This window comes from Cucumis melo, chromosome 1 (genome assembly GCF_025177605.1).
Source record: "Cucumis melo cultivar AY chromosome 1, USDA_Cmelo_AY_1.0, whole genome shotgun sequence".
Taxonomy (NCBI): Eukaryota; Viridiplantae; Streptophyta; class Magnoliopsida; order Cucurbitales; family Cucurbitaceae; genus Cucumis; species Cucumis melo.
The window spans coordinates 6184622-6256710 of NC_066857.1; the positions used below are offsets into that span (position 1 = coordinate 6184622).

At 33.1% G+C, this 72089-nt stretch overlaps 2 protein-coding genes across 5 annotated transcripts; one reads left to right on the forward strand and one right to left on the reverse strand.

The window, feature by feature from the left end:
* The first annotated feature begins 26144 nt into the window (after positions 1–26144).
* LOC103500094 (phospholipase A1 PLIP1, chloroplastic) lies at positions 26145–31296 on the forward strand. Of its 2 annotated transcripts, none has more exons than XM_008463301.3 (6): positions 26145–26333; positions 27903–28630; positions 29102–29584; positions 30031–30090; positions 30172–30588; positions 30695–31296. In XM_008463301.3, the coding sequence occupies exons 2-6, from the start codon at positions 27986–27988 to the stop codon at positions 31115–31117; spliced, it is 2028 nt and encodes a 675-aa protein (XP_008461523.1). In that variant the 5' UTR covers positions 26145–26333; positions 27903–27985; the 3' UTR covers positions 31118–31296. The 2 variants fall into 2 exon arrangements, with proteins under 2 accessions (XP_008461523.1, XP_016902692.1); XM_017047203.2 differs by lacking the exon at positions 26145–26333 and adding an exon at positions 27673–27808.
* Positions 31297–38786: 7490 nt separating this feature from the next.
* Positions 38787–48131, reverse strand: LOC103500093 (uncharacterized). Of its 3 annotated transcripts, XM_017047212.2 has the most exons (9): positions 47061–48130; positions 46027–46215; positions 45128–45220; positions 44821–45003; positions 44633–44735; positions 44349–44534; positions 40728–43183; positions 39848–40174; positions 38787–39765 (listed from the first exon to the last, which is right to left on the reverse strand). In XM_017047212.2, the coding sequence occupies exons 1-9, from the start codon at positions 47292–47294 to the stop codon at positions 39733–39735; spliced, it is 3804 nt and encodes a 1267-aa protein (XP_016902701.1). In that variant the 5' UTR covers positions 47295–48130; the 3' UTR covers positions 38787–39732. The 3 variants fall into 3 exon arrangements, with proteins under 3 accessions (XP_016902701.1, XP_008461522.1, XP_008461521.1); XM_008463300.3 differs by having other exon boundaries at positions 38787–40171; positions 47061–48131; XM_008463299.3 differs by having other exon boundaries at positions 38787–40174; positions 47061–48129.
* Positions 48132–72089: the final 23958 nt, after the last annotated feature.

The window sequence follows — 72089 nt, forward strand, 5'->3', positions numbered from 1 at the left end:
GATAGATCATTAGTGGCTATCAAATTAATAATGGATAATTATAGAAGTCTATTGATGTCCATGATTGTTTATCAAATCACTAATAAACAATAATAAAAGTTTATTAGTGTCCATTTCAATATATCATTTTATAAATTCTTAAATCCGGTTATATTTATGAATATCTTAGTTTATTAATATTTAAAAACAATCCTACTAAAAGATATTATATTTAATGGTTATATGTTTAAATATTTAATTTTAACTATGCATCTTTAATAAACCAATAAATCAATAAAATCATAAATTTAATCACTTTTAAGGTTAAATTTTAACCCAAAAAAAAAAAAAAAAAACACATTAAGAAAATGGTAATACATATGTGTGTGATAAATTTAAAACTTATTGAAAATAAAAAAGAGTTAAATTAAATATGAAGAATCCAATCCAATCTTTTTCTTTTTATTCCTCTTTTTACTTCCGTCAAACTTTAGCTAACTTTGTGAGATTTTGTAGAGTTTTATGTTTTAACTTAAAATTTTGGTTTTGATTTTAGTTAATAAAATTGGTATAAATTTTAGATCAATGAGAATTTTTATTTTTATTATTATTTCTTTTTAAGTTTAAAGGTATTTATGAAACGTATCAACAGTTTAGGAATATTTTTTAGACAAAACTTTAACGACTTTCATCATAAACTAATGTTAATAGTGTTTTTAAACCCTTTTCAAAAGTTTAAAGACATTTTAAAAGCTTTTGAAAGTTTAAGGACGTTTTTTTTTATTGATAAAAGCTACAAAACTTAGGAGATCTTTTTTATATATAATTTAACCTTAAAATCAATTAGAAGTTATTAAATTAAAAATTTGTTTGATAAAAACCATAAAATGTACAAAAGTGATTCAATTGGTAATACAGCAAATAAATTAATTTACGTGGCTGTTGGTTAAATTAAAGGTGATTTGAATAAAACTATTGATTCATTGCATGTACCCAAAGAAAGTATTACAGGAAAGCTATTCAAAAGTACTATAATATAAAAGTGTTAGCGTTTTGACTAATCCACTTAAAAAGCAATTATTGTGTCGGCATCAAAGCTATTCAAAGTTAAAATTGGGCCTTTGTGCCAAAACAAAAATGGTTAAATGGGGTATTTGCAGCCCAAAAACACCAATTATATCCAACACAACACTAAAACTCCCTTTTTCTTTCTTTCTCTCTTTCTTTTTTTCTATATGGAGTATCCCCTTTGGGAGAATGAGGTATCGCTTTCTTCTTCTTTTTCTTTTGTCCTCTTTTCATCTTAACTCTTCATCTTTATAATCGAGTAAGTTCATACATTGTTAGTGAGGATAGAGGGTCTAGAAGATAGTTTTACCACTTGCCTAGTTACTGGAATTGGTATTGTTACAGTTTGTTTATATACTATATAAAAAGCATAAAATTGAGGGGAGCTCGAGAGGGGCTTGGATCTATACTAAATATGCCCATGGTGAAGATTATATAAACTTCTATGTTGCTCAACTCTTCTAGTATTTATATTTTAAATCTAGTTTAATGGTAAGCAATACTTATTTCAATTGAATTGACAACTTGATTAGATTAGCTTGAGCATTATGTTGAGTGCAAATCACAAAGCAAAATTATTTTGTTACATCTAGCCTAGTAATATCTAGATTAAAATTATTTTGTTAAATCAAGCCTAGTAATACCTAGGTTGTCTTGTTGGTGCAAGTGGCGAAGAATATAGATAACAGGTAATGGAAGTAACAATAGGGCATCTAAAGGTTTGGATGTCTAAATGAAAAAAATGCTTGGAACTTGGTCACCTGGATGGTGGATGCCTAGACAAAACGCCTAGACTTTGGTTGCTTGGATGGTGGTAGCCTAGGCACAACGTCTGGATGTTGACGTCTAACTGCAAAAAAGAAACTTGTTAGATAAGGTTGAGTTGTGGATTCACATTGTATTTAAGATGTTTCGAGGCTCTGCTTAGATTGCACACGATTCGGTATTGCCACATCGTCCCCATGATTAAACAGCCAGAAAACCTTAACAGGAGTTGCATCGAAACCAATTGAAAAACCAACACTTATTAAGTGATTTTGCTCGGAAATGAAATAGAAAGAATAGTATCCGAGAGAGATTTGTAAGAGGAAGTATTTCCAGATAATTTGAAAAGAGAAAAGTAGAGGGGCTATATATAGAGGGGTGAGTTTTGTAACTCCTTAACGATCATAAGAGCAGTAATGATTGAGATCTATAATGCCTCAACGATCAATTCAAAACGTAACGCTTTATCGGTCATGTCAAAGTGTGATGCCTCAATGGCCTTGTTTTACAAAATCTCGACGCATTACAATCTCATCACCTCACTCCAATGCCTCGAAGATTTAAAAAATAATTGTTAATAAAAACTAATAAAATAAAAATTTAATAAAAAAACTATTATTATTTTATTTCTCACCTCATGTCACCTCGTCTGTCTGACCGGATAGACGGCGGCGCGCATGTGTAGAGATATCAACAAATCCACATTTGTTTATCTCTTCACCCCTCTAATATTGTGCATAAGCAAAGCTGTCTATCAACTTGAACATTTACGTGGAGAGCATGATTTAGAATATAATAGAGTAGCTTTTGGTTTTGAACTCTAACTCTAATATCTTACGCACAATATTATTTAAGTGTAGTTAAAAAAAGCGTGCTTTAGGACCTTATACATTTATCCTAGTTTAGTGGATGCTCTAGGTAATTTGTCTAAAATTCTATAGAAAGTTGCCCTCTTTTCCACATCCACAAAGTTTAGATGACAATACGAAACTTTCCAACGGTGCATGTTAAGCCAGAAAGGTTGTTGTTTCTTTCCTTTAAAATTTTGTTTACAGTATTGTTTGATGTCTAATGTTTTCTTTAAATTTTGCTTTAGATTAATAAAAATTCATATTTTCTTTAAAATTTGTTCAGAATAGGTTTTCTTTTCATATTTCTTTTAAATCAAATTGTTTAAACTTAGTCTTCTATTAGGGGTCTTTTCAAAAATATAAAAAAGCGACAATATATTTACATCCTATAGAACAATTCCAAAATGGAAAAAGTCCAGAGACCCACCGTATAAAATATAAAAAATGCCCCGTCAACCACGCCGTCAACAACGCGCGCCTAATATATTTACGATCGTTTAAATTTGGTTATTGTTTGATATGCGATCGTTTAGATATGACTACAACGCGATCGTTTAGATATGGCTACAACGTGATCGTTTGAATATAGCTACAATTTATACGTGATCATTTAGATATGGCTACAATTTCTACGTGATCGTTTAGACATGGGTACAATTTATCTTTTCAATTTTATCGTTTAATTTTGTTATACGATCGTTTAGATTTTTTTAGATGATTGTTTACTTTTTTTACACGATCGTTTACATTTGTCTACTCCAATCAAATGATTTTTTTTCAAGATTTTTTATACACTATCTTTTATTTTTCTTATAATCGTTTATGTTTTCTAAACGATCTTTTACATTTGGCTACTTCAATCTAAATTATTTTTTTTCAATATTCTTTATACACAATCTTTTATTTTTTTTACATGATCGTTTACATTTGGCTACTCCAATCTAAATGAATTCTTTTTTCAAGATTCTTTATACACGATTGTTTACATTTGGCTACTCCAATCTATATAATTTTTTCCAAGATTCTTTATACACGATCGTTTAGATTTTGCTATTTTTTTGTGCACAGTAGTTTAGATTTGGTTACCCAAATGTAAACGACGTAAAAAAAGGAAAAGAAGAAAGACGATGGAAAGAAATCGCAAAAAGAAGAGGAAAAGTAGAAAGAAGAAGGAAAGAAATCGAAGCGAAAAAAAAAAAGAGTAAAAGAAGAAAAACGATGGAAAGATTAAACGACGTAAATAAAGAATTAAAAAATAAGAAAGATGATGGAAAGAAATCGCAGAAAAAAATGAGAGAAGAAAGATGAAATCGCAGGGAAAGACGGGAAAGATGAAATAGTAGGAGGAAGACGAATCGCAAGGAAGAAAAGAAAGATGGAAGGGCAAACCTGAAATATTTAAAAAATGACTAATTTTATGGGCTTTGGTACGCAGGCCGTAAATACTTTGATGTTTTGTTACATTTACACAAGTTTCATTTCTATTAATATTTTTTAAAAAAATTTAATTTCTATATTTAGGTTATATATATTCAATGTCGTTTATACATATTCTTTTACTAAGCGTTTAGAATTTTGTGGTTAAATGTGTTTCTTAACTTTCAATTGGTTATAGATAAAAAAAATTTACCGTGTAATTAGATGTGTTAGTTGTTTAGTTTGTTGCATTGAATATGATGGAAGTTCTTGCAAATGTTTATATTCGTAGTTAGTTTTAAATAGGTTAATTTACATAAATGTAACAAAACAAAAACTATTTACGGTCCGTATAACAAAATAAGAAAAGTCTATGACGCGGGATCATTTTTTTATAAATTCCATGTATGCCTTTGTGATTTATATCTTTTTTGCGATTTATTAATCCCAGGCCATCTCAGGGCAACTAAGGCCGAAGATCAAATAACTAAAGGTAGAAGTCTTTCATCCCGAGACATCTCGAGGCAATGTATGCCCGATATCAAATAAAATAAAGCAAAATTCGTTCATCCCGGACCATCTCGATGCCACTAAAGTCCGAGATCCAATAATTAAAAGAAGAATTCTTTCATCCTGGGACATCTCGGGGCATGGTACACTCGAGATCGTGTATCAAAATCTATGCGATACACGTGTGTGTGGCTGATTTATTGCGTGTTGATTAGGACAATTTTAGTATTTTACATTATGAGTCTGTGGGCTTTTTCCGTTTTCAAATTTGTTCTATAGAGTGTAAATATTTTGCCAGTTTGTTATATTATTAATATATATTATTGATATATATTATTGATATATATACATATATTATCATCATATATATACGTACGTATGTGTATATATTTTTTAATCTACAAAATGACATTATAATGGTTGACTTGTTGAAGCTGAAAAGTTTGAATGTGTTAAGGAGACGGAGGTTATGTTGACCGCTGATAGGGATATGTTGCCAATTATTGAGCTGAATAATTTTGTGACAGAAAAGTATATTTAACGTCAATAGCTATTGGTTTCTTAAATCTAGTCTTGAAATATCTTGCAGCTTATGTTTGATATGCGATGATAATAATATTTTCAATACGGTAAACCAAAGTGTAGAAACAAGACTTTTCGTATCTATGTTCAACATAGTTCAAATTCGAAAGTTAAGCAGTTAGATCGGTCTCCCTATCCTTTCCTCAAGTGTTGTGAAAATTCTGATGACTTGCATGCAAATGATCTAGTATCGAATTGGTCAAGTGACTCAAATATTGATATGAATTTGAATTTGATATCTGATTTAAATAATCTTGATATTATTATAATTTTTGCACTAAATCAGAGAACGATGCAAAACAAAATGCAAAATCCAGCATACACACAAAGGATAAAGAGCAAATGAACACAGTGATATATAGTGGTTCGACCAATTTGGTCTACATCCACTTTGAGAACTACCTTGGAGGGATTTTATTTAGAGCAATCAAAGTTCAATTATAGAAATCAACAAGATTAATAATCTATAATTTATCACGACAAACTTGACTATACCATCGACCCAAAACACCAAGGAAACTTAGAGCCACATGTGTCAGAAGATACTTCTAATACCAAGACCCAAACCCGTCGAAAACAACCTCCTCTGACCGAAGATCCAAGTGTCGAATGACCTTTACAAACAATCACAAACCAACTGCAAAACACCCAAAGCTAAAACCTTCACTAAAACGTAAAAGAATCCACCGCCAAAATGTCAAAACCACTACCATTGTTAGATGCAACTGCTCTAACTTGCCGAAAACTGTCAACTGCAAACTCGCCGTCAAACTCACACCAACATTGGAGTCGATGCTCCCTCCAATGACTCTTAGGCTACTCTCTCTTTGTCTCTCTCTCTTTTTTATGATTGTCGGCTGAAGCTTGTCTTCCCCTTTTTTTCTTTTCACAAATAAGAACCCTAAAAGAAGAAGATGCAAGTTATTTTAGAAATGTCATTGGAGTAAATTTCAACATTATCCCCAACTAAAAACTCATTTAAATATTCTTAAATAATTTGTCATTTTCAACAAATCTCTTTCATGAAAAACTATTTAAGACACAAAACTGATTCTCTAAGCACCCTATCATCCAAATTTAACCTTCAGCTCATTTAACAGGTATTTAAACATATGAGCTGGAAGAATTTTGATTAACATATCTGACAAAGTCTCAACCGTATGAACTTTGACCAGTTCAACATCTTTCTGAGCAATAATATTTCTGATATAATGAAAATTGCATTCAATATGCTTAAATCGTTTATGATGAGATGGATTCTTTGCAAGTTAAATAGCATACTCTAGCTATCACAATGGATGATAGGAATAAACTCCTATGATAACAACTCACCAACAGTTATTTTCAATCACACTGCTTCCTTTACTGCTTCATAAAGAGAAATAATTTCTGACTCACTTGTCGACAAAGCAACAACTAGCTGTAGGATAACTTTCCAACTAACAATATGACCATACAAGTGAGGTGACATGCTAGAGACCTTCTTTTATCAAGATCTGCAGTATAATTTGCATCTGTGAAGCCTTCCAACAGTGTTGATTTATCACAATCCCTACTAAAACAAAATGATATACTGGCATTACCTTTCAAATATTGAAATACCCATTTAACAGCAGTTCAATGCTCCTTCCAAGGATTTGGCATAAACCTACTTATCATACTCATAGCATAACCCAAGTCAGGCCTAGTACAAATCATCAAATACATAATACTTCCAACAACATTACACAATTGGGAATATTAGACATCTCTAACCTTTCTTTTTCAGTAACAAGATACTGAGATGAAGAAAGTCTAAAATGAGATGTTAAGGGTATTGAAACTACCTTACAACTAGACATATTATACTTTTCAAGTAATTTAATCACATAATACTCTCTTGTGAAATGGTTAACAAACCTTTCTCCCTATCTCTTTCACATCTATGCCTAGGATCCTTTTTAGTTCACTTAAATCATTCATTTCAGACTCATTACTAAATTGTTTCTTGAGTTCCAAATTTCAACATAATCCTTAGACACTAGTATCATATCATCTACATACAACAATAGATAGATATACGTACATCTTGAGATAGTTTTTTCTAAACTCAAGCATCATATGAGTTCCTATGAAACCTTTGCTTTAGAATGAAAGTATCAAACTTGATATACCATTGTCTTGGAGATTGTTTCAATCCATAGATGGACTTGTGAAGACGACAAACTATGTCTTCCTTACCCTTCATTTCATAGCCTTTAGGTTGAGCCATGTAAATCACCTGCTCTAGTTCTCTATGAAGGAATGGAGTGGTGACATCCATTTGTTCAATAAACATATCAAAGAAATAGCAATAGATAAGATTAATCTAATGGACGAATGTCTCACCACCAGAGAGAAAATCTCTTGAAAGTCAACTCCTTCCTCTAAGTGTAGCCCTTGGCTACCAACCTAGCCTTATACCTAGGCTTACTGTCACCTCCTGTACCTTGCTTGATTTTTTCAATCCAATTTGATTAAATGAGTTTTTGATTAGGAGGCTTTGGAACCAATGGTCATGTCTGATTCTTTTGTAAAGAGAACAACTATGCTTACATAGCATCCTTCCATTGTTTCTTCGAATCAGATACAACTGCCTCATCAAAAGTAAGAGGCTCTGCTTCAATACTGTTAGCTACACAAGTAAGAGCATAAGCAACTAAATCAGCATAACCACACCTTGTAGAAGTATGTTTCACTGTCTAAGCCCTGTCATGAGTAAGCTGATAGTTTTGTAGGTTATTATTACTTGAACTTTCTTCACTGAAGGCTTCCTCATCAATCAAATTCCTCTTCTGTTGAGACTGTACACCACCAGATCAGATTCAGACTACTACGTAGCATCTGCATGTGAAACTAGTGGTGACAGATCACTAGATACATCTAAGCCAATTGATGGTAATACTCCAGAATAAATTCTTACCTCTGTCACAACATGATTAACTGTATGCTATTTTTGCTGCTCTTTGACATAAGACGACATTTTTGTCTCATTAAAAGTTACATCTCTACTGATAATGTATTTATTTATGCCCCTTTTCAAGCATCAAAGTTTATAACCTTTGACACCTTAAGGATAACCAATAAACTTGCATTTCAATGCCCTCTTATTCAGCTTTCTATCCTTAACATGAGCATAAGCTGAGCATCTAGACACTCTAAGAAGATCTAAACTTGGAGCCTTACCAATTCATACCTCATGTGGAATTTTAAGCCTAAAGCTATAGATGGACTCTTATTAATGAGATAACAAGTTGTTCGGGCAACTTCCCCCCAAAATTTCAAGGGTAATGAAACATAAGTCAAAAGACACCTGGCAAATTCCGTAATAATTATGTTTAACCTCTCAGCTAAACCATTTTGTTGTGGAGTGTACGTAACAGTGAAATGCCTTGTAATTCCCTCAGATTTGCAAAAGTTGTTGAATTGTTATTCACGAACTCTAAACCATTACCTGTCCTCAGATACTTGACCTTCCTACCTGTTTGGTTCTCAACCTTCTTCTTCCATTCAAGGAATTTCCCAAAAGTTTCATACTTTTGTTTCAATGGATACATCCACAATTTCCTTGAAAATTTGTCAATGATAGACATGAAGTATCTCGAACCTCCCTAGAAGGCACCTTCTTAGGACCCCACAAATCTGAATGAACATAATCTAAGATACCTTTGGTTATGTGTTTCCCTCTCCCAAACTTTACTCTGGTAGACTTTTCCATTATACAATGCTCACAAAATAGGAGTTCAACATCTTTAACTCCTCCCTACAAACCTTGTTGAGAAAGTGCTTGTAGACCTTTTTCACTCACATGAGCTAACCTTTTATCCCATAACATAGACATATCTATACCTTTGCCTGATGCAATAGCAGCACTACCTGAAACTGTAGTACCTTCCAACACATACAAACCATTTCTTAAGGTTCCCCTTAGTTTAATCAAAGAACCCTTTGTAACTTTCAGAACTCCATTCTTAGATTTATAAGTATAACCTAATTTATCTAATTCACCAAGAGATATTAGATTACATTTGAGTTCTGGAACATACCTCACATTAGGAATCATTCTAATCATCCCGTCATGTGTTGCAATTTGAACTGAATCAATTTCTTTGACATCACAAGTACCATTTTCACCCAATAAGACTTTTTTCTATCATTTTTCTAAAAGTTAATCAGAAAATGCTGATTAGGAGTCATGTAATGCGTGCACTTTGAATCAATGACCCAAGCATTCTGTATATCCCTGTGGGACACCATCAAGACCTCTACTTAATCATACCCATCAGTAACATTGGCTGCACTAGTCTTAACTGCATGCTTGCTACTCGATGCTTCCTTGCTCTTATTCAATGGGCAATTTTTCTTAAAGTGTCCTTTTTTATGACATAAGAAACACTTTTTAGCTTTCCCCTTTGATTTCGATCTGGAACCTCTTCTCTTTGCCTTTCCAACTCTTTTGTTCACTCATTCCTCTGGCCATGAGTAACTTTCCATCCGCCATGAGTAACTCTTCATCCTTGCGTTCTTTCTTAATTTCGAGATTTCTAGCCTTCAAGACATTCAACATTACATTCATGGTCAATAAATATAAATCATATTTAATAGGTGTCTTAACTTCTCGATATGTTTCAGGTAATGAATTTAAAAGAATTATTGATTCATTCTCATTCAACATTTTCTTATCGATGTTATTGAGATCAACTATAATGTTTTGAAGTTCATCCATGTTCTCTTCTAAGCCTTTACTTTGGTCCATCTTATATCCAGAGAATTTCTCCTTTAGATATAATTGATTTCGGAAGGACTTTGTCAAGTAAAGACTTTCTAGCTTCTTCCGCAACTCCCCTGTAGTAGTAGCCTCATCCACTAACCTAAGCACTTCATCTGAGAGATACAGAAGGATTATTGAATAGGTCATTTCATACATATCTCTTTTCTCATATTCCGTAATAGTTTTCAAAATGTTCTCTTTATTTAAGATTTTAGCTACTTTTTGTTGAACGAAAATAAATCTAATTTTTTTCCTCCAAAGAGCAAATCATCCTTATCGTCAAACTTAGCCACCTCAAACCATGTTGAAGTCATCTTTACAGAACTGATTCAACCAAGAATATGTGAGCTGTAAACTACCACACAAATCCTTCTTTTGATCAAACCTGGATCTAGTACCACTTGTTATAATTTCTGCATTAAATTAGCGAACGATGCAAAATAGAACGCAAAATCCAACATACACACTGTAGCCACCTAATTTTATCCTACAACTTTTTTTTTATTATTATCCTTTAAAATATAGTAATTGTAATAATGACTAAGATTTTTACTTATTTATTTTGTTAAAAAAGAAAAAAGGTAAATGTTTTTGTAATAATATAAAATCTTATGATATTTGTTATTATTGTTATGAAATAAATAACCAAGAAATTAAATGAGAACAATGCAACAACACAAAGAAGAACAGAGAAGAGAGGAAGTAAAGAACAATTGAACTCAATTGTGGTGTGTATTACAAAGACACCACACACCTCTATTTATAAAACATATCATGGTATAGGTTACATTATGGAATTTAATGGGATGAATGTTACTATATGAAATTGAATGAGAGTTATATAAAAATTATAACCTATGTAGGTTATGGATATCTACATTTATAATTTATCATTATATTTACAATACTCCCCCTTAGATATCCATATTATATAAAAATAAATGTCTCATTAAAACCTTGCTATGAAAAAATCCGATGGAAAAAAATCCTAGTGAAGAAAAAAGAGTATATCTTTTTTATACATTAATAACTGCCTCATTAAAAATCTTGCTAGGAAAACCCAATGGGAAAAATCATAGTCAAGAGAAAACGAGTGCAGTATTAATATTCCTTAAGGGCAATATTTCTACTCCCCTTTATGAATACATCACTTGAGTTCTCTGAGTCGTCACATTCCAATATTGTGCACCCGCTTTTCCAATGTTTATGTGGGTAATGCCTTTATGAATAAGTCCGCCAAGTTGTCTTTTGAAAAAATTTGTTGAACACTGATGTCACCATTTTCTTCAAGGTCATATGTATAGAAGAGTTTTGGTAAGATATGTTTTGTTCTATCTCCTTTTATATACCCTCCTTTGTTTTGTGTTATACACGCGGTATTATCTTCAAATAATATTGTTGGTAAATTTTTACTAAAAGACAAACCACGTGTTTCTTAAATATGATGAGTCATTGACCTCAACCATACACATTTTCTACTAGCTTCATGAACTGCAAGAATTTTTGCATGATTCGATGAAGTGGTTGTAATGGTTTGCTTTACAGACCACAAAAAATATAGCAATTCCTTCACATGTAAATAGAGAACCTGTTTGAGATCTTGCTTTGTGTGGGTCAGATAAATATCCAACATCTGCATAACCAACTAGATCAAAGTTTGATTTATTTGAATAAAACAAACCCATAGCAATTGTCCCTCGAAGATAACGCAGTACATGCTTAACTCCATTCCAATGTCTTTTTGTTGGAAAAGAACTATATCTTGTTAATAAATTTACTGAAAATGCTATATATGGTCTCGTGTCATTAGCAAAATACATTGGTGCACCTATTGCACTAAGGTATGATACTTCAGGACCAAGTAATTCTTCACTATCTTCTCGAGGTTGAAAGATATCTTTTTCTACATATAGTGATCAAACCACCATTGGAATGTTCAATGGTTGTGCTTTGTCCACGTAGAATCTTTTTAAAATCTTTTATATATATGTCGATTGATGAATAAAAATTCTATCGACTAAATGCTCGATTTACAAGCAAAGACAAAATTTTGTTTTGCCAAAATCTCTCATTTCAAATTTTTTTTTGAGATATTCTATTGTCTTTGAAAGCTCTTCAGGAGTTCCAACTATATTTAAATCATCAACATATACATCTATAATCGCAAATCCTGACTATGATTTCTTAATAAAAACACATTGACAAATTGGATTATTTTGATAACCTTCTTTCGATAAATATTCACTTAAGCGATTGTACCACATTCATTCTGATTGTTTCAATCCATATAATGATCTTTGTAATTTGATTGAACATAATTCTCTAGAGTTTGAATTATATGATTCAAGTATCTTAAATCCTTTAGGGATTTTCGTATAGATTTCATTTTCTAAAGTTCAATACAAGTATGTTGTAACTACATCCATAAGATGCATATCAAGATTTTCACATACAGTCAGACTAATTAAATATCTTAATGTAATAGCGTCCACTACAGGAGAATATGTTTCCTCATAATCAATGTCTGGTCTTTGAGAAAATCCTTGTGCAACAAGTCGTACTTTGTATCTAGTGACCTCATTATTTTCATTTCGTTTACGCACAAATTCTCATTTGAATCTCACAAGTTTTACACATTTAGGTGTATGAACTACAGGTAAAAAAACTTCACGTTTTGTGAGTGAGTTTAATTCTGCTTGGATGACTTCTTTCCACTTTGGCCAATCCTTTCTAGTACGACATTCGTCAACAGATTTTAGGTTCATAATCCTTATTTTCATGAATGATATTATGTGCAACATTATATGCAAAAATATTGTCCACGACTACATTAGTTCTATTCCATCTTTTCCCTGTCATGGTATAATTTATCGAGATCTCATTGTTATCTTCATATACTTGAGTCTCTTCAACATTTTTACCATTAGTCGTGTTTAGGACTTTTTCTTGAATGTTTCTATTGTCAATTAAGTCATTTCGACTATTGGTCACTTTTCTTTGTTGAGGATTGTTATCCTTTTGAACCTATCGGTCTACCACGCTTTTGGCGTACCGCTGATTCATTAATTGTATCAACTTGCTGAGTTAGGATTTAAATTTTAGATGGAGCATTCAGCTGGAATATACTTGGTCACTTTCTTAGTATCTGTAAATGCATCTGACATTTGGTTTGCTACACTTTGTAAATGAATTATCTTTTGAACTTCTAGTTCACATTGCTTTGTAGGAGTATCTAAATAAGACAATAACGATACATTCCAGACAATTTCATTTTTCAACTTCTTAATTCCTCCCCCTAATGTTGGAAAAATTGTCTCATTAAAATAACAATCAGTGAATCGTGTAGTAAATACATCCCCTGTCAGGGGTTTAAGATATCTAATAATTGATGGAGATACAAATCAAACATATATTCCTAACCTTTTTTGAGGTCCCATTTTAGTACGTTGTGGTGGGAAAATTGGAATATATACTGCACAACAAAAAATTCGCAAATGAGAAATATTTGGCTCTTGGCCATATAAGCTAATTATATTGGGGAATACTTATGATAAGATGTCAGTCTTATGCGTATAAGTGATGTTGCATGCAGAATAGCATGACCTCATATAGATATTGGAAGTTTTTCTCTCGTAAGTAATGGTCTGACAATCAATTGTAAACACTTGATAAATGATTCTACCAAACCATTTTGTATATAAACATGAGCTACAGGATGTTCAATATTTATCCCATTTGACATGCAATAATTATTAAATGCTTGGGATGTAAATTCACCAACATTATCAAGTCGAATGCTCTTAATTTGATTATTTGACCAAGTAATTTTGCAAATGCAAGGTTTCAACTTGATAATAAATACATATGTGACCATCTACTTGATGCGTCAATTAAAACCATGAAATATCTAAATGATTCACTTGGTGGATTGATGAGTCCATATATGTCACCATGAATCTGTTCAAAAAATATAGGTGACTCAACTCCCACTTTGGCTGGTGATGGCTTAATAATTAATTTTCCTTGAGAGCAAGCAATACATGATAATTCGTTGGATTAAAGAATCTTTTGGTTTTTTATTAGATGTCCATGAGATTTTTCAATAATTCTTCCCATCATTATTGACCCAAGATGACTCAATCGATCATGCCAAATAGTAAAAATATTTAAATTCATGAACTTCAGGTTCATGGTTGCATATGCTTCAATTACTCCTATATGAGTATAATATAATGCAGAAGAAAAGGCAGGCAGTGTTTCCAATATACACTTCTCATGTGAAACAATAAATGTAATATAAAGATATTCTATATTATTTTTATTGTTAGTTTCAACATGATAACCATTTTGACGTATATCTTTGAAACTCAATAAGTTTCTTTTTGACTTACTAGAGAATAAAGCATTACTAATTGTGAATTTTGTTCCTCTACGCAAAATAAGTTTTTTTTTTACAAAACATTTAATCAAGTTTGTAGAACATGATATTGTATTGACATTTATTTCAAGCATTGTTAATGTAGAAAACTATTTTTTACTTTTAAGTATTGTGTGCGTACTTGCACTATCTGCCAAACATAAGTCTTCATTATTCATCTTTGAGTCAGCCAAAATATGAGAATTGTTTATAACTCTTCATTGAAAAAACAATTACAATAAGTCTCTTGGTAAAAAGAAAAAAAAAACTAACCTTGAAATGTAAATAAACTGGTAAATGTTAAATAGAGAAAACACTAAAACATAATGTAAATATTAGTTTTGGACATTATCATAATTAAAAGAAGTATTTGTTACTCCTTCATTAACATCATTTTTCTCTTCAGGAGACTCAAAGAAGTCCGCCACATTCAAGTGGGTCATGTTGAAAGGGTCAAACTTGATAGGCAAAGTTTACTTCTACATTCTTCCCTTTTTTTCCTTCAATGAGGCTTGATAGAGGTCGACTAAGTGCTTGGATGTACGACAAGTACAAGTCCATTGACCATTCATACCACAACGGAAGCATTGATTTTCACCACTTTTAATTTTCTTATTTTGTGAAGTTTTCCTTCTATAACCATCATTTGTGGCTTTCTTGAAATCTAAATGATAAAGTATAATTACTTCTTCATCTTCCACTGTCATGACCTTGGCCACAACTATGACTACGACCATGACCTCGACCTCGAACATTAATAATATTTGAAAATACAACATTCGCTTCAGGGAATGGTGTTGCTCTAGTTGGTTGAGATTCATGGTTTTTCATTAATAACTCATTATTTTGTTCAGCCACAAGAAGGCATGATATAAGTTCAAAATACTTTTTAAAACCTTTTTCTCGATATTGCTGTTGCAAGAGCATATTTGAGACATGAAATGTTGAAAATGTTTTCTCTAACATATCTTCATCAGTAACTTTTTCTCTGCATAACAATAATTTTGAACAAATTTTAAATAATGCAGAATTATAATCACTTACTGATTTAAAATCTTGCAACCTTAAGTGCATTCAATCATATAGAGTTTTAGGAAGAATCACACCTTTTTTATGATCATACATATCTTTTAAACTTTGCCATAGTTCATAGGGATCTTTTACCGTAAGATATTCAATATTTAGTCCCTCGTGAAGATGATGTCGAAGGAAAATCATGGCTTTCACATTTTCTTGACTTGAAGTCGTGTTCCCTTCTTTAATCGTTTCTCTAAGATTCATGGCATCCAAATGAATTTCAGCATCAAGCACCCATGATAAATAATTATCACCATTGATATCAAGAGCTAGAAATTCTAATTTGGTAAGACTTGACATGGTAAAATTATAACAAATTTAATAAACATGTAGACATGCATTCTAAGACAACTTAGATAAATATCATACTATGCACATGATACAAAAATCAATGGCACCCATATATAATAATTTAAAACATGCAGGTTAATGTACAATAATTAAAATTACAAATAAAAATTACATATACATATTATGGAAAATTAACAATAACCAAAAACGTTAATTTTACAACATACTTATACATAATATGTTAAGACAACATATTTAGGTAAATTGATAAAAGCATTTAGATCATAAAAAAAAATTACAAAACTTATACTAATAGAAAATAAACAACTAAATTATAAACAGAAATCATAAAGAACTCATAAACTATACATAGATCTTAAAATAATTTAAATAAAAATCAAACATACACAATCACATAAATCATAAAGAAATTAAGATGAATTAAACCATAATCTTATTATGAATTGATAATATTTTAACAAACAATAATCATATAAATGTGTAAAATCCATGATGTATATATGGATTATCGCATGCAATATTCACAAATACCAAAATATAAAAGAAAAAAAAATTAACTAATATTATAACCTACCTTTTGTAAATGATAAATTTGTAGAGATTCGAGCTGATAACGTGTTATGAAATAAATAACCAAGAAACTAAATAAGAACAATGTAACAACACAAAGAAGAATAGAGAAGAGAAGAAGTAAAGAACAATTGAACTCAGTTGTAGTGTGTATAACAAAGGCACCACACACTTTTATTTATAAGACATATCATGCTATATGTTATATTATGAAATTCAATGGGATGAATATTACAATATGAAATTGAACAAGAGTTATATGAAAATTGTAATCTATGTAGGTTACGGATATCTACATTTATAATTTAACATTATATTTACAATCATAATAATACTAATTATTATTATTATTATTATTATTATTATTATTATTATTAAAATCTTTTATTAAAAGAGAAAATAAAAAAAACATTAATGAAAATATCTATCTTAAAAAAAAAACAATTTATCACATTTGACTTTTATCATTTTAGGAAAAAATAAATTATTTTATTTTATACAAAATCTTTTAATATCATATTTCATTTATCATTTTAGGAAAAAGAATAATTTATTTTATAAAAAAATCTTTTAATATCATATTTTGATCTATCTTTATCATTTTAGGAAAAAAACAAATAAAAATTTTTTTGGACAAAATCTTTCAATATCACATTTTTACTATTTAAGCACAAAGAAAATTAATAAATTTACATAATATCTAATTTTATTTTATACTTATTAAATTTTACTAGTTTGTGGTATACCCTGAGGTGTATAAATAGAGATTTTTTGTCATTTGGAAAAGGAGAGAAAAACAATTGTTTTATAGAGAATCTTTACTTAGGAAAAAATTGGCTTAGAGAATCCTTACTAGAGGAAAAAAATTGTTTAGAGAATCTTTACAAAAAAAAAAAAGTAAAGAAAGAAACCTATTTCTCTATAAAAGTGGATTCTTATTTATTCGTTTTATTGCTTTTATTTTTATTTTTATTTTTTTGTCTTTTTTCGTTTTTTACTCAAACAATCTAATTCTACAAAAGAGGAAAAACTTAGTTGGAGGTTACATTAGGTAGGGATTTACTCTCAATGATTCACACCTCGTTCAACAAGTAATTTCCTTCTTATTTGAACCCTTATTTTTGTTATTCTATTTTTTAAACGTAAGAGAGAAAAAAAATGTATAAGAAAATTTGTTGTGTTTTTTTTTTCTATTTTTTAATCATTATTCTATAAAAGAATATATAAGAATGAATCTATTATTATTTTTTATGTGTTTAATTCTTTTTATTTTCTGTTTTCTATTTGTTTATTATTTAGTTTTTCTTTTATTCATAATTTTTAATCTTTGTTGTTGTTGTTGTTGTATATATATGTTATCTTTTTCTTTTAGGGTGGCGGCTGTAACGTCCAACAAATTCGATTTTTTTTTAAAAAAAACATTAATATTTAAGTGTGGTTATGGGAATTTTAAATTTATTGGAAGAACCTTACCATTTTGATTTCTCGAGTAATTAAGGTTGGGAATCCTTATTTTGTTTAAGATAATAAGTAATTTTTTTATTATCTTTATTGGAAATAATTGGGGAAGCCTTTATTAAACTAAAGTTGGTTGTTTTTTTTGGGGATATTTGGGGAGAGAGAGAAGGTGGTTGTTTTGGGTTTTTAAAAGGAAAAGGAAAAGAATTATCTTCTTATAAAGCTGCGTTGGGACCCGTGCATAAGAAGAACAAAAAAAAAAGAGAGAGGAGCAATTAAAGATTTAAACCCTAGCCGCCGAAACGCGCCGCCGCCTTTGCCGCCCGTTCAAGCACCAGCGCTCGGGAGCCAGCCGCAGTAGGAGCCGAACCACCCTCCCAGCCGCGTCGGACGAGTCAAGCCACCGCACGCCTAGGAATAGTTACGCACGCCGCGCCGTGTCTGCAGCCGGAACTCGTCGCGCCGCTTCGATCTGAGGAAGAGCAGCCGAGCCGTGTCGCGTCGCTCCGATCAAGCGCTGAAGAGCCGCAGCCGATCCATCAGCCAGTTGTGTCCGCAACGCCGTCGTTCACACGCCCAGCCACGTCGCGCCGTTTAGATCCGACGCAGCGCAGCCGAAACGTCCGTCAGCCAGCCGTCGCGCCGTTGCGCCGACTGAAATCCAGTAGCCAACGCCTCGTGCGCCTCCAGCCGTCGAACCCGAACCCGGAACCGTTCCACGCCCGCTTGCCCGAACCCGAAACCGAACCCGCGTCCGTGCCCACACGTGCCCAGCCCTCTCCGCGTGCAAGCCGCGCCGCGCCGCCTGCACTGCAAGCCGAGCCGCGCCTCTTGGCTGTCGCAAGCCGAGCCGCACGCGCAAGATCCCTGCGCCAAGCCGAGCCGAGCCGATCCCTGTTCTCTTTCCAGCCGAGCCGCCGAGCCTAATTTGGCTCCTTCCACTTAATTTTTGGTAATTAAATTAATTATTTTGGCATTACCCAGTAAGACTCAATGTTTTGGACACTAATTAATTTAATTTGGAACTAAATTAAATTATTTTCCTTAAGGGACGTCTTGGACCAAGTAACTGCTGCAGCGTGGGATTTCTTCAGTAGGGGCTCGAGCACTGCAACCTCTTTCTAGGGTAAGCCATTTCAAATGAGTCTTGAACCGTTAGTCGTTGGTGACCTAATTACGAATTTTGGCGTATTAAACAGTTAGGACCTCGTCGCTTGGGAAGCATACTGCCTCGCGGTTAGGACTCGTCAAGTAAATCTCCAGGTAAGAGATTCTACTACTAGCTCCATGTTTAGAATTATGAGATCAAGTATACCTTCAATTGTGCATGTTGAGGACTAGACTGCACGATGCATGAAATAAATGATAGTATGATGCAAATGATGATATGGTTATATTACAGCATGTTGTTGTGATAACGAGAACTGTTATGGCTGTACGACGGGTGTCGAGATGGAGAGTGTAATGATGATTTATCTGTAATGTTATATGATGACGCCATGTGTATGTATACTACGATTAGGGTACCTGTTAGCTTAACCTGTTAGAGTCGTACCTGCATGGGTGTCCTTCAGGATCACCACCTATTTAGGACTGCACGGTCCGACGGGACACCAGTCTAGCATGGATATAGATATGACTCGAGTGACTCGACGGGGTCCTCGCATCCCGATTGTCCTAGGCGTCCCCCAGGGCACCGAAGACCAGAGTTACGTTCCTACGGGAGCGCATGTTGCACGTGTTCGAGAACGTGCCAGAGATTGGGTACCAGTTACAGGACTCTGACAGGAAGTTAACAGGCACCTAGTGGGACTAGTAGTGGGTCCCTTACTGAGTATTTTATACTCACTCTCTTCATGTCATGTTTTCAGGTAGAGGACGAGGCAAGGGCAAAGGCAAGTTGGCGAGCGACCCGAAGTGACCGTGGCGAGCCATAGAGACTCCTGCTTCCGCTTATTCTTGTTTTTTTTTTTACTTTAGTACCTGAGTTTGAGTATTCTTCATTACTTACCATCTTTTTATGTAGATAGGGCCCGAGTAGGACTTTAGAACGCATTTCATTTTTTTTGCATAACTACCTTGTTTGAATTTTCATAAATAAAATTTCTCAAACCTTATGCGTTTTACTAAATTTTATGACTTAAACCACTTGTTCTATATTTAGTAATGACTTCGATTCAGTATAAGGAGTTGGGTCGTTACAGCGGCACTCTCAGTTTTTTTTTTCTTTCTTTCTTTAGTTTCTTCTTTTAGTTATGAAGTTTTTTAAAAATATTTTTAACCTTAATTACAAGTAATTTCGAGATATTTTCTTAAATTCCCCTTTTTAAACCATTTAGAGTTTTTTTTTTTTTGCTTTAAAATTAACTTTTTTATGGGATCTATAAATTTTTGGGAGTCCGTTATTTCTAAATTCTTTAGGTAAGGATCAATATCTTTGGAAGTCCGAGATTTGATCCAAAGAAAAAATGAATTTAATCAATGTCTTAAAAAAAATATGTATTCAAAGGCTAGCCTATGATAGAATTTAAGAAATTGTAATAATTTCTCATTCTCTTGAGGTGAGGAATTTTTCCTCGTTGTTGGTACCTTAACCAAGCATCCCCAGACCTTCAAATAGGAAAGATTTGGTGCATGTCTTTTCCAGAGTTCGTAGGGAGTTTTGTCTAGCCTTTTGTGGGGAACCCTGTTAAGAACAAAACACATAAACAACACAACTTCCTCCACATATTATTAGATAGACTGGAGCTTAACAACATGACATTCATCATTTCTTTAAGAGTTCTATTTTTTTCGTTCTGCTATGCCATTTTGTTGTTGTGAGTAAGGAGCAGTAAATTCATGAACAATACCATTTGAATCACAAAAATCCTTAAGAATTTTATCAGAATACTCACCACTTCTATCTAATCTTAATCTTTTTATCTTTTTTCCTAACTGATTTTCAGATTTTGCTTTAAATTTTAAAAACATACTACCAGCTTCATCTTTTTTTATTAAGTATATCTTAGTAAATCTAGAGAAATCATCAACAAAAGATACATAGTAATTTTTACCACCTCTACTAGCAGTGTTTTTAAAATCGGCTAGATCTGAGTGAATTAATTGTAACAGGTTAGTACTTCTAGATTCAACTGGTTTGAAAGGTTTCTTATAAAACTTACTTTCTACACAAACAAGGCATTTACCAGTTTCATGTGTTTCATAAATATAAGTCTTAACTCTTTAAGCTTCCTAATTGATGCAAAGTTCACATGTTCTAGTCTACCATGTCATAAATTAACAGATTCAATCATGTAGCCGGAACTAGAAGCATTCACATTCATGGGAACTGTGTTAAGTACAAACAGAGCATTAGACAGATACCCCTTACCGATAAATTCTCCGTTTTTTGTGAGGACAACTTTGTCGCCTTCTAGTACAATTTTAAGCCCTGCCCGATTCAACAGACTCCCAGACACCAGGTTCCTACGTAGGGAAGGGACATATAGAACATTACTAAAAGATAAAGTTTTACCAAAACTTAACTTTAAAATAACCTTCCCTTTCCCGATTACTCCTGCAGTGCTGAGTTTTCCATGAATACGCATTCTCCATCGGTAGTATCTTCGTAGTCATGGAGAAGTTCTCAGTTGGTGCAGAAGTGTCTTAAGGCTCCAGTATCGAGAATCCAGTCAGTCTTATTTTCTATCAGGTTGGCCTCCACTACAGCTGTTATGACCTCATTGTCTTGTTATGCTAGATTGGCTTGAGGTGTTGGTTTTTGGTTTGGTCTCCCTTTCTTTTGGTTACATTGGTATGATTTGTGTCCTTTTTCGCGCACATAACAGACTAACTTCTTCTTCTTGATTTGTCTCCTATGAGCCTCGAACTATCTTTTCTCTGGGTTTTTCCCCTTATGTCCTTTATCCTGCTTGGTTCTGTCTATGTTTACAATACAAGATTCAACTAAGTTAGCATTAACTGAATTTAAATTTTTGGAGGCTAACTTATCTTTCAGTCTGTTGGCTTCTTCTGTGCGCATGTGACTGATGAGTTCCTAAAATTTCAGATCCTTCTTCTTGTGCTTAAGGTGATTACGGTAGTCATTCCATGATGGAGGAAACTCCTCGAGTAAGGCATTTGCTTGAAGTATTTCACACATTTTCATGCCTTCAGATAGAACGTTCCCCACCAAGTTCTCGTACTCATGTATTTGTTCCACTACTGCCTTGTCGGTAGTCATCTGGAACTGCAACCACTTTCCAACAACATATTTCTTTCGTTCAGCATCATCTCCTCCATAACGAAATTCCAGGGTGCTCCATATGTCCTTGGCAGATTTTTGAGCTACGAACAGGTCGAATATCGAGTCTGACATGTGGTTCAACAGATGTTCACGAACAGTTTTGTTATCCTTTGCATACTTTTCAAGATCGATCACTTAGTCCTTCTTTACTTGGTCAACGACAGTAGAAGGTCATGTGGATGATTCTGGATCAGAAGATGCTAGAGTGGTAGTTGGGGGATTAGACGGCAGATCGGTGATAAGGACATAGTCAACTTCTAGTTGCTCAAAAAAGATCAACAACTTTTAGGACCAACGCGGTAGTTCGTTCCGTCAAGTGGCTCAAGTTTGGACAGGTTAAGTAGAATTTTGTTGGAGTTCTTGATCGACATATCTTGCTTTCAGATTGTTGGAAATTTGAGACTATCGATCAAGATAATTGTTGTGTCGTGACGAACCACTACCCTGAAAGCAAGTTCGGCTGACCGTGGTGCTAATCGTGATGCCGGTTGCTCCCCAAGGTTAACACAGCTTTCCAGTACTGACGTGGGCTTGTCGGAACAGGGAATAGAAACAAGAACCTTATGTAAATGCTCAGAACGTGGAGAGGAAAACAAAGATAAGAGGAGAATTATAAGAACTTTTTTTGGTGTATTGAAACCAAATGAGTTCTGTCCAATTTATAGAGAGGTGAAGGAGGTAGAGTGTGGAGAAGAGTGATTATCGACAAAGAGAGGACGAGAGTGATGATCGTAATGTTACGACAAAGAGCAAACGTCGGACGAACATGTTGCACGTTGAACAACAAAAAAAAAGTCAGGTTGGCTTGACTGTGTAAATGAATTACACGTATCCTTCTAGTTACCAAAAGTAAAAAGGTAAATTACCAAAGTATAGGAAATAAAAATATATTCTTTTCTCACATAAGTGCACTTACCTGAGTAAGCCCACCCAAACAACAACGACAAGACACATGTGGAATAGGGTTATACTATAACCTCAAACTTAGTATGATATCTTATTTGAATCTTTGAGATTATATATTCTCTTTCCACTTCAAAGATTAGCAATGTGGGACAATTTTATTTTACTTTGCTATTTGGGTCAAAGCCCATAAGTCATTTCCAACAAAATTAGATCATGGAATTATTTAATAGCACTACAAATATAGATTATAAATCAAATAGTTATTTTTTAAAAAATGCAAGAACAAATCAACAACAAAATCTTTAATAAACAAAGTTAAAAAATTACTTTCACCTAAATTTATATGTTTGTCCCCTTTTTAACAAAAAATTCAAAAGGTCAAGTTTAATTTGAAAAAAAAAAAAAAGTGGTTTTTTAACTTCTATTCGACAATCATTTGATTTTTGAAAATACTAAAACCTACATTCTCTCAATTTCGACAATCATTTGATTTTTGAAAATACTAAAACCTACATTCTCTCAATTTCTTATCATAAGTTTATCTGTCTTAAGTAAAATATTTGAATTCTTAAAATAAACTTTTAAGCTTAATTTTCCAGAGGGGACTGAATGAATATTTATAGGCTTCAATTTTTAAAACTTAAAAACAAAATTCCAATATTTTGTTTTTTTGTTTTTAGTTTTAAATAATTAAGCCTAATTCTTTTCGATTTTTTATTAGGGTTTGCGTCAATGTTGCATTCTAAGTCAAATTGAGGTAATAAAAAAGTATTTAAGGTTGCTGTTTGTTTTTAGGAAATGTAGAGGTAAAAAAAAGATTATGGATGAGAAAATAGGATGAAATAAAGTGGAAGAAGGGTAAAATGGTAAATGAGAGGAGGGTTTAGGGGTAAATGAGGGTAGTAGGAGAAAAAGAACAAGTGTATGGTTGCATGAAGGAAATAAATGAAACCACTCTCCACTTTTCCTTTCTTTGCTGTTTGCTTCAGCTTTTCCAATATATAATAATAATAATAACCCCTCCTCTCCCCCCCTCTCTTTAACTCTTTAATTTCCCTCCAATTCCAATGTCCCTTTAATAACAAACCTAACCAACACTCTTCATTTAACCCCTTTTTACTCCTTCAATTTTGGTGGATCATAACATAGCCCTCTTTTTTTTTTTCTTTTTTTTTCATAAATATTATGGATTTTTTTTAACCTAAAATTTGAAAGCTCGAAATAATTTGGACCAAGATAACATCATGTTACCTCGAGGACCAATCACACGTTAAATAAGCTAGAAATTACAGTCATCTTTAAAGTCTCAAATGAACTCAATTGAGGTAGTTCAATAATTATTAAAAACCGATAAGAAACTCCATAATTGGTATCAAATTATGCTACAAACTGAAATTTATTGATCAGCTTAGTTAAAGTTATTAACATAATTTTATTTCCAAGCATATTTTATTTTAGTATTTTTGTTTTGTTTTATTGTGTTTTTTCGGTGGGTTGTTTGTTTTATTACGTTTTTTCTTTTTTTTAAGTAGAGGTAGAATATTGGACTTTTAGTATTGTTTCTTTTTCTTTTTCCCTAAAACTGATGGGTTTTAGAATTTTTAAAGGAGCATTGGAGGTCAATTTTTAAGTTTTGAATTTTTCTTCATGTAATTTTTTTCGTAGATGACAAAGTTACATCTCCTCCTTGCACTTAGTGAACCAATTAGGTAATACAATACATCGTTAAAATCATTCCGATAAATATAATCAGCTTAGGGCCCGTTTAGTAACGTTTCTATTCTTTGTTACTTACTACCTTGCTTGTTTAGAGTTGTTCAAACTATAAAGCTAAAAACTAGTTTTTCTTACTTCTTTATTTTTTATAAACTATAGTATTTTATCGTATTTATAAATATTTTTCTTTCGTATATTTAAAATCATTAATTACCTTTGAAATAAAAATATTATTAGTACAAACAAAAATAAAAATAAATGGATGCAATAACGACAACAAAAAGAGAGAAATGAATGAGAGAGGAAGAAAGTAGAGAGAGGCGGTGAATGAGATTTCTTTTTCTAGAAAATTATTATTATTTCCCTTAAACATTTGCTATGTTAATTCGTTACTAAAATCAAAACATTTTTGGAGCAAAATTGGCACAAACACCAAATCTCAACCATAAAAAGTATTTGCTCCAAAATTCTTTATAAAGAATCAACGTAATAAAGATCAACAAAAAGAGCGATAAAAAAATTGTACTAACCAATCCTCTTTTTTTTTTCTTAAATATAAAGTTCAACAAAAAAAAATTATGATTATTCTTAAATATAGCATAATAAACTAAAATACTTATAATATCACTATAATTATAAATTTTTTTATTATATTTGTAAATATCTTCAACCTTATTTTTTTATTTCAAAGAATTTTTCAAAATACTATCACTTTTCTTTGTATCTATGAGGATTAATTTGTGACGTTTTATTTTTTCCTATTTCATTTGTTTCGTTGAAAAAGATTTATTTTATAAAAGACAAGATTAGAATATATTTTGTTATTTTGTTTTATTTTTGGGTGGAGAATTTCTTTATTACACTATAGAACTACAATTTTTTTTTTTATTTTGTTATTAGACTTCATTTAATTGTAATTTATTGAATGATTAATATGGTGAGAAAAAAAAATCAAACTAACTCCAATCAACTTGAATATTCTATATATTTTAGGCAGTTCTATATCTCCATCACAAAGTTAAATGGCTTTATTATCCTCTCTATCAATATTTTTATTCACTTTTTAAAGTATTTTTTTAAGAATTCCTAACACATATTTTAATTTCATTTTCAACTATGATAACAAAAAAATTGTAGATATGTTTTATTGTATAATAACATATTAAATTTATGAGAGATAAATGTGTTTTTGAAAATCAGAAGAAGAGGTAAATGAGGGAAGCCAAAGTTATTGTTAGAATTAAAATGGAAAGGGTAAGAGAGGATGAGAATGAAATGTAGCTAATTTGAATATGTATGTTTATTATTAGTTACTTAAATGATGTTTCAAAAAAAAAAAAAAAGAAAATGAAAGAAAGAGTCCATTGTTGCTTCTTCTTCTTCACTCCATTGTGTATGTATATATATAACATTGCCAAAAAAACACCATTTTCACTTCTCTCTCTGTCAACAATCTTCATATAAATTGGACACGAACCCCACCAAATTCTAATTCAAACAAAAACTCTGATACCCACATTCACAATTTTCTTTTGATTCAATTTCTCTTCTTATTCACCGCCAACTCAAATCCTTTCGCTCTCCCCTGCATTTGCATCAGTGGAGCCATCAGATTCTGGAGGAATCCGGGTATGATATGTGATTTTTATGCTACATTCCAATTTATTGTTCATTTTTTTTCGCTAGTATGTGATGTTTGTTTGATCGATTTATATGGGGCTGAGTTACTTTGATAATATGTGTTTGAATTGTTTAATGTTGGAGTTTGTGAGGATTTTTTTTTTCTTTTGGGAAAACCTCTGTTTTCAACAATGTCGGTGTTTTTGGTGGTTGGAGATTAATTTAAGATCGATAGTTTCGAGAGAAAGTAGTTGAGGTGACTGATAGTTGATTCGGATTTCGAACCTTTTCATTGTTCATCACCCCCTATATTCTCCTTTCTTTCTTTCTTCGTTTCGTACGATTCAGCCCCTGTATTCTCCTTTCTTTCTTTGTTTCACGCAATTTGGTTTCGAAATTCCCCTGCATTTGACTTGAGTTGCTTTCACTCACGAGAATGAAAATGCATGGGTCGTTTCAACATGTTTTGTTCATCACCCACATTTGTCTTATGGGCGGCATGCATATTGTTTGTATAGGTAGTATCTATACAATTTTTGCAGTCTCAAGAACCTTGAGCTACATCGGATTTCAAGACTGAAAATTGTTCTTGTGGGTCATTCCAATGTGGCTAGCCCCCCTTGCGTAATTGCCAAGCAACTCCTTATGCGCATGCATCTTGTTTGTATGGGTAGTGTCTAGACAATTCTTGCAGTCTCAAGATCCTTGAGCTACATCAAATTTGGAGACTGAAAATTCCAATGTGGTTAGCCCCCGCTTGTGTACTTGCCAAGCAACTTTGTCTTATGGGCTACGAAAAAGAAAATTGCATTTTGACGTTCGCTCAAGTCTTTTTAACCGGTGCTCTCTACTTTTATTTGACTTAAACATTTAGAGTAAAACGGTTGTCCAACAAACTTTGCCTCTACTCACATAACTTAATGTGTCATTGCGTTTTGTCTGTTGGACAATTGAAAAGGGAGATGCACCTCAATAGTATAGTTAGTATCTTTATATTCTTTCAAGTGTTTGAAATCAAAGTACATCGCTAAGATCAGATGCTCTTTTGCATAGTGAAATTAGCAATAAAGGGAATATCCAAAACAGTCCGGTCTTTTTTGGTAGTCAAAAATTTTGTAGTGTTCTATGTTGATTTTACATTTGTTATCTTTGTAAACGGATGAAGTTAAACATAGGTGTTAGCAACAGGATTTGGATTTTAGCTGTCTTCGTTATTGGTGTGAAACCCACTTATCCTTTTCTACCTAACATATTTATTTAATCACCTCTCTCTGATGCATAAATTCAACAATTAGATGCGTAGCCTTATTGGGATTCAAATTTTTTTTCCGCATACTTTCGTTACTAACAAGAAGATCACTGCTCCATTGAAATAGGATATCATCAATTTCCATTTCTAAGGACCATACGGACAAACCAAAGATCTGATTGATTATTAAATTCTTTCTCATATCTATATAACCTCTTTATATAAGATCAATGGAGTACGAGATTGTTTAAATTTTTCAGCTTCCTTCCAATTTCGTTTCTATCTCTATTGCGTATTGACATGGCTTCTTCTTTGTCTTCCTTTCTCAGGAATCCCTTGTTGTGAAGAGAGTCTAACAAACACAAATAGTTTCTTTGGTCCATCATCAACTGACTGTTCTTCAAGAATCGTCATGGCTTGTACTTCGGTGGCTATTGGCAATTCTCCAGTCGCTACAATGGCAAAAGAGATCATCTTCAAAGAATATAACGGGCTTCGTCGTTCGCATTCGAGCAAGGACGTTAGAGAACGAGCTTGCATCAAAAGATCTTATTCTGATAACCAGATTTGTTACTCTGCAAATAAAATTTATGCTACTTCAACACAGCCAAAGCCAAAAATCAAAAATAACAACTCTACGGGAATGGGGATTTTTCCTTTGAAATTCTCAGGGTCTTTTCTTCCTAATGCAGTCAGATCATTTTTGTTTGACATGGAGGAGACCTCAAAGAATCTCACTAGTGAAGAGGAGGTGACAAAGAGAGCAAACTGGATCGAGAGATTGTTGGAGATTCGAAGTCGTTGGCGGTTAAAGCAGCAAAAAGGAGGACTTGAGAATGATCTTTATGCAGATCATGATGAATCCGCTGAGAGTTTATGTGGTGGAGAAGATGGTGGCTGTGAAGTGGATTATTATGACTCTGAAGATGAAGAAGGGCTTACTTTTGATACTGAATCATTTGCAAGATATTTGATTAGGATTCCAGTGTCTGATACCAAGGTGTTTTCTCAGTTGGCTTTCCTGTCAAACATGGCATACGTTATACCAAATATCAAGGTACTATGCATTTTTTTTCCTAAGGAGATGCTGACTCGGTGACTCGTTATTTTCTGGGCATAGTTATTAAAATATACATTTGTATATATATATATCACTCTTATGTACGGAGGAAATTTAAAATCGATAAGCTTATTCATTTATATGCTTGAAAAAACAAGTTCTATACATTTCATTTTCATAATTTATTATTATTCTTGTATATTACTATTTATGTTTATTTATTATGCATAACAAAGTGTTTGATATGTGCATAACAAGTGTCGTACTCATTCAGATTATACAATTAGTGTTTGAATCGTGATTATTTTGTGTTCAATGAGTATTCAGATATAGGAGTGTCACTTAGATGCCGGACATCGACACGTTATCAAACTAAAACTAAACTGGCTGTGCTTTGTAGCTTAGTCTTAGATTACAATGTCAAATGTGTATTTTGGTATCCATTGAATTCCATTATTTTAATTACAGGCAGAGGATCTGGAAATATACCATGGCCTGAAATTTGTTACGTCCTCCTTGCGCAAGAAAGCAGAAGCAGCAGCCATAAATATCAAAGAAAAACTTGATCAGCACTCAACTTGTATTTCTGATGAAGCCTTCAATGTTGGTGAATCTTGTTCAGTGGAAGCCTCGGAGGTGGAGAGGACACAAGAAATCCCCACAACTGTTGCTTATGAGATTGCGGCAACAGCTGCATCTTATGTTCACTCGAGAGCCAAGAATACTTCATCCCACCCTTTGGAATCACAAGAAAAGGGAGACGGTTCGACTCGAGCGTATAACCCTGAGGTAGCTGCCTATGTTGCAGCTTCAACAATGACTGCTGTGGTTGCTGCTGAGGAGGTGCAGAAACAGGAGGCTGCAAAAGACCTCCAATCTCTTCACTCTTCTCCTTGTGAATGGTTTGTTTGTGACGATACCCACACCTTGACCCGATGCTTCATTATTCAGGTGCTTTCTCCAATCTATTCACTTTAAGAATGGTTTCAAATAGATTCATGAACTTTTAAGGTTGGTCTATCCAGTCTCTTAAAGCAGTTCTGAATAGGTTCTTAAACTTTCAATATCATGTCTAATAAGTCATTTGTGACTAACTTTGTAAATTTAAATTTGAACATGCAATTTTGTTATCTAAGGATTGATTTTGGTTAGGCTCAAGTGGTTGACACTATCAATGTTAAACTAACAAAGTTTATGATAAAGATTTGTTAGATATTATATTAACCGTTGAAGGGCCCATAAGAATTTTTATAATGTACAGAAACTAAACAAATACAAGCTTGAAAGTTTGAAAACCAATAGAAACCTTTTTAAGTACAGTGACACCGATAGGCCCAACCAAAAGAAGTTTAGAGACCAAACATATAACTTAACCTATTAGTTTGTCTGAAATACAGGGATCAGATTCCTTGGCATCTTGGCAAGCAAATCTTTTTTTCGAGCCCACCAAATTTGAGGTAAAGCATGGCCTCTGTTATTTGCTAATTCAAATGTGAAAACTACATGAAATTTTGTAATTAAAAATGAACTTAATATAGGGGACAGATGTGCTTGTTCATAGAGGAATATATGAAGCTGCAAAGGGAATATACAAACAATTCATGCCAGAAATTATAGACCATTTGAAAAAATATGGAGACCATGCAAGGTTTCAGTTTACTGGCCATTCTCTTGGAGGCAGTCTTTCCCTTTTGGTGCATTTGATGCTACTGAAGAATGGGATTGTCAAACCTACTATGCTTCAACCAGTGGTCACTTTTGGCTCTCCATTTGTGTTCTGTGGTGGACACAAGATTCTAAATGAATTGGGTTTGGATGAAGACAACATTCATTGCATCATAATGCATCGAGATATCGTTCCAAGGGCCTTCTCCTGCAACTACCCTAACCATGTCGCTGCTGTACTCAAGCGGTTGAGTGGATCATTTCGCTCGCATTCTTGCCTCAACAAAAGTGTAAGCATTCTTAGAATCTGCTTTCTATTATGTTGTTTTAGGAAATTATACAGAATGTATAGCTGGTTTCAAATATCAAATTTAATTTATATTTGTATTTATGCAGAAATTACTATACTCTCCATTGGGTAAGCTATTCATTTTGCAACCTGATGAGATGTCATCTCCCCCTCATCCTATGCTCCCTCAAGGAAGTGCTCTCTATACTTTAGACAGCACCCAAAACGGGTACTCCAAAGGTCTTCTTAGGGCTTTTCTAAATTGCCCTCATCCACTTGAGACACTAAGTGACCCTACAGCCTATGGGTCAGAGGGCACCATTTTAAGAGACCATGACTCAAGTTTCTATCTAAAGGCTTTGAATGGGGTTCTTAAACAACACACAAAGATGGGTGTTGGAAAAGTCAGAAATCAGAGGAAATTGTTATGGCCATTACTTGCTTCACCATCTCCAGACCGATGGAGCCATGATGGAAATTTGGACAATAATAATAGTTTGCTGTCCAATGAGATAATGACAGGTGTCTGAGACTATTTTTCATGAGATCTGCCTTGCTTGTTGAAGACGGATGGCTCAGTTTTCAGCTTGGTAATCATCTTGTAAATCAACCTCTGTAAATGCATACAATAATATATTTTTCCAGAAAGGGAATACAAGAAAAAAAAAAAAGGAAAAAAAAAGAAAGATAAGTAATTGGGGAGGAAAAAGGAAATCTTGTTCATTTGGCAACCCTTTCTTTTCTTTTCTTTTCTTTTTTTTCTTTTTTGGTTTTTGTTTTCTAAAAATTGAAACAAAAAATTATTTTTGATAAACATATATTTTTTTTTTTTTTTAAAGATCTAAGTTTTGATGACTTTTTTTTTGTTTTGTACTTTATCTATTTTTTTTGTTTTTTTTAATAAAAATGAAATCGAACTATCTTTATAGTAATTTTTCATATATTATACATATCAATATTTCATATGCACAGATTAAACAAAAATCAAATGGAAAAAATAACAAAAAAAAAATATTAATAAAATATATGAAAATAATTTCATTTAGAAGGCAAAATTAAAAACAAGAAATCTCTTAAACCAATGTATTTACAATGTTTTCTTAAGGCAATTTTGTTTTCTCTATAGTAATTACTGTGTCGTGAATAATCGTCTCCTAGGATCAAACAAATTTCTTGTTGACAAATACTGCATTGTGTATAATAATGTATGCGAAAGAGATGTGAATTTGAGTAGCAATTTTTTATATTTTTATGCTTTAAGAAAATCTTATATTTGAAAATCATTCAGAATAGACCAAATAATCACATTTTCTTAGTAGAATACATATTCTTAATATGCACATTTTCTTTTATTTTTTTAGTATGAGTTAGGGGTGTGGAAGATTTGAATCTAAAACATTTTGATTCTCGGTACATACTAAGTGTTAATTGAGTTAAGTTTTTTATGATTGAACTACTACCCATATTCAGTAACAGAAAAAGGAGATTAATATTTCTTTTCCTCTAATTTCTACATGGTATCAAAGCAAGGTTAATTTGTTCTAAAACATAAAGAAAACCTAGTTTTTTTAAACCTAGAAGAAACTAAAGAAATCAATTACACACTTGCAAAAGCTATTAGCTTGAAGCTTCGTCGGACGATGGCAGCCATTGTCCGTGTTGTTCTTTGTCAGACATTGCATCTCGATCGCAAGTTAGTTAGCATCTCAAGTGCCACATCTCTCTAAGTCACATGTTATTGCAATAAAAAATTAGAATTGTCGATGGTAGTTTCAATTCTATTGGAGGAAAATTAACTATCAAATTTTCCTATTTGTCTAACATGTTCCAAAATTAGCTTGCAATCTTTTAACGATTTTTAAACTTTCCAATGATTCTAATTGTCATATTACATTCTACGAATTTCATTGCATTTTCCATAATCAAGATTTGAGGAGGATGATTTGGAGGGCTAGGATGCTTGATGTATCTCTTTACTACTTTGATGAAGGTTCTTTTATGTAACGCCCCAACAAATTCGATTTTGTTCATTGTCATTAATATTTAAGTGTGGTTATGGAAAATTCAAATTTATTGGAAGAACCTTATCATTTTGAAATTTATGATTAAATAAGGTTTGGAATCTTTATTTTGTTTAGATAATAAGTATTTTATTTGGAAATAATTGGTGAAGTTATTATTAAACTAAAGTTGGTTGGTTAAGGGAGAAATGTGGGGACCTAGTTGGGGTTAATAAGGAAAATTTCAAGAGATTTTGAGACATAGGAGGTGGTTGGTTTTCAAATTAATTAAAGGAAATAGAAAAAAAAAAGGATATTTTCTTATAAAGCAGCCTTGGGACCCGTGCATAAGAAAAACAAAAAAGAAAAAGAGAGAGGAGCAATTAAAGTTCTTCTTGAAACCCTAGCCGCCGAAACCCTAGCCGTCGACCCGCGCCGCCGCCTTCGCCGCCAGTCCAAGCACAAGCGTTCGGGAGCCAGCCGCAGTAGAAGCCGAACCACCCTCCCAGCCGCGCCGGACGAGTCAAGCCGCCGCACGCCTAGGAGTAGCTACGCACGCCGCGCCGTGTCTGCAGCCGTCTCTCGCATCGCCCGAAGCCGAGTCAGCGTCACCTTCGCGCGTCCGCAGCCAACCCGTCAGCCAGCCGAGTCGCGCCGCTTCGATCCGACGCAGCGCAGCCGAAACGCTCGTTTGCAGCCGTCGCCAAGCGAAGCCGTGGGTAGCCGGACCACCAGCAGCCGTCGCACCACCCGAAATCCGGAAGCCAGCGCCTCGCGCGCAAAGATCCGACCCGACCGAAAACCCGCTCCGCGACCCGAACCGACGCGTGCCTCCGACCTGAAGCCCGACCCGCGCCGCGTGCACCCGTGAGCCAAGCAGCGCCCGCGTGCGAGCCGTACGTGCGTAGCCTCTGCGCCGAGCCGAGCCGCGTCTGTCTGCACCACGAGCCGCGCCTGTCTGCGCCGCGAGCCAAGCCGATTTTCAACCTCCAAGCCGAGTCGATCCCTGTTCTCTTCCCAGCCGAGCCGCCAAGCCTAATTTGGCTCCTCCCATCCAATTTTGGTAATTATATTAATTATTTTGGTATTACCCAGTAAGATTCAATGGTTTGGGCACTAAATAATTTAATTCGGAATTAAATTAGATTATTTTCCTTAAGGGACGTCTTGGACTAAGTAACTGCTGCAGCGTGGGATTCTCCCTCGGCTTAAAGGGAGTTAGCGCAACCTTGATTTTGGGGTAAGTTGCTTCAAATGACTCTTGGATTTCTGTTCCTTGAAGGTTAGGTTTAATCGTTGTCTTTAACCATTTAGGGCCCTGCTGCTTGGAAAGCATACTGCCTCGCGGTTAGGACTCGTCAAGTAAATCTCCAGGTAAGAGATTCTACTACTAGCTCCATGTTTAGAATTATGAGATTTCGTATACCTTCAAATGTGCATGTTGAGGACTAGACTGTACGATGCATGAAATCAATGATAGTATGATGCAAATGATGACATGGTTATATCATAGCATGTTGCGTGATGACGAGAACTGTTATGGCTGTACGACGGGTGTCGAGATGGAGAGAGTAATGATGAATTATCTGTTATGTTATATGCTGATGCCATGGGTATGTATACTGCGATTAGGGTACCTGTTAGCTTAACATGTTAGAGTCGTACCTGCATGGGTGTCCTTCGGGATCACCACCTATTGAGGACTGTGCGGTCCGACGGGACACCAGTCTAGCATGGATATAGATATGACTCGAGTGACTCGACGGGGTCCTCGCATCCCGACTGTCCTAGGTGTCCCCCGGGACACCGAAGACCAGAGTTACGTTCCTACGGGAGCGCATGTTGCACGTGTTCGGGAACGTGCCAGAGATTGGGTACCAGTTACAGGACTCTGACAGGAAGTTAACAGGCGCCTAGTGGGACTAGTAGTGGGTCCCTTACTGAGTATTTTATACTCACTCTCTTCATGTCATGTTTTCAGGTAGAGGACGAGGCAAGGGCAAAGGCAAGCTGGCGAGCGACCCGAAGTGACCGTGGCGAGCCATAGAGACTCTTGCTTCCGCTTATTCTTGTTTTTTTTTTACTTTAGTACCTGAGATTGAGTATTCTTCATTACTTACCATCTTTTTATGTAGATAGGGCCCGAGTAGGACTTTAGAACGCATTTCATTTTTTTGCATAACTACCTTGTTTGAATATTCATAAATAAAATTTCTCAAACCTTATGCGTTTTACTAAATTTTATGACTTAAACCACTTGTTCTATATTTAGTAATGACTTCGATTCAGTATAAGGAGTTGGGTCGTTACATTTTAGCAATCAAATAACTCAAGATTTCAGTGGTATCAATTCCTTTTTTGTTAAAACAACAAATTATACTTTGGCATAATAGACTAGTACATGCTAGTTTTTCTTATCTCAAATATTTATTTCGGGAATTAATTGTTCATCTTTTGATTGTGAAAGTTGTATTTTCTCAAAAAATCATCGGTCCACATATTTTCCAAAATCTTACCGAGCTTCAAAATCTTTTTATTTAGTTTATACAAATGTTTGGGGTCCTTCCAAAATTACAACTCTTAATGAAAAAAGATGGTTTGTTACTTTTATTTATGATCATACTTATTTATCGTGGGTTTATTTAATACAAATAAAATTTTTGGTGAAAAACATTTTAAAATATTTTTACAATATGATTGAAACCCAATTTCTAACCAAAATATATATTTCACCCTCTTGTAATGGAATGGAGTACTTTAATGAGTTATTTAATGAATTTTTGAAAGACAAAGAAATTATTCATCAATCATCTACATATCTAGATACTCCTCAACAAAATGGAATTGCTAAAAGAAAAACTAGACATTTACTTGCTATTATGTTTTCCATGCATGTTCCAAAATATTTACGAGGAGAAGCAATTCCCACAACTACCTAATAAATAGAATGTCTAGGAAGATCTTGAATTTTAAAACTCTTATCGACTTCCTTGAGACTATTTTTCCAACATCTTGCATACATTCTGAATTACCTCTCAAAGTTTTTGTACTACTTACATTCACACACCAAATCATTTTCGGTACAAATTAAACTTGATCATAGAGCTGGTAAATGCATTTTTATGGGTTATTTGTCAAGTAAAAATGTTATAAATGTTTTGATTCTGGAAAAAAAATAACTTTTTTGTGGGTATGATTGTGACTTTTCTAGAAAGAGGTTGAGAGTGAAATCTCGAATCAAATTATTGGTCTTATTATATATCTGAGTATAGTGAATGATACCAAAGATCTATATTTATTTGTAAACTCTTCCAGTGGAGGGATAATAGCTGGAGTATTTTCCCCAAGATTCTCTTTAGGGGAGAAACCAAATTTCGAATAAAGATTTTTGGGATATTTATATTCCTATTTCTAATTTAGATGTTTACTAGTTCTATGATGCCAAGTATAGAAACTTCACAATCAGGGGAGATATACTACAAATTGGTCATATTGATCAAGTGCCTAAGCTTTCAATAATAAAATTTAAAAAGAAAAAAAGAAAAACAACGACGACGACGACGACGACAACAACTTGAGACTCCGTCAAATGAAACTACTAATCCTTCTTCTATTTCTACTCATTTGAATACTCATTCAATTATTCAAAGTACTTTATCAATCTGATTTCGATGTTTTCATTGTTGTTAGAAAAGGCATTCGAAGTTGTACCAGATACCCTATTGCAAACTTTATGTCATATAAATAATTCTCAAGTAGTCATAGAGCTTTCACATCCAAGATAGATGACTTACTTATTCCAGATAATATATACCAACGCTTTAGATGATCCAAATTAGAAAGTAGTAGTTAAAGAGGAGATAAATGCTATAAAACACATAATGGAACTTAAGAAATAGTAGAATTGCCTAGAAATATGAAACTAGTAGGGCGTAAATGGATGTTTACCATAAAATACAATGTTGATAAAAAAGTTATGTCTAATAACTATGAATTTATTCAGGGCCAAGCAGATCATAGGTTATCTTATAAAACACTTAAAGAATAACAAAATCTCAATTTTGATTGTTTATGTAGACGTTATTATTCTCATAGGTGATGATGAACCAGGTTTAATTGATCTCAAGCAAAAAGTAGCATGTGAATTTCAAATTAAGGACATGGGAACGTTGAAATATTTTCAAGGAATGAAATTTGCAAGATCAAATAAGAGGATTTTGTTAACCAAAGAAAATATGTCCTTGACTTACTCAAAGAAACAGCATTACAGTTGCAAGGTTGTAGAAACCCTGATTGAACCTAATCTAAACCTACTAGCAGCAAAAGAAGAAGAAATAAAAGACAAAGAATGATATTAGAGACTTGTTGGTAGATTGATTTATTTGTCTCATACACATCCTGATATTGCATATGTTATGAGCATGGTTAGTCAGTTTATGCATGCTTCTGGACCGATTCACTTTGAAGCTACCTATAGAATTTTGAGATAACCGAAAGGATCCACTGAAAAATGTATTCTATTCAAAAAGAATAACTACTTCCAAATAGAAGTCTACATTAGTGCAAATTGGGCAAGAAGTGCTACAAATAGAAGATCTGCCTCTGGTTATTATTCTTTCATTGGAGAAATATAGTGACTTGGAGAAGTAAAAAATAGATTGTGGTGGCCATAAGTGATGAAGCAGAGTTTAGAGCCTCAGCGCATGGAACTTGTGAGGCCATATGGATCAAAAGGTTACTTGAAGAGTTGAAGATTTGTTTAACTACACCTATACGGATTTGTTGTGACAATAGAGCCATCATTTCTATTGCCCATCATTCAGTTCTAATGATAGAATAGGATACGAGGTTGATGAGCATTTCTTTAAAGAGAAGATTGAAGCACGAACTATATGCATTCCTTATCTTCCTACATCAAAGCAAATTGCTAATGTGTTAAACTAAGGCCTTCCAAAGAATCAATTTGAGAGATTGATTGACAAGTTGGCTATGAAAGACATTTTTAAACCAGTTTGGGGGAGAGTGTTGAAATTTCTATATTTATATGTGAAATATTATTTTTCAAATATTTATCCTTTATTATTTTTATTATTTCAATATTTGTAAGAAGGTCTTTCTCCTATATTCCATAAGAGAAAAATAGATTAAGACTTCTTTTCCTCTAATCTCAAGTTTATGTCATTAAAAAAAAGGTTTTCATGGAGTTGTAATTTTCTAAACTTTAAAATAATAATATTCATGTTTTCCAAGAGATTTTTTTGCTATTGCATTATATTTGTAATTTAGTTGCTCATTTTCTTATATATGAAAATAATCCTAAAAAATATGAGAATTGATGAGGAATAGTAGCAAGAAACTATTTTAAATATTATTTTTCCTTTCAGTTTCATATAAAATAAAGTTTTAAAAATAATATGTCATATAATATTGCATTGTATGAGATTAGATCTCAAGACATCAAGGATCAAAAACAAAAAATGAAACAACTACCCAACAAAATTGAAATAATTACCAAACGAGTCCAAACTATTTTGTCAAATTTAGAATCGTTAACTCTTCATTTGCTTTTTCATTTTAAGTGTGCAAACTCCCTACAGTTAATTCACTAATGTGATTTCATAGTATATTAAAGTTCACTTATTATAATTAAAGAAAAATTCTCCGAATTCTTTGTGATCGTACTATAAACCTTTTTGTATACCAAATTTTTAATTACCGCTTTCCGTTATGTTCATAGTTAATTAATTAATTTACTAGCTTCAAATGCTAAGACTATATAACTCTTTTATTTTGAAAAAAAAAATGTGTCATACGGTAATCACATAAACCAAATTGGCACGACATAAAAGAAATTCAAATAATTAAGCCATATGCTTTTGACCTCGATCCAACAAAAGCTCTACTCGAACGTGTTGTTTCAGACTAAATACAAGAACAATATAGAGTTGATCCATAAAAAAAATCCTCATTTCCAAAATATTTCATTGTTATTGAAAATTAACTGCGAAGTTGTAAAATCTCATTTCTAAAAGATAGAGCAAAGATAACAAAACAGATTTCATAAATACCAAGGATCAATGGTGCAAGTAATACTAGTATTTGAGCTCAAAAATTCAAAATTTTGAAAAGGTGAAGAAGCGAATGGGGTTTAACGCTGCTGTTGGTGGTGCTGTCATTGCTATTCTGTCAAGTCATAATATGATGATCAAAGGAAGGACTTTAGGAGTTTGTAAAATAACAAAGTAAAAGAAAGAAAAAAAGGCTGTTACAAAGTGAAGTGAGACTCTAAATTGGGAAACCCTAATTGTAATGTATTTTTGTGACAGAATTCGATGGAAACAAATCGTGTTGTAATGACATTAGGGGGAAACACCCCAAAATTCCAACCCAAATGATTTCTACATTCTAACTTCATTAGTTATAAACGTATCTAAACCATAAAATGACCATCTTCTTCTAATCGTCATGGACCCGAGACCAGCAGCACCCTTCCTTCCTACCTTCCTTCTTTCCTACCTTCCTTCCTTCACTGCCACTTTTCTGTCCCTCTAAACGGGATGGATTCTGCTCTTTAATATACATACAAACTACTGCACGCCATTGATTTCTCCATCAGAACATTTTTTTCAAACCACTTTAAGACACAAAGGATATAAATGACCTTTTAATTCAAGGACCTCCTCCCCCTGGTTCAAAATGCCTCATCTTGACCAAAAGTTCCTGACCCTTGTTTGCCAAAATAAAAGCAATTTCCCAAATGTGCGCTCTTGGGAGGAAAAACAGTGCAAAGTGAGTTTTGATGGGAGGGTTCCTCATCCATATTTGTGCTCATATAGGAGTTGAGTTGAAGGGTATGTGGCTACGGCTCGGGAGTTGATGCCAGCTGCTAGTAGAATCAAAAGAATTTAACACCGACACAGCTTGACAGTCATGATGTATCTTCTTTTTGGTTGTCGCTTTGCTATCTTGGAAAATAGTTCGGTCGTGAAGGAAATTAAGCTAAGGCTACCTCTGAAGATGAGGTGAAGGAGGTTCTTCGAGAGGAGTGCGTTGATTTGAGCTACCATGAAATCTTTGATCCTCAAATGCTCTACTCATTCTGCCTCCCTCATTCACTTGCGACACATCGTTTAGGTTAGCAAAACCTACAGGTCCAAGAGATCCAAACTCGAGCTGTTCTGCAGGTGAGGCATAACTGCCATTATGATCCAAAGGATAAAGCATCACAACAGAAGGCATGGAAGGTCCATTAGAAGATACCACGCCTGGATTCATGCTAGGTAGTGGATACATGCCATAAGCCATACTTGTAGAACCACTCTGTGTGGAGTTCGAGCGAATTGGGCCATTCTGGGATTGGTAAGGCAAGGAATCATGCCTATGTGAGCTCCAAGCTCTTTCAACTCGATTCTCACTAGCAGACAAGCGGTCTAACCTGGAATTTGGCTTGTCGACTTGGCCTGGGCGACCAGAAGTTCGTGATTTCGAAGTGACGTTCCAGTTCCCATCTCTCTCGCCATGACTATCACTTCTTTCATAGCTGAAGTTTCCTCGTCTGGCATTCTGCCTTTCGCGCGCTGAGGCCTTCTAAAACAAAGTAAAAGAAGAAAGTAAGAAACTAGAGAAGGAAGAATAACATCCTAGGTTTAATTCAAACCATTCAGAAAGCAAGGAACCACCTTACAAGTATAAACAATTGAACAGAAAACAGAGTAAGAAATTGTTTTTGAAACAAAAATGCAGAAATCTCAATCAGAGAAATATAAGGAAAACAAAATAATAACGCGTAACCACCTAGTAACAATGAAAGTTTTCTTTCTACTTTATTTCTAGATAAACTTCTTTGGAACATAACAATAGGAAGAAAATGGAGGTAGGTGTACTAAGTGAACCAAAAAACTCCAGAAAAATGAAAAATATGTATGACAGGCAGAAATACTGTTTGATTAGTAACTACTCAAATGACAAATGCCACAACATGATGATAAAACATGTTACATATTTCCAAAATCCATAAACAAATAAGCTGCAAGATAGGAGTTGAACACCAAGTACTGGACAGATTTAGTAGCTGAACCAAACAAATTGTTAAATAAAAGGATCCAGGAAATTGTTAAATAAGTGGAAGCAGTTTTCTTACAGGGTTTGGCAAGTATGTTCCAGTGCCGCTGCGATGTCTTGGCATTTCATCAATGTAATGCTGATATATATTGGGCCTATTAGAAACAGACTGGAGAGGAGCAACAGGGACTAAACGAGACCCATAACCCAGAGTAAATAAATTCATGTTGGTTGAAAGAGGTCTTCCAGGCCCATCCCATGGAAACCGACCCTGTAAGTAGACAGGAGGTACAACAACTGGGGAAGGATAAATCACAGGTGATGGATGCCGAGAATTTTGACAAAACCGCCCATATTGCAAATTTTGCCAATGACTAGCAAAATCGCTATTAAGAATGTCAGGTTTAGGTTCTAAAGATTCAACAAAGGAAGGCCCTCTAATAGGATTGGTGAGGGTTAAAACATCAGACTTATTATGTGCTTCAGACAAATCAGTACTCTGAGAAGAATCAGCATTATCCAAGGAGTCCTCGCTGAAATGACTTGTTGAAGCATCTGAAGTTCCTGTCTCTGAGGGAAAATTATATACTGGAAGCATTGTAACAAAGGGAACTGGAGGCCCTGTAGGATAAAATGCAAAAGGAACCACCCCAGAAGAACTATCAACAGGTCTTTGCCTAGAACCTGGGCCTAAGAGCACAGGAGCAAGAGGTATTAGTGGATCCAACCCAGCTGTATGAGGTGGTTCAAGTCCAGTAATTTGATTCCTTGTAGCATGCATGGACACTAATGATTGAGGTCCACCACTTACTTCAGTCAATTCTGCAACCGCAGTAGATACGTGATTCCAATCTCTGCTATCTTCATCAGTCACAGTAGATGAATGTTCAGAAACATTTTTGCCTTTCCCATGCGATGGCAGGTCAAAGGTATTTGATTTCCATCCCCGTTTCTCCCTAGATGATTTTGAGGCTCTTGAAGACAACTCATCCCAAGAACTTTCTGTGGCAATCTTGTTTCTTAGACCACTAGAGTGTGCAACACCAGTAGAGGGCCTAAAAGATGATGGTCTGTCATCATAACATGTTTCATTCTCTCTTTCATCTTGATAAGCATTTGCATTCCCATCCTTCATTGCAACCCGATTTTCTTTGGTATGCTTTTTATGAGCAACACTAGTACTGCCAGATACAGACATTCGGGATGATGGACTAAAGTTAAAACCTCCAGAAGTAGACTGTTGCTTATCATCCAACAGAGGCCCTTCAAATCCCCCATTGTCATGGTCAAACCCAACAGCAGAATTCCTATCTTGCTCATGCCAAAAGTCTTGATCACCCTCTCTTGAATTCATTTCTACAGAACTAAAATTTTCATTGCCCGACTCAACGCCATCTTCTGAACTTGTTGCCAATCCCATGCCAGGGAAATAGTGAGTCAACGGAGAAGGAACAAATCCTTGTGGAAAATGCATATTAGCGCCCCAAGGAGCCTCGATCAATGGAATATTGGTGGGTAACATTCCTCCCAAGTTCCTTGGAGCATAGCCCATAGGCGCTAAAACAGATGAAGGTAACGGAAGAGGTAAGTGACCTGTCGTCAAATTCAGTGGCAAATGAACCTGTCCACTAAAATTATGGGCTGTAGATGATGCCATCAAGTTAACAAGATCTTGCTCCTCCTGATGCATTGCTAATGTTCCTGAAATAGAAGCAAAATCCTCACCAACAGTTCCAGGGCCAGACTCATCCTGGTAACTATTTGAACCACTGTTGGAATCACCAGTAGCATCAATGCTCTGACGGGTTGGAATATGTCTAGCAATTGATGGTTCGTCAGTTGAAGATCTCAAGTGGGTTTCCACATTATCAGATTCAAGGTTCTTCCTCCTGTTGGCATCCGTTCTGTTAGAAGGGGCTTTCCCACTTTCAGGAACTCTGTTACGCCTTGATGGAGATGAAACTTCACTATAGGTGTCAGTCAGCTCTGGGCTAGAACGTGTCCTTGCAAACAGAAACCTTCCCTGTACATCATTCACATGGTTCTCAGGTTTAGGATATCTCTGACTTCTATCTATAAGGTTACTGTGATTGTAGTTCGTTTCTTTCCTACTATGATCAGAGGACCTTGAGTTGTTTGAGCTGCCAGAACTCCTTTGTGCTTGATTGCGAGAAGTTGTAGTAGTGTCATTTCTAAAAGCACTTTCCAAGGGAGAATTACCTTGTACTGAGTTCACAGTATGAGAGCCAAGGGCCCCTACATCTTGGGTTTCACGAACAGATGGATTCTCGTTTCTTTTGCTATTTGTTTTATGCCTGAGATTCTCAGGACCATGTAAATGCTCCGAATTTGATAATCTAAGGTACTTCAAGTCAGTTTTTGGAACATCAGGGCGTTGGCCACTGCCATGTCTCTCCCAAGTGTTCAAAAAAAACTGATTCAGTTCTACAAGAATATCTTCTCTGGGGCATTCGAACAATCTTGCCAATCTTTTAGCTCCAAATGCAAATGCACTGCGTATCCTGAAGAAGTTACCTGGGTAACACATGTACCACAATTGAAGTTGCTGCCAACAATTACAAAACAAACCATGCAGCAGAAGAACCATGCCTTTTACCAATAAACATGATGCACTTGAGAAAAATAAAAAATTTCATAAATTAATTCACCACAAGAATGGGAAATAGGGAATCCAATCATCACGCAAATCCATTAAAATATTGCTTATTCATTTGAAGGGACAGTTCTATATTTACTATCACCGAATGCCAAATTATATCGACAATCACACAAAACCAGCGACATATTAGGCCTACAATTGTGAGTGTATAAGGTAAAAAGGGCAATATATAGAAAAAAAACTCATGATAGAAGACTGTATGTGGAAACGTAGGGAGGTTGTAAGAATGAGATAAGGATTTTGCGGGAGTATGTCTTGAAGAGTTCAGAAGATGAATTCTCATATTAGCCTAGCAAGTTCATTACGGTGCTTGGGTTCACCTGAATCTTTCTACGCAACAGCAATCTAATCATTAATGCCTATCATAATATCAACCTTCTAACATAAATTAGAACAGATATGAAACCCTTCTTAAAAGCTTCCCAGTCCCAAATGATTAATATCATTTAAAGCTTTACTTTCAGCACCCTAACCAACTGATCCAAAATGAGATTTTCAGTTATTAAATATCTCTACCTGTAAAGCTATAATAAGGAATTTCTATCAAGAAGTTCAAAAAAGTTGTTACTGAAAAACAGTGGAACCGGGCAAGTCAAAAATCAAACTAAAACACTAAAAAAATTTAAGTATTGAGATTAAGTCAGAGTCAACTGTAAACATTCAATAGTAGCATGTAACGATTAGAAATGCTATCTGTCAGTTAGAAACCAGAAACTACTGCCCATGGTTAATAGCTTACTACAAAAGATAATTATTTCTACAAAGAGCACTCAAAAATCAAACAAATAAAACACTAAAAATTTTAAGCATTGAGATTAAGACAGAGTCAACTGTCAACATTCAATAGTAGCATGTAATGATTAGAAATGCTATCTGTCAGTCAGAAACTAGAAACTACTGCCCATGATTAACTTATTTTTATCAATGGTACCATCAATAGCTTACTACAAAAAATAATTACTTCTACAATGTCGAGAAAAGATTTGTAACAAAAGCTCAAAAATTATAAAATTTATATACCTTTACTTACACTACGCCCAAGGTTGTTGTTAACACGCAAAGGATCTATTACATTAAAATGCTTAGAAACAAAAGGCTGCCCTTGATTTTCTTGGCCGCCAGGAAAAACAGCATATACTGCACTGCATGCTTCAAGAAATAACTTGCTGAGAAGTAACTCACCACCATCTTTACGTGGAGGTTCAGCTGCAAAAATCCCAAACACATTAAACAGTTGCTATTCCCGGGCAAACAAGAAATACTTTCAGTAAAAGAACTATTAATTTATCTAGATTGAAATGTACCTGTCACATCTGGTAGTGAACTAATAGGTACGGGACCCCATAGGCTAACACAAAAATTATCCCAGTCAAACTTGCTAAAGAACTCTAAAAACCGATAAAGAACCTGCAACACCAATCAAACGCTTTTCTGGATCGGTATACGGATAAGACTTAAAAAACAAATAAAAGAGAGTAGAAGTAGGAGCAACCTCAAGGGGACCAGCAAAGGAATTGTTGAACACGTGAAATATGTAGAGGACCAAGGTTTCCAAGGCATAAGTAGATATAAGTCCATGGTGTGCACCCAATATCCGACTCTCATAATAGCACCAAGCTTTGATCAGTATAATACTACGCTTGAATAAGTGGTTTTGGTTTATTAAATGATCAACCTACAAAACAAAAATAAATATATTACCAGTTGAAAATATGCTTATATGAGTATCATTCTTAAACACTGTACTTAAGGCTGTTGAAAGGGATTAGGAGCAAGGCTGGTAAGGAAACACTGCTCACCTCCTCCAGAAAACAAAGGGTGCACAATCCCCCTAGCTGATCAAATGAGATGTCTACAACAATATTTTCCACCAGGCACTTGATTATCTTAACCTGCAAAATGTAAAGATAATAATATAAGGCATTACCATTATAATTCAAGCAAAATATCAGCCAGCGCTAAAAGTGTATAGCCATATTGGTAGTAGTAACTAGTAACAACATCTAACACGTGGAAGCTAGAAAAAATATTAGAACCTCCTACTTTAAAATTAATACTTATAGGAGATAACTGCAATACTTATGAGATATAGAAGAACCTCAAATAACCAACGGCGCAGTACAAGTCCACAAATACCATGGCTTAACAATATGAATACACTCTTAACCCATGTTTATTAAGAAATCTACACATGCTTGCTAAGTTATAAAACATGACAATTGAACATTTGATTGTAAATCTACATAAAGCCCTATCAAGTTACATGGATCTCCTCGTGAACAATGCAGATTATGTAATAATAAATAAACTTAAAGACTGAAAGAAAGGAAATGTGAAAAAAAATTGTTTCCAAAAGTATTAAAAGACCACTTATTGACTAATAGCAAATCACTACTTATAAATAGTGACATTTTCTTCCACTTGGATATTTCATCAGCAGAAAGGAGAAAATAAATAGGGTAAAAAAGTGCTTTACATAAGGATAGGCACAGGTAAACTGCATGCTTTAACACGATACCAAATGATATTTCAATATTTTAGAAGGCTGGAAATACCTCATTGTGTTCAAAAACTATATAAATTCTCTCTACTGTCTAAGTAAAATTAAATAGTAATAGAATAAAATTGGAAGCAGACAAGAAACTAGAATATTAAGGTAAGTCCACAAGGGGTAATATTTATATGAGAGGAGACCAACCTCAGCTTTAATGTATTGAACTTCTTTTACACGAAATTCAGCATTCTCATTCTTCTCCTCACTTTCAAGCATATCCCGAACCTGATGGGCCCATGTCTCCTTCAGATTTTGATTCTTGCTAAATGCTGTTAAGTCGATGTCTCCATCAGGCAAATATGTTTTCAGGGGAACAGACCCAAAGGTGAACACCTGCACATTGTAATCATAATTTGAGCAAAAATAACAGATGGAATCATCTTGTGAAAATTTTGCAATCAGCAGTAATTGTGGAATGGAAACAAAGCTCGTGACATGACAAAATGAAACCCAATTACTCGTAATTTTTTTATTAGATGAGCCATGTAAGAAAGGACAGAATAGCAAGACACTTGCCCTCCAAGCTCAAGAATATTATATAAATTCTCCCCGATTGGCTTGAGTCAAATCAAATAAATAATGGTGATCGTGGAGTTCAATTATCCATTATCAAAGTCAAGTCCAAATTCTTCCTTTGCCCAAGTGCATCTGTTTGATGTTTACATATCATAGTAAAGCACATTTTCTCTTCCTAAAACACAGAATGATATCATTTCTTTGTTTCATCTTCCTAAGAAACTTATTACAGAGAAATGCAAAACTAATACACCAGCCCACTTGAGTTGAAGACTAACTTCTAGCCAAGTTAAGTCCAAAAACAGAGAATCCTGGAACAATGTTTGTTTATAAAGGGAGGAGGAATAGTAATTGGTTTACGTAATGTTAATGAAAATCATAGAATCGCATCATCTTCATGAGCTGACCCATATAGCACAAGGTACTGATTGGTGCAACATGCACAAAAAATTCGATTACTTCAATAATAAATAAGATCTTCCAGCACAATGTCTAACTATCATTTAACAGCATATGAATATTGACAAACAACTAATAACAACAACTGCCAATACATTCAAAAGAGTGCAGTAATGAACACCGGTGCTTATTAACCATAAGAGATATATTCACACATTTCCCTAAAAAGAACAACAAATTGGGGGGTTTAAATGCCATTGCACCTGGCAAGGGAAGCATTTCATGATCAGCCGCTGCACATAGTCCGCAACAGCATTTCGCCGCTCTTCAGAGGGTGGATTGGGCTGAATGCAGGCGATAAGCTCAGCCGTTCGCTCCTCCGCCTTTGACCATCTCTCGGAATCAAGCATTCGCATGACCGTAGCTGCCTCATCGGGCAAAAGACCATTGGGCAAAAGCCCACTAGGTGGCTGTGCCCACCCCTCATGTTCGCCCATGCAAGCCTAAAGTTTCCCACAACTCAAAGTAACTCTACGACGATTAGACCCCCACAAGAAAAAGAAACTATATCTCTTCCTCCTTTTATCGGAAAACAAACCAAAAAACAAGTACAAAACTAAAAAAAAAAAAAAAAAAGATTGAAATTCGAGGAATTTCCCCAAACCTTTTGGTAAGGTTCGTGTCAGTCAAAAAAGAAAACTTTCAGTGGTGGAAAAACCAAACGCGATACAATTCGTTCCCCTCCGGATTCGTTCGCGTTTGAAGTTAAAGATTGACAAAAGCATAAGCAATCCAACCAAGCATGAAACAGAGTTGAACAAAATTTCAGGATCCCCACAGTTAAAAATCAAAAATTCCAAGAAGAAACAAAAACCCAATAGAGAAAAAGGGAAATCAAGAAAGACCGAAATCTAATCTAAGCAAAAGGGGAAGGATGGAAACCCTAAAAGGGGCAGAAATGGAAACCCTAGAAGTAGTTTACAGGAGGGGCGGTATAATGAAACCCCAAAACACAAAAACTAAACCAATCCCAAAAATGTAGGAAGTGTGGGCGAATCAAAAATGGAGGTGAAAGAGGTTGAAGAATAAGAAGAAGAAGAAGAAAGAACAAAGTTTGGGCATGAAAGTAGAGGGGAATGAATGCTGAAGAAAGGTAGATCAAACAGAGAAACAAAAAATAGGGTTTGTGAGAGCGAAGAGATAAAAGAGAAAGAAGAAAAAAAAAAGAAAGAAGAGAATCAGAGATAGTGAGTTAGGGAATTGGAATATGGGATTGAAGAGAGGAGGCGATAAAGAACGGTTTTGACGTTGAAGGAGGATTGTAAATTTGAGGTTTTCCCTCAAAAAAAAAAAGAAAGAAAGAAAGAAAGAAAGAAAAACAAATCTCAATTTTCAAAATCCTTTTATTTATTTTATTTATTTTATTTATTTTTTATTTTTCTTCTTTCCAATATCATATATTTTGTTTTTGAGGGGAGAGAGAGAGAGACAGATAGAGAAAATGGTATGACAGAATCTCTAAGAGAAGGTGAGAGAAATGGAAGATTAAAAATACATTATCAAAATTGGAACCAACCATAGCTCTTGGGACTTGTTAATGCTAATCAATCTATCTCATTTCTATTTACTCTCACCTTTTAGTTTTTACACCTTCCTTAAGCTTTCGGTTTAACTTCAATTAAATATTATATAATATCATATTATTGATATTTTTCTCGTTCCAATTTCACTTTTAAGTTTTAAATTTGGTTAATTTTCACCGGGAAAACTATTGCAAATGTAACAAAACACCAAACTATTTACGGCACGTGTAACAAAGTCGATAAAGTTAGTCATTTTTTAAATATTCCAGATTTGCCCTTCCATCTTTCTTTCTTTCTCGCGATCCGTCTTCCTCTTCTATTTCGTCTTCTACGTTCTTCCCCTGCGATTTCGTCTTTCTTCTTTCCTCTTTTTCTTTTCTGCGATTTCTTTCCATCATCTTTCTTATTTTTCAATTCTTTATTTACGTCGTTTAATCTTTTCATCGTTTTTCTTCTTTTCCTCTTCTTTTTTTTCTCTCTTCAATTTCTTTCCATCGTCTTTCTACTTTTCCTATTCTTTTTTCGCTACGATTTCTTTCCATTGTCTTTCTTTTTTCTTTTTTTTTATGCGTTTGCATTTGGGTAACCAAATTTAAACAACTTTGTATAAGACTGTGTACAAAAAAAAATAGCAAAATCTAATGTGTATAAGACTGTATACAAAAAAATAGAAAAATCTAAAAGATTGTGTATAAAGAATCTTGAAAATAATCATTTAGATTGAAGTTCCCAAATCTAAACGATTGTATAACAAAATTAAACTATTGAATTGAAAAGATAAATTGTAGCCATATCTAAACGATCGTGTTGTAGCCATATCTAAACGATCGTGTATATATTGAATCATATCTAAACGATCACGTATATATTGAATCATATCTAAACGATCACCTTGTAGCCATATCTAAACGATCGCGTATAAATTATAGTCATATCTAAACGATCGCGTATAAATCACAAATATATTACGCGCGCCTTATTGACGGCGTGGTTGATGGGGCATTTTTGTTATTTTATACAGTAGGCTCTGGCTTTTTCCGTTTTTTGAATTGTTCTATAGAGTGTAAATATTTTGCCCTTTTTTTATATTTTTGAAAAGACCCCTTTTCATAATTATAACAAAATACCAAAATACTTTTGTTGCGTGCGTAACAAAATCAAAAAGTCCACAAAGTTGGTAAAAAAAATTCATAAATTCCAGATTTTTCTTTGATAGTGTAACAATTCGTTACTTTTCTTTATTCTTTTTTACGATTCATTCATCCTCTATTCTAGATTTTTTCAGCTCATCTTCTAGATTTTTCTTCTTCTATTTTTATTCATCTTTTCTTTCTTTCTTACAACTACTCTTTCAAAATATCAACATCGTTTAAATCCCACTTTGATATGATCTAAGCAATCACTTACCTAGTCAACAAAATCGTTAGCATGGTCAATACAATCGTTTAGATTTAAAATCCTTTTTTTCATCGTTTAAAAAGAATTACACGATCGTATAGATATGATGTAAACAATCGCTTACATAGTCGACACGATCGTTTAGATTTGAAGCCTTTTTCCCATCGTTTAAAAAAGACTATATGATCATGGGAATATGATCTAAAGTATCGCATACCATAGTAAACGCGATTGTTTAGATTTGAAGTATTTTTCACATCATAAAAAAGAACTACAAGATTGTGTAGATACTACCTACACGATTATGTAGATACTACATACACGAGCGCGTATCATGATCAATTAGAAGAAGAAATTACATGCTCGCGTGTGGTTGGTTAATCACGTGTTGACTTGGACATTTTTTTGTATTTTCCATTGTAGGCCTGTGGACTTTTTTCATTTCCAAAAATGTTTTATGCAGTATAAATATTTTTTCGGTTTATTATATTTTTGAAAAACCCCTTTAAAGTTTACATTTTTTATCTTGGTTTTTTCAAAAAAAAAAAGAAAAAAAAAGAAATAGTTGATGTTAATACCTTGAACTAAAGGAGTTTTAGTAAAAAATTGAGGTTGAACATAAACTTTGAAACTTAGGGATCGCATTAAAACAAAACTCAAATCTCATCAGTAAAATAGCAATATTTCGAAATTTATAAACAAAGTTGTAATCAAACTCAAATTTTAAAATCTAAAAATGTAATTATTGATTAAGAAATTTTAGCTAATCACAAATTGACATGTCATTAATTTATATTAATGATCGACAAATATGGGACTGAGTAGCTTGTTCGATCTAATTTTTTAATGTGGCAATTGGGTTCAAAGCTAGGTCATCACAGATTTATTGAAATAGATTTTGGGCAGACAAGAAGAACAACAAAATAGAAGGTTTACTTTGAATAAATGGAAAATTTTTATTTAAATTGATAAAATAGTAAAATCGAAAAATATTGAAAAAAATTGATGGAACAATGTCTTAAATGTCCCCACTAAGTGAAAAAGTTGAATGTTAAATACAATTATTCAAGAAACCTCAAATATCCTATAACTAAAATTAAACCCCCAATACACAATTAACAACTATCATTATCAAAGCTCTACATAATTTCTATAATCGTTTCATATCTTCTTTAAATCGTGCGCGTTCAAGCATTCAAACATTCAGACAGAAACAATTGGAGCTAGCTTCCAGCTTCGTCCCCTTCAAACTTTTCAAAGTTTTCATACATTTGACACAAATTAAAGGATTTTCTTCTTGTCGATTCCTTCGACCGGAGACGCACATGTCGAACAACCCACTGCAAACCTCAAGAAGAACCACAAACGAAAAACAAAGCACCCATGGCGAAACTCATCGTGAAACTCGCCGAAAATGCTACTCGGTCCTTCTATGTTTCTACTTGCGGCTAAACCTGTGAAAGTCAACTAAATCCAACTCCAACAGACGTTAAATTTCATAACCCGCCACAAACCCATGACCAACATCGGACGCCGTCAAATGCTGCTCGAAAAAGCCCGTCATTGCTTATGTTGAAACTCTGACATCTTCCTCTCTGTCGGTCGCACGCTTCTCCTCTCTTGTTTGCAAGAAAAACTCTCCCTCTCATTGCGTTTGTCTCTTGCATCGACTGCCCTTCTCTCTCAATCTCCTTCTTTTCTCAAATAAAACCTAAAAGAAGAAGATTCAAATAATTGAAAAAATGTCATTGAGGCATAATTACAATTCTAAAATTTAAATACAAATTGTTACTAAAAATATATATTATGTATTATTTAATAAATTATTTAAAATATAAAAAATTGAAAATCTTGTATTTATATTTGGCATTATTTTAGGAAAAATCTAAAATTTAAATTCAAATTGTTATTAAGAATATATGTTGTGTATTATTTAATAAATTGTTTAAAATATAACAAAGCTAAGAATCTTGTATATATATTTGTCATTATTAGAGAGGAGATCGTTGCAATCTTGTCCAACAACAAAATAGCAGATTTAGTTCAGATTTACCAAATTTGAATGTTGTTTGCAAAATACATTGTCTTCGTGTTATTTCCAGTATCCTTTCTCATTTTTTGAGTTATTCAAATACATTGTATTTGGAATATACGGATTATCCTATACCCAGGAAAATGATACTATGTCCCAATGACCAAATTTTTACATTTTTGTGTGTATCCCAAATCTGTTGTTTATAACATCATTTATATTCGACATATACTATGTTTGGAAAATCTTAATTCTATTGGTTATTATAAAATTTGGTTAATTAAACAACCGTGATTATGATTCAATGACACTATTTAGGAAATCGTTCTTATTCTTGGCTTTGTAATAAATCCATCTTAATATCAAGTTTTTTGGATTGGAAAAATATATGATTATATGAGGAAATAAATATTAATATTTGAATATGTAATCATGATATAGAACGAATAGTTTATCACATTGTTTAAAAGCATAAATTACAATGTAATTGTGTTAGTAATATGCGCTATACATTTTGTTAAATACTATGGATCTAATATGGAAAAAATAATATTGTTATGTAGTATGTACAAATACATTATAACTCTGTAGAAAATCAACGCAATTAAACCTTACTGATTTAACCAATAAATTGATTTTGTTAAATTAAAAAAAATAAACAATAAAATAAATGGAACAAATTAAATATATTCAAATTTATATTTTCCTTATATTTTTCAAACAAATATTTTCAGGTAGGTTAATGAAATATATTTATTTACTAAGCATAAAAATATGTTTAGGTGCTCAATAAAATATTTTTGGATTAAATTGAATTTATTAATTTTTTTGTTAATAAATAAATAAATTTGGAGATTATCAAAACAAATTAAAACTAATAAAATATTTTCTTATATCAAACTAAATGGTTTTGATGAAAAGATACCAAAACTAATAAAGTTCCAATTTCAAATTTCAAATTCGCATATTTCTCTCAAGTTTGTTATAAAAAATTAATTAATAAATTTAAAATTCAAATTGTTATTAAAAATTTGTATTTCGTATTATTTAATAATTGTTTATAAATATTTTGGAATATAAGTTGTTAAATCTTAAATAATAACAATTTGAATTTTAAATTTTAAATTCAAATTGTTAGTAAGAATTTTTTTGCCATTATTCTAAGGATAGGTATGATTTGAATTCAAAATTGATGATTTTAGGGAATGATATAAAATATAAACTCAAATTGTTATTAAAATTATGTATTATGTATTATTTAATAAAAGTTCGATAAATATTATGAAATATAAAGAACTTGAACCTATTGAATTTATATTTGTCATTATTTTTGGGTATTATTTAAAATTTGAATTCAAATCGTTAATAAACGTATCTATTATGAATTATGGAAATACATTGTTGATTAATTGATTTAAATCTAAGAATCCGTAAATCTGATAAAAATTAAAGTCATATTTTTAGGGGATGCTAGTGCAATATTCTGCGGCAAGAAAATATCATGTTTAGTTAAGATTTACCAAAATTAAATGTTGTTTACAATTACACTCTATTAGTGATATGTAATATTATGCCTCATTTGTTGACCTATTAAAATACACTGTATCGGTAAGAAATGAATTGTCCTATATAAAAGGGGTATAGTTGGGTATAAAAAAAGTCAAAAAATTCTACAACCGACGATTCCAGAATTTGCTATTTTTCAGTTTGTTATTTACTATTTTGCTATGTACACTGTTATTTCATAGATTTTTATCTAAGTTCAAGCTCAATAGTTGGGTCCAAAGTCAATCAAGGCCAAGCTCATAGGGGCCTTCCAAAACTCTATAATTATTGGAGATCATCTTCATTTGATTCATTTAGATAGATATCTAAAGATCAGATCAGATCATTTCAACATTCAAAATTCAACAAGTGATCTTCTCCAATGAATTGAGCATCTCTTTTCCAATGAATAAATTGTCTCATCTTTAACAAATTGAGCATCTCTTCTCCAACGAATATATTGTCTCTTCAACAAATTGAACAACTCTTCTACAAACAAATAGATCATCTTATCTTCAACAAATTGATCGTATCTTCATCATCTATAAATTGAAGATTGATATCCTAAAAAATTTGAAAACTTCAATAAGCTGATCGACTTTTCGCCATCTACAAACTGAAAATCAATCTTCTTAAATTTTTGAAGACTTCAACAATCGCTTGATTTTTTATCGTCTACAAATTGAAGATTGATCTTTTCAAATGTTTGAAGACTTCAACAAATTGATCATATCTTTACCATCTACAAATTGAAGATCAATTCTAGAAAAGATCAGCAATCTCAAAGGCTAATCATCCAAGAAGACCAAGGAGCTTAAAAATGGAAATATATGTATTCGAGAGAAAGCATCAAATGATAAAAATTAGAGACGGTAATACTTACATTACAAATCAATAAAGTCAAATTCATTTTCACAAATGATAGAAAGAAATTAGATTTGGTTACCCAAATCTAAACGGCGTAAAAAAAAGAAGAAATGAAGAAAGACAATAGAAAAAATCCTAGTGAAGAGGAGAAGAAAGACGGAAGGGCAAACCTGGGATATTTAAAAAATGACTAACTTTATGGGCTTTGTTACAGGGGCCGTAAATATTTTAGTAGTTTGTTATATTTATAAAAATTTCCCTTAGATTTATTTATTATTTGATTTTCAAATTTCATATTTAATTATATTTTTTTTCTATTCACCTATATATATATATATCTATATATTTACACATTTAATTTAGCTTTAAATTTTACACTCTTCAATAGTTAAATTTAGGGGTCTTTTAAAAAATATAACAAAGCGGAAAAATATTTATAGAAAAATTTCAAAAAAAAAAAAAAAAAAAAAAGCCAACAGGCTCATAAATGGGAAATACCAAAAATGTCCAGTAATTAATTGGCACCCAGTAGACCTAATATATTTGGTAAACGATCGTTTATAATTGACTATTCTTTCCTACACCTACACCACTATTTAGATTTGATCATTTAAATTTTGAACGATTTTTTTTTTTCAATATTCTTTGGAAGACTATCTTTTAAATTTGACTATTTTTTAGTACACGATTATTTATATTTAATCGTTTAAATTTGCGACGAAACAATAATAGTTATCAAACACAGTCTTATTTCTTATTCTAAAAAAAGAAGAAACAAGGAACGAGAAATAAATAACAAAAAACAGAAAACATGAAACATAAACGTTATCAAATAGACCGTAAATAGCCCATGGAACACTCAAACACGACCACTCTCACAAGGGTATTTCAACTTGAACACACTCACAACTAAATAGAGAGAAAAGGAGAAACCAAACACACAAGTTGGTGGCAATATTTGTTGAGATGTTTAGTAAAATATTAAAAGTGCAATTGTCCTATATAAAATAAATATTTATATAAAATCATTAACTCGTTCTACATTGAAAAGGTTTAGGAAAGTTGTGGATTTGTCCTTGTAATGCTCTAAAAATTAAGATAATTTTGAATTTAATTATCTTAATTTTATTTAATTATGTTGGAATTATTGGGTGTAAATTTGTAGTTAATTGATTGAAAATGAATTGATTTTTGTGGAAATTAGAATTAATTAAATATTTTTTATGAATATTTAATTAATTAGAGGATTTGAAATTTTTGGTGTGGTTAAAAATTGATTTAAGTGGTGTGTTATTGGTTTAATTAAATTGATGGATTTTAAGAAATTTTGGTTAATTATATATAGGGAAGTTTATGTTCCGTGTAACAAAATGAAAAAGCCCATAAAGGTGACCATTTTTTTAAAATAATATTGTAGGTTTCCCCTTCCTTTTCATCGTCTTCCTTTTTTTCCCCTTCTGCAATTTTTTCTTTCTTTCGTCTTTCTTCTCTCTCATTTTTTTTCCAAATTGTTATTTGGTTTAAGATCGTGTACCAAATATAAAAGATCTATTTATTTATTTATTTTTTCAAACTGTTATTTTTTTATTTATTTTTTCAAACTGTTATTTGATCGTTTACATTTGGGTAGCCAAATTTGAACAATCTTGTACCAAAAATAGGCAAATCTTGTTACATTTGGTACCAAAAATTATGTACCAAAGAATCTTAAAAAAAAAGTCATTTAGATTTAGCTACCCAAATCTAAACGATCGTGTACAAAAAAAACTAAAAATATACGATCATGTAGTCAAATCTAAATGATTGTATACAAAGAATATTGAAAAAAATTGTTTAAATTCGACTACCCAAATCTAAACGATCAAATCTAAATGATCATGTAACCAAATTAAATGATCATGTACAAAGGAAAAAATCGTTTAGATTTTACTACCCAAATCTAAACAATCGTGTACCAAACAATAGTCAAATCTAAACGATCATGCCAAATATATTACAATCTAAACGATCGTGCCAAATATATTGCAAATGTTCTTCTCTTAGCCAAATCTACTTCACTTTAACACCTGTGAAAGAAATCATGAGAATGTCAAGAAGAACATGATCTTTCGGGTCGTGAAATGAAGATGAATGAAAATCGTGATCGAATTGCACATCTTTTTGTCTAATTGATACTATATTGTATAAGAAAAATTATTTATCTTATGTATATTTTGTTGTTAAAAATTAATTATTTTTCTTAATGGTTATGTATTTACATTTCAAGATATTTGTGCTTTTAAAATTGAATTGTCAAAAAAAAAAAAAAAAAACAAACACAAAAACAAAATGAAATTAATGTTTAGATTCAAGTAACTAAAAAATTAATAATTTAAAGATAACGTGTGATTAATTTTAAAATATATTTCTGAAAAAAAGATTCAAAATGTGTGTATTTTTTTATGAAATTAATTCATAATGTTTAATAGTTTTTTACCGTAATTTGACCTACGTATAAACATTGTTAGTATAAGACAAACCAAACACAACTTTTTATATAAATATTTATAAAAATGTCAAATCAAACATGTAAGTGTTTAGATGTTAAACTCATTTTACGAAAAATATTTTAAAATGTATTCTTAAAAAAAGAATTTTTTTCATAGGCAATTCAAAGGACCCATAGCGTGGATTAACTATGTCAGTTGTATCTGGAAGGTTTATTTAATTTCAATAGTTTAACCAACCTTTAATTAATGATTATAAAGAATACTTTTTCTTTTAATTTATTATTAATGAATGTTAATGACGTAGTTTCATTTTAACCTTATTTCCTTGTAAATGTAATCTAACAGTAATCTAAAAAATGGGTCTCATTTTAATTTTAATTTTTATTTGTTGTTGATATCTCCATATGTGCTTGTCGTTGCCGTCGGTCAGGCGTGGTGAGGTGAGGTGAGGTGAGAAATAAAATAATATTTTTGCTAATTTCATTTGAACATTTTGAGCAGTTGGACTATTTTTTTACCGTCATAAATACCTTACAGTTGGAAGCCTCTCTCATTTGCTATGTATGTGTCTTCTCTTCTCATTTGATCATGATCGAAAACACAAGCTTTCTCATTCTCTTTTGAATCTCTTCTTCCCGTGTCCCTTAATTTATCCCATATGTTTTTCTTTTTTGAGTTTTCGAGCAATTAAGTATCTATTGAGTGTTGGTATACAGATTGGTTCCAATACAATTTCTACCGATAAATTAGTGACTGTTTTATCTTAGAGACGACGAGACACTTTACATCTATCTGAGCATTTGAGCAGAGCCGCGAAACGTCTTAAAATTGTTGTTGCACTTCGATGGAGCTAAGGTCGTTGTAGAAAAACCTACAAAACAGAAGCACGTTAACAAAATGATTGAGTCATTAATACTATTATGCATATAAACAATATCCAACAATTTTACTATCATCTACTTACAAGTTATCTTCTTTTAATATTTATCATGTTAAGCTTCGTCATGTAAATTAAAGATTAATTCACAACATGAGTAGGTTAAACATGATTCCTAAATTATCTTTGATGAATTTGATAAATGTGCATGTTGTAGTCAAGCTAAGATAACTAAGACTTCGCATAAATCTGTAACTAGGGTAATTGAGTTTCTAGAATCGATTCATTCTGATTTATGTGAATTTGATGGTTGTTGACTAGGAATAGTAAAAGGTATTTTATAACCTTTATAGATGATTATTCTTATTTTATTTTATTTACTTGCTTAAAAATAAAAGTGATGCTTTTGACATGTTTAAGATGTTTGTAACTGAATTAAAAAAATCATTTTAATAAAAAGATCAAGAGAATTTATAATGATAGAGGAACTGAATATGATTTAGTTGCTTTTATTGAGTTTTATAACTCAAAAGGAATAATACACGAAAAAATTGTACCTTATTTTCCTAAAATGAATGGAAAAGCTGAAAGGAAGGTTAGAAGTCTAACTGAATTAGTAGTTGCTATCTTACTTGATTCAAGAGCAGCAACATCTTGGCGGGATGAAATAATTAAGAGAGTTAATTATGTCCTTAATCGGATTTCTAATCGAACAACACAACTTCACCTTACGAAATCCTTAAGAATAAAACACTGAACTTGTCTTATCTCAGAACTTGAGATTGCCTAGCTTATGTTAAAATTCCTGATCCTAAGAGAAGAAAACTAGCCAATAAAATCTATGAATGTGCCTTTATAGGATATACTGAAAATAGTAAAGCTTATAGGTTTTATGACTTAGAAAATAAGGTAATTAGAGAATCAAACGATGCAGCCTTCTTTGAAGTTAGATGTAACGCCCCAAATTTTTTAGGTAAATTTCAACACTTTATATTGATTTTGAGGATTTAAAATTTTTTGGTGCTAAATTTTTATTTGTGTTTTTTTTAAAAAATATAATATAATATAAATTATATTATTATTATTATTATTATTATTATTATTATTATTGAATTATATATATATATATATATATATATATTTTAAACATAAAATTTCCTTTTCCTTCTTTTTCCGCGCATCGCCAGCTCCCCCCTCCTCCCCGATTTTTCCCTTCTTCGTTTTCTTCCTCTCTCAATAGCAGCCGCCCTAGCTTCATCTTCGTTCTTCCCTGTTCAAGCACGTCGGCGACCATTACCCAGTCGCCGACCGCCCACCACCTCCATCTCTTTCTTCTTCTTCATTTCTGCATCGCCGCTGGCCGCCTCTAACCTTTTCTTCCCCTTCTCCAGCCATCACAGTCGCGGAGACGCGAAGCCAGATCTGCTGTCGCTCGTCGTCTCTCCTCGAAGCACAGTCATCCGCCAGCCGTTGCTACCCTCAATCGAACGTGCCATCGGCTCCTCCGTCTCCATCCCTGTTGTTCTTCGCCGTCTGCGCATCAATCCGTCGCTGCTTCTTCGTCCGTCGTCCGCGAAGCGTCGTCGCCTGTGTTCCCTCGAAAGCCAACTGCTTGTGTATGCCGATTTCAAACGATTCGCGTCGTGCCTAAATCGAGCCAAGTCGAGCCGACTCAAGTTGACCCGAGTCGAGCTGCCTCCCAAGCCTAGCCGATCTTCTTGTTCACTGAGTCACTCAAGCCGTTTCCATCCGTGCTGAGTCCCGATGAGCTTTGGTAAGGGTAATTTAAGGAGTTCCTAACGTTTTCTATCGAGTATAAATGTTGAAATAAAACATTAGACTTATTGGTCGAGTTAACTTTTGATCCTTGAAGGTGTTAGAGAGGTGAAGCTCGAATTCCTGGGTTTTACAGCAAGTGTAGTTTGGAGTTAACTCTCCTTTACTTGGGTAAGTCGGTAGATGTTGCTTTGGAGCATTTAAATGTGGATTTTTGGTGGTGTCATCGTTTAAATCATATTGTTTGTGTTTAGGTGGATTCGTTTGGACGTTGACTTGAACAAGGATTGTAGCTAAATTTCAGGTAAGGGACTTCTTACTACTGGACACCAAACCGAGACTGGAAATGTAGTAATTCATATGAGGGTCATACATTAGCGACTGTACTGAATTGATTGATGCATGTTTGCCTGGAAAACATCATTAATATGCACTATTGACTGATTAAAAGCGACATGATTGTTAGTTTTAACTTATATCTTTACATATGTGAATGAGTTGTTCTGCTGATGGAGTACAGATGCCTAGATGTTCTGTGTAATTTAGTTATGTTGATGGGTCGTGCTGTTAACTGAAATAGTAATGTCGATGGATTATGAAAATCTTGATGTTATGTATAATTGAGGTATGTTGTTGGGCTGCTTATTATTGAGTTATGTCGTTGATGGACTAAGGGTTTGGAACCCTCATGGCTAGATTGTGTAGTCGTTGATGTACTGTGCTGTAGATTGAATAAGGACGTTAAGCAGAATATGGACGTTATGCGTAATATAGTTTACTTGTAGTTGTGCTAGCGTTTGGACTGGGACGAAATGATTGTCAGGTGTATTTACATAGCGATGTTTGATTCGTTGACTGGAATTAAATAAGGTGACAGTATCGTGTGGATTGGATATATGTATAGCGACTGATAAGACTATTGATTAAACCTAAACTGTCTGACTGACTAAGCTTATAAACTGAGCCATTAGCTTGAACGATATTGTGATATGACTGTCGTAGACGGTTTAGTATGGAATGAGGGGTAATGGTTAGCTTCATCTATGGGGTAGTGTACCTTGCAGGCACGGTGTCCTTCGGGATTCCTAGACTGATACGTGCATCCTCCGGGATCACTAAACTAATATCTGTATCCTCCGAGATCACTAGACTGATATGTGTATTCGACGGGATCACTAGATTGATTGATGTGTGCGTTTTACGGAGCCACTAGACTGTTTATGTAAGGTCCCCCTTAACAGGAAGCTAACGGTTATTACCCTAACGGACCCAGTAGTGGGTCCCTTACTAGGTATATTTTTATACTCATCCTTTACTCTTTAACTTTTTCAGGCAAAGGTAATGCGAGGGGCAGACCGGCGAGAGGCAAGATGGATGCGTGAAGGCCATATGGACATGTCTAGTTTTTTATGATTCCGCTGAACGTGTTCGTTATGGTTAGGATAGTTGTCTTTATGTTTAGTTTGATGACTTTATGGATTATGTCTTGGGTTTTTTGAAATGATTTAAAATAGTGCCCGAAACTGCTTTTGTTATGTTTTGAAAGTTTTTAATGAATCGTAAACAGGCCTTTTGTGAGTTTACGTGTTTTACTATCGAGCCTTAGTAGTGAATAATGATCTCAGCTTAGTCTGGAAAGTTGGGTCATTACATTGGATTTCCCTTTAAATCTAGAAATAGTGGAGGCCTACATAGTCAAACTAGTGGGGGCTCAAGTTCTAGTAGCTTACCTTTAATTAGGATCTAAACCCAAGATAAGGAAGTAGATCATGAACCTAGATGAAGCAAGAGAGTGAGAACCACAAAAGACTTTGGAGAAGACTTCGAAATGTACAATGTAGACGAAGATCTTAAAGATCTAACAGAAGCCTTATCCTCATTAGATGCCAACTTATGGTAAGAAGCTATCAATGATGTAATGGATTCTCTTGAATCAAATAGAACTTAGCACCTAGTTGACCTACCCCCTGGCTGTAAAGCAATAGACTATGAATGAGTTTTGAGAAAGAAACCCAAATTACCTAATGGACCAGTAGATAAGTATAAGGCTAAACTAGTAGCAAAAGGTTTTAGACAAAATGAAAACATATACTTTTTTTTTTACACATTCTACTCGGTGACTAGAATCACCTTAATTAGAGTGCTGATTTTTATATTCTTAGTATATCAAATGGATGTTAAGACTGTCTTCCTAAACGGTGATTTAGAAGAAGAGATCTATATGGAACAACTTGAAGGTTTCATAGTTCATGGTCAAGAATTTAAAGTCTTAAGCTAGGTAAATCCCTCTATGGCCTAAAATAAGCTCTTAAGCAAGGAAAGGAAAAGTTTGATAATCAAATAATGTTTAAAGAGTTCAAAGTAAATGAGAGTGATAAATGCATCTACGATAAGTCTGAGAATGACTTATGCATTATCATATGCTTATAAGTAGATGACATGTTAATCTTTGGATCAAATTTGCACGTCATAAATGATGTAAAATTAATGTTGAGTGCAAGTTTTGACATGAAAGATTTAAGAGAAGCTAATGTAATCCTAGGAATCAAAACCACTAGGACTAAAAAGGGAATGTCTTTGGATCAATCACATTACATAGAGAAGATTCTAAAGAAATATAACTATTTTGATAGTAAACTAGCCTGTAGACCCTACAATCCTAGTGTTAAGTTGTTCAAGAACACTGGTGATAGTGTTAACCAATATGAGTATGCGAGCATCATAGGCAGTTTGAGATATGTTGCTAACTGCACTAGGTAGGGGTGTACATAAACCAGGTTGGGCCAGGTTGAAGGAAAAGTATGGACCAACCTAAAGTGATCGGGTTGACAAAATTTGAACCCTATCGATTTAATATTCAAGGGTCAACCCAACCCAACCCAACCCAAAAAATCTGGGTTGGGTCGAGTTGAGTTGGTGGGTGTTGCGATTGATGCCCTAAATCTCGTGGTCTTGTGGTTTGTAATTGTATATAATATACAAACATTTTATTTATATAATAAAATAAAGTGTTTTATTTTATTTGACATTTAGTTGCATTAACCCACAAAACCAATAAACTAACATCCAAGGTTATCTTATGTAACCTAAACATGTATGTGGAGACATATAAGTAGATAATATTTAAGTGATAACCTAAATAGTATGTAGTAGATGGATAAGGCTGGATACCTTATCTTGGTGACATTACGAATACGACCTAATTTGTAGTTGTTACAATTATTCTAAAGTGCTACAAATGATTTGATCCTAATCATTCATGTCAAGACATTGCAGTGGGGGTATTCTATATAAAGAGTTTGTATAAGACTGAACCATGAAATGAATAGTCTCTTTTATTAACATCGTTACTAGTTAAGACTACATTTCACTAGGATGACCATAGGTGACTTAACCTGAATCCTAAGTGAGTTGTGAACGAGCTTATGAAGGCGGTCCTTTGATTTGCATAGGTAAGAGTGGCCTATATCGGCGACTCAATATGCCTACCATTTTGAGAATTTATCTGATTGGGGAGCTAGGAACACAGCTACACAAGAAGGAATTCACTCATTCTCTATAGATAGAGTAAGTAGAGAAATCGCTCTCTTAAGGGTTGATTCCATGACTTGAACAATGTGGCGCCATACCCTCTTTTGGCCTGAGAGGAGTTTAGTTATAGTGGGACTATAATTATTGTTCATTAGAGAAATCAGTGGTACTTAAGGAGTTAGATGTAATTATAGGGGCAAAACAGTAATTTTTGGCCTAATTGTACTTACGAGCAATTTGTGAAGGGTAATTGCACTATTGATTGGTTATATCTAATGGACACAAAATTATATCTACAGTAAGAAGAGTGCAATTATTAGTCTTTAGTGGAATGACTAATAGTTAATGAATGGAGATTAATTTAATTAAAGAATTTAATTAATTAATTTCATATCATTAGAACTTAAATCTGTAAGTCCATAAGGTCCCCTTGTTAGCTCAATAGGGATGAGAATCAATTGTTTTTTTTTTTTAATTTGAATTGTACAAATTGATTAAAGGGAATAAATTGTATGTGATATAATTAATATAATGTATTTGATATATTATAATATAAAGTTTTTATGAGAAATTAATATTTGAATATGATTTAAATAATAATAATAATATAAATAAGATTCATAAATAAAATATAGATTAAATTAATATGGATTTGATTCATATTAGCACTATATATCATATGAGAGATTTAAACCATTGCTTATATTATTATATATGATATAATATAAAGTTTATGTTATATGAGATATAATATGAATTAAATTTATATTAATTTTATTTTATTAATATATATTTAATTAATAACTCCTTTGATAACTTCCCTCCATCTCTCTTAAGATGCTTGAGATATATAGAATTTCTCTGCACTCTCTACTTTCTAATTTCTCTGTTCCAAAAAGAAAAAAAATTCTCACAAAACTTTTTCCTCACCAAATTACAGAAGCCCACAACTCTCTGTTGATTCTCACCTTGAGAATAACGAGGAAGACTTCGTGGTGTTTGGAGAATTTAAGAAGTTTTTAGAGGTTCTATAAATGTTAGTTTCTTTTCCTCCTTAGAAGCATGCTTAGGCTTTAGTTTTGTTTTTCTTTGAATTTGTTGGTTTTACAAATTGAATTCCATTTGCACAGCGTTCATACGCTTTCGCTTTGAGAATTCTATTCCTTCAGGGGGTTGGCCTTTTTTTAAATTATATTGTATTTCAAATTTTTATATTGGTAGAATTCAATTTCCATCATTTTCTTAGTCTTTCAACCCAAATTTTCATATTCTTTTCAAATTCTAAGTCTACAATAATATTCATTTAAAAATTCAAAATCATAAAAAAAATAGTAATCACATAAAATAGCAATGTCCATTAAAATTTAAAAATACATTAAAAATTCAAATTCATACAGAAATTAATAATCACACAAAATAGGAATGTCAATAATGTCCTATAATGTTCATTCGAATTGAAAAATAGATTCAAAAGTTCAAAATTAAATAATGTCCATTAAAAATAAACAAAAAACATTCCAACTTGGCGTCCAAAGTGTGCCACAACGATGACAATTTTAGGTGATTGTTCTCTTGAAAAGAAATACAAACACATAAGAATTGAATATAATAAAAGTAACAACATATAATGCTATAGAAACTCACACTAAGTATCAATATGCTCTTCTTCCAAATCTAATTCATTAGTCCAAAATAATAGAAGATGACGAGTTTCCTACAAAACAAATCATACAAAAGTAAATAAAAATATACTTAGCATAATACATGTTAGTCGACAATAAAGAAAGTAACTAATTATCTGTCTCAATATTCTCATAAGTCTCTAACTCTTCAAGTTGTGGATGAAGATCTAATAACACCGAGCCGCCTCGAATCCAATTTTGCGTACATATCGAGCTTTCGACTGTTGTAGGAGTCAAAGAACTACGAAATGAATCAAGAATCCTCCCACCTGTACTAAATGCAGATTCAGAAGCCATTATAGATATTAGAATCGCCAAAACATCACGAACAATTTTTGATAGAATCGGATATTTGTACCCATTCATTTTTCGCCAATACATAATATCAAATTCATCTTTATCTACTACATCCTTGTCAGACAAATAAAAAGTCAAGTCCTTTTCCACTTCCATTGAACTTTCTTCTTCTCTCAAAGCATAAAATGTTATCCATGGATTAACTTCTTCATCTTTCTCCACTTCCCTAGTAACATTGTTTGATTGCTTAAGATCATCGGTGATATAACCAATTTGAGTAGAATGGTTATGTTGTGATTTGTAAAAGTCATATAAACGATACAAATATATCTTCTCGCTCTCAACTACATCCTTAACATCACTCTCATAAACATCGGAAAGACAATAGTTCAAGCACCTTAATTTGTACCGAGGATCAATCACCATAGCCACAAACATCAACTTATTCATCTTCTCAAGCGAACCCCAACATTTATCAAACTTTGTTTTCATATTCATAGCCATCAAACTAAGAACAGAGTTGTTGTTGTTGCTCCATTTGTTCAAAATAAATTGAATTTTGTTAATATCCTTATAACCAACATTAGAAGTCACATATGAAGATCCACTTATTTTTGTAGTGGTTTCATAAAACCCTTTTAAAAACTTTATAAACATACTCACCGTCAACCAATAAGACACATTTGGAGGCCCGAATCTCTTATTTCCACGATCACCTTCCTCAAAATATTCAACAAAATCTGAGCTCTCTTTCTCTTCCTCTAAAATTTTGAAATCTTTTTCAAATCTAATTGCATGTTCAAGCATTAAGTATGTAGAATTCCACCTAGTAGCTACATATACACAAACAAGAGCCTTACAATGAATTTTTTCTTACTTCACACATGCTTTAAATTTTTCCATTCTCTTAGGTGATGATCATACATATCTCACAACATTACAAACACTAGTAATAGAATCATGTATATCTTTTAATCCATCATTTACAATAAGATTAATTATATGAGCACAACACCTCATATGCAATAGCTCTCCATTTAAAATAATGAATTTCCAACTTTTAAGTCTTCTCTTAACATATGAAATAGCCACATTGTTGGAACTTGCATTATCAACAGTGATCGTAAAAATTTTGTCAATCCTCCACTCCAACAAACAACTTTCAATTGTCCTCCCAATAGTATCTCCTTTATGATTAGCAACTTGACAAAACTCAAAATCTTCTTATGTAAAACCCATTCAGAATCAATGAAATGTGTCATGATGACCATGTAGTTAACATTTTATAGTGAAGTCTAAGTGTTCGTAGTAAGACAAATTCTTTGAGAGCTTTTAAGTAAAAATAATTTCGATTTTTTCTTCTCTTCAAGATATAGTTGATATATATCTCTAGCTATTGTTACTCTTGATGGAACATCAAACCTATGACACACAATACTACAAAAGTGTCTAAAACCCTCAGTCTCAACAAATTTGAATGACAATTCATTCATAATTATCATCTTAGCACATGCTAATCTACATGCTGGTTGGCTAAACAATGTAGTCACACAATTACTAGCATTGGCTCCTTTCCCATCATTTGTAGGTACAAGAGTTAAGGTGATTTGTCCTTTATCTTCTTCTCTGTATGGGTACTTTTTACATTGATTTCTTAAATGCTTCCACAAAGTGCTAGTTCCACAACTATTACTATCACATGTATAATCCTTGCTACAATAGTTACACTTGCATCTAGCTTCGTCGTTAGCACTCGCTTGCATTTTTTTGAAATGATCCCACACGAAAGAAGTTTGTTTATTAGGTCTCTTTCTTTTGGACTTGGGAGGTAGATGTGGTACGTGTTTTGTAGTTTGGCTTGTATTAGGAGGGGGAGGAGGCATTCCATTATTATCGGTAGCACTCGCATTCTCACTCTTGCTATCCATCTATAAAATAAATGAAATCAACTTCTAATTAAACTTCTAACACCAACATACACATTAACTTCCAATACCAACATACATCAATTAAACATATATATATATATATATATATATCTAAACTTCAAGCACCAATTAAACATATGCATTTGTAATTCCAACACCAACATACAATACACCAATTAAACTTCCAATACCAACAAAACATACACCAATTAAACTTGCCAACACCAATATAAAATTTAGATTTCAATGCCGACAAAAGTATCTAATTCCAACTAAAGTTCTAATTAAAACATATACATATCTAATTCCAACCCTAACTAAAATTTAGATTTCAAACAATGCATCAAATTATAAAACACAAAAAATGTTAACCATCAAAATATTTAACTTACCATAAAGTTAGACGACAATGGTGATTCTGCAGTATCTCGCACCGTGTCCATGGTGACGAGTTTTAAAGAAACCTGCATATAAATACTTGAGGCACTGTTAAAAGAAAGTGTTACGGATCAATCAAATATGAACTTCAGTAGTAATGAGATAAAAGAAAGTCAAAAAGCAAAGCACAAATTAATAGTAATGAGATAAAAAAGAACCAAATGAATTATGGAGTATAAGAAAGAAAGCTTCAAATGTTGACAAATAAAATAATTCTACACAATTGAAAATGAATGTTTATATTATTAAAGTATTTGAAAGAGAGGTTTTGGGGACAGGAGATTATAATGTCTCCCATTTTCATTGCCAGATATATTGTTTGCTGAACCATTGTAAAGCCAAACATGCACAATAATTAAAGCTTAATAATCCATCATTACTGGTTTGATAGCAATTAACTGATTGAGATTTGTTTCTTAACTATTAATCATGTGGAAATCTCTCGATTTCTGTTTGATGAAAATCATTGTTAATGGTGGTTACTATATTTTAAATTGGTCATTAAATTGTTTGTAGTTGAAATATTATTGTTATTACTATTTTAAATTCCAACTCCCTATCACTAACACCATTGATTACCAATGATCTAATCATTTGTCAATCACACGAACAATCACAATCATTAACAAATACTTGTGATTCAAACAGATAGTCAAAGTATCCCTACATCATCAAACTTCTTCATTCAATATTAATTGTAATGGAAGTACCAAATTTTCAGCCCTTATTCAATTCTAATGGTCAAAGCATGCCTAAGTTTTGTATCTAATAACCTATATCAGTTTCTAGCAGTGTCGGTAAAAAGATTGAATTACACTTCTTTAACTTCAAAAAAACAATAATATTTTGTCATCAATAAGAATCAACCCACCTTAAAAAATACAATAATATTTTCAAAGCCAAAGAACAAAAAAAAAAAAAAAAAATCCAAAGAACAAAAAAATCCTACCTTTTTGCTGCCATTGGTGGAATAGATCTTGTTGTCGTTCTCACCGTCGTTGGTGGCTTTGGTGATTTTATCTGTGTTTGAGGAGGAGGAGAAAAGCTGCGAATGTGGGAGATGAAATTGAAAACACGATGAAGAACCCTCAAATGTAACCACACAGTCACAGATGCTGGGAGGAAAACACGTAAACAATATTAGGGTTATATATATATATATATATTACTAAATCGGGTCGGGTTGGGTCAACCCGACCCTTAATTCCCCAATCTAGTAACTCGACCTATTTTTTTTAGTTTCCTAACCCAACCTAACCCAAAACATAATTTAATCCAACCCAACCCTTATGATTTGGGTTAGGTGGTCCGGGTTGGTCGGGTTACCAGGTTTTCTGAACATCCCTAGCACTAGGCAAGATATAGCTTATGATGTAGGGTTACTATGTAGGTTTACTAGCAGACCCAGCCTAGAACATTAGAATGTTGTAGAAAGAGTAATGAGATACCTTAAGAAAACCTAGAACATAGGATTACATTACTAAAAGTTTCTCGCTGTCCTAGAAGGTAACAACAATGCTGATTGGAATTCCCTCTCGGATGACTCAAAGGCTATAAGTGGCTATATCTTTAATATAGCAGGAGGGATTGTTGCTTGGAAATCCAAGAAATATACTATTTTAGCCTAGTCAACAATGAAGGTAGAAATGATATCACTAGCTACTGCTAGTAAAGATGCAAGTTGGCTTCGAAGCTTGCTATTGGAGATTCTCACATGGAAAAAACTGATACCAGCCATACTGATTCATTGTGATAATATTGCAACTATCGCAAAAGTTCAGAATCGTTATTACAACGACAAGAGACAACAGATACATCGTAAACACAGTACCATTAGAGAATTTCTCACTATTGGTGCAGTAATAGTGGATCACATACAGACTGATGATAACTTGACTGATTCTTTGACGAAAAGACTTGTCAAAGACAAGGTTTTCAAAACCTCATAAAGAATGAGATTCAAGCCTATAGAAAATTGAATCACATGTGAGATAAAGTACCTAACTTAAGATATTGGAGATCTAAAGAAACAAGTTCAATAGGTAATAACTGATTATAAGTGATATGGAGAGAACATGCTAAAACACTTGTAGTTCCATTTTTATGATTCAGTGATCAATATGACATCCTGAAGCAAATGAAAAAAAGCTTAACTTAATTCTTAATGAATTATATACTTGATGTCAAGTAGGGTACCTAACTACAAGAGTACTCTTGATAGATTCACCTTTGTGGGTATGGAAGTGAGGGTCGCTTCCTATGGAATTCTAGGCAAATTCTCTAGAGCATTCACTAAACTGGGATATACATGCAAGGCCTTAAAGTACAACCATTTAGAACTTCACTCGAATAATATTGTGTGTGCAATGTTGTTAGAGGTAAAGTTCAAAGCCAATGGTTACTTTACAATATTCTAAATCATTGTCACTACATAAAGGTTCAAGTCATAAGACACCTTTGCTTAAGCACAATATTACACAAATAGATATTGGTAATGTTATAAAATTATCAAGTGAGGGACTGTTCGTAAAAAAATTTCAAGTGGGGGATTGTTAATGAAAAATAGTTTAAAAAGCAAAAATATATTATTTTATTTAAGATGCATTCCCATACATTCATTTATAAATTTGGGCCCTAAGGGGTACCCTTGTTTTGGAGACTGAGAGGAAACAGGCAAAAGTGGCTTTGTTGATATCTCCATGTGGGCCACCATCGTTCGTCAGTCAGACGTGGCATGGAAAAGTGAGGAATAAAATAATATTTTTATTAAAAAATAAATAAATAAATTATTTAGAAACCAATTTTTCATTTTTTTTAAAACAATCGTATTTAATTACTAAATGTTTCATATTTAATTTTGTGAACCATTGAGCCGTTATAAATTATTAATAGAACTATTTTCAACAGTTGGGTCGTTTTGTTTGACTAACATAATATCTCGACCGTCATACCCTTTTTTTACCGTTATAAGTACCTTATCGCTCAAGGCTCCCCCATCTACTATATATATGTGCCTTCTATTATCATTTCATCAACACCGAAAATACCAACTCTCTCATTTTCTCTCGAGTTCTTTTCTTTATGTCTCCCTTAGTCTATCTCATCTGTTTTTCTTTTTTGATTTTTCGAGCAACTAAGTATCTAGTAAGTGTTGGTATACTAGTTGGTTCGGTGCAGTTCCTACCGACGAATTAGAGGTTGTTTTATCCTAGAAACAACAGACGCTTTACATCTATTTGCACATCTGAGTAGAGTGGCAAAATGTCTTAAAGAGAACGAGATTAGCGACTCATCCATTTTGTTAACGTGCTTCTGTTTTGTAGGTTTTCTTACTACGACCCTTAGCTTCATCGAAGTGCAACAACAATCGATGTTATATAATTACTAGTCTTATCACATGTGATACATGTGGAATCGTTTAATTTCTTGGAAACTTTATTGTGGAATATTATATTAAGAAAAAAGTTCTATAATTTGAATTAAGATTAAAAGATGCTTTGTACCAAACATTTATGGAAGTGTTTCAATTCTATAACTGTAACGCCCCAGAAATGAAGATAGTTTTAGAGTTATTTATCTTAGTTTTGTTTAATCAAGTTTAACTTATTGAATGTTATTTTGAGAAAAGTTGATTGAAAATTATAGGTTTTGTGGAAATTGGAATTAATTAAATATTGTTAGATGAATATTTGGATTTTTGGTTATTGAGAGTTAAATTATGTTGTATGATATGTGATTTAATAAGGACTGTGGATTTTCAAAATTATGGTTATTTATATGTATTATATATATATATAGTTAATATGAGAGAAGATATTTGTGAAAAAATATAATTATTTATAAAAATATAAATATTTTTGGGAGAAGAAAAATGTTGATTGAATGGGATAAATTAAACGAATTGAAAGGGGGTTGGATTTATTTTTAGAAAGCAAATAAAAGAAAAAGGAAAAGGAAAAAGGAAAAAGAATTAATAAAAATAATAATATTGATTATTTATTTATTTATAGATGTCTCGATTCACATGTGAAATCATCTCTAGGTCAAGGAGGCTGACTATCTGAAGAGCCAAATGTCTTTGAACCGACAAAAACCTAGAGAGTGGTGGAAAAGAATAGCTTTTCCACTGTTTGTAAAAAAAATTCTTTGTTGGAATTTATGTCCTAAAACTCGTACTTTGTTATTTGATTCAATAAAATTTATTATCGAAGGCTATAATCTTAAAACCAATAAATTAAGATCCCGAGGCTATTTTACTAAGTTTTTCAATACACTTGAACTTTATGTAGAGACATAAACATGGATTAAGTTCGAGTTAATAACCCAAATAGTCTATAGTGTATAAATAAGGTTGGGTGCCTTATTCTGAAAAAACACTATGGATGCGGCTTGCTCCGTAGTTAGTACAAACGATGTAATCCCGAATCGTTCATGTAGAGACATGGGATTGGGGGCGTCCTATGTAAATGGTTTGCATAAGACTGGAACCACGAAATAGTCACTTTTAGTTATAACACCGTAAACTATAAACTGACTATTTCAATTATGATGACCTAGGTAACTTGATCTTAATCCTGAGCTAACTATGAACTTCTGTTCATTTTGTAGTATCCTTAGATCTGCATAGGTGAGGGCAGCTCATCATCGCTGGCCCAATAAGCCTCTCATTTCAGGAATAAGACCGAATCGATAGCTAGGGACATAGGGTGCAAGATGGAATTCACTCCTACCCACTTCTGAGATAGTAGATAGGTTGTTCCCTTAAAGACTGAATCCAAGTCTTGAACAAGGGGCCCTACCTTCTCATTAGCCCGAGAAGGACTCAAGTTTATAGGCTAGACCTTAAACC

Bases quoted from the DNA above. Each gene is read 5' to 3' on its own strand.
- LOC103500094 (XM_008463301.3), top strand. From the start codon at position 27,986: ATGGCTTGTACTTCGGTGGCTATTGGCAATTCTCCAGTCGCTACAATG. The intron at 29,585-30,030 runs GTGCTTTCTCCA...TCTGAAATACAG, and splicing joins CCCGATGCTTCATTATTCAG to GGATCAGATTCCTTGGCATC. The intron at 30,589-30,694 runs GTAAGCATTCTT...GTATTTATGCAG, and splicing joins ATTCTTGCCTCAACAAAAGT to AAATTACTATACTCTCCATT.
- LOC103500093 (XM_008463299.3), bottom strand. From the start codon at position 47,294: ATGGGCGAACATGAGGGGTGGGCACAGCCACCTAGTGGGCTTTTGCCC. The intron at 43,184-44,348 runs GTATATAAATTT...TGTGTTACCCAG, and splicing joins TGGGCGTAGTGTAAGTAAAG to GTAACTTCTTCAGGATACGC. The intron at 40,175-40,727 runs GTAAGAAAACTG...ACTTTGTTTTAG, and splicing joins GAACATACTTGCCAAACCCT to AAGGCCTCAGCGCGCGAAAG.